The 50,694-nt window shown below is 27.3% G+C and overlaps 4 protein-coding genes across 7 annotated transcripts; 3 read left to right on the top strand and 1 right to left on the bottom strand.

The window, feature by feature from the left end:
* The first annotated feature begins 5,678 nt into the window (after nt 1-5,678).
* Nucleotides 5,679-8,979, top strand: LOC126833662 (uncharacterized). The gene is made up of 7 exons (XM_050565110.1): nt 5,679-5,870; nt 5,984-6,028; nt 7,667-7,696; nt 7,771-7,800; nt 7,889-7,915; nt 8,272-8,296; nt 8,670-8,979. The coding sequence occupies exons 1-7, from the start codon at nt 5,807-5,809 to the stop codon at nt 8,812-8,814; spliced, it is 366 nt and encodes a 121-aa protein (XP_050421067.1). The 5' UTR covers nt 5,679-5,806; the 3' UTR covers nt 8,815-8,979.
* Nucleotides 8,980-13,682: 4,703 nt separating this feature from the next.
* On the top strand, nt 13,683-39,702 carry LOC126833417 (uncharacterized). 4 transcript variants are annotated; one of them, XM_050564746.1, is made up of 13 exons: nt 13,683-13,806; nt 13,949-13,996; nt 14,253-14,282; nt 14,344-14,397; nt 15,096-15,120; nt 15,491-15,620; nt 15,943-16,006; nt 16,148-16,195; nt 17,330-17,359; nt 17,421-17,474; nt 18,214-18,238; nt 18,610-18,739; nt 39,407-39,702. In XM_050564746.1, the coding sequence occupies exons 1-13, from the start codon at nt 13,743-13,745 to the stop codon at nt 39,560-39,562; spliced, it is 858 nt and encodes a 285-aa protein (XP_050420703.1). In that variant the 5' UTR covers nt 13,683-13,742; the 3' UTR covers nt 39,563-39,702. The 4 variants fall into 4 exon arrangements, with proteins under 4 accessions (XP_050420703.1, XP_050420705.1, XP_050420704.1 ...); XM_050564748.1 differs by lacking the exons at nt 18,214-18,238; nt 18,610-18,739 and adding exons at nt 38,180-38,204; nt 38,958-39,087 and having other exon boundaries at nt 39,407-39,701; XM_050564747.1 differs by lacking the exons at nt 17,421-17,474; nt 18,214-18,238; nt 18,610-18,739 and adding exons at nt 37,390-37,443; nt 38,180-38,204; nt 38,958-39,087 and having other exon boundaries at nt 39,407-39,700.
* Nucleotides 23,924-27,337, bottom strand: LOC126833419 (uncharacterized). The gene is made up of 7 exons (XM_050564750.1): nt 27,191-27,337; nt 27,010-27,054; nt 25,621-25,650; nt 25,530-25,559; nt 25,443-25,469; nt 24,321-24,345; nt 23,924-24,205 (listed from the first exon to the last, which is right to left on the bottom strand). The coding sequence occupies exons 1-7, from the start codon at nt 27,252-27,254 to the stop codon at nt 24,067-24,069; spliced, it is 360 nt and encodes a 119-aa protein (XP_050420707.1). The 5' UTR covers nt 27,255-27,337; the 3' UTR covers nt 23,924-24,066.
* Nucleotides 39,703-45,675: 5,973 nt separating the features above from the next.
* Nucleotides 45,676-48,589, top strand: LOC126833751 (uncharacterized). Its single transcript, XM_050565262.1, has 6 exons — nt 45,676-45,782; nt 45,949-45,993; nt 47,137-47,166; nt 47,228-47,260; nt 48,188-48,215; nt 48,418-48,589. Exons 1-6 carry the CDS (start codon nt 45,719-45,721, stop codon nt 48,554-48,556), a joined length of 339 nt encoding a protein of 112 aa, XP_050421219.1. The 5' UTR covers nt 45,676-45,718; the 3' UTR covers nt 48,557-48,589.
* Nucleotides 48,590-50,694: the final 2,105 nt, after the last annotated feature.

Below are 50,694 nucleotides of genomic sequence, written 5' to 3'. Positions count from 1 at the left end.
TAGTCCCAAAATCTACCTGGAGAACTTACAGATTTACATTGATTTGAATAGTTTAAACTATTACTTGACTTTATTTTATATTTTCCAAATAGACAATAAGCACACATAAAAAACAATACCTTTATTATATAATTTTAGTTCTAATAAACATGTTTAAGATCCACTCTTTGGCATAAAAGCACAAACAATATTTACTTATATATGGCAAATAATATAACTCTTTTTATATCTTTTAATTAACTCATAATTAAGACAAAATATTGCGGCTATTGCCAAATAAAACATAAGTCCTAGATCAATTTCCTAAAACGTCCTAACTCGACAATACCATCACTCAGTCGTAAAGTATTTTGTGGGCTGCAATTTGTTTGATAACAATAATAAATAATAATTGTACAAAACTTATCAATTTATGACTTACTCACTTACAACCATAGTTGTTTTCATTATATTAGAGTATCAATGTTATTATTTAGTGTCTATTTTTTTACTATGTGCAATATAAGATTTCCCAGGACATAGTTATGACACGGGGCGCCAGTTGATTTATAGATATCAGATTTTGCCCGAATTGTTATTTACACTTAATCAAACATAACGAGCTGCCCGATTATTGTTTCTAGTTTTAACTAAAACTCTATCTCAGACTTAAACAGCTTGTGCATAGTATTTTAGTTTTCTTAAATATGTTAATTGTTAACATGCAAAAATGTTATTATTTCCACAGAACTGTAACTTTGTATTTTAGTTGATGTGTTTTTGTTTATTGGTTTGTATTTTGGACATTTTGTTTTTTTTTTAGTCTAGTAGTTAAGCTATAAAGCCATCAGAACGTTACAAGTCTGGTTTTTTTAAACCTGCGTATTTGTACATAAGTAACCTACATAATTTTCTAGTTAGTTAATATCAAAATATGTTATTATTTTAACAATACACGGGCACGATATTTTATCAATCTCAATCTATCCCAAAAAAGGTTCATCCTTACGCCAAATATAAATGATTATAATGTAGGGTTTCAGGATTTTTTTTTTATATTGTTTGTCCATCAAAACTATGCTACAATAAAAAAATTCTAAAACATTAAAACCCAATTTATTTTACACGAGAAAAGAAAAAAAATGAAAAATCTGTTTCCTACAAAATTGAAATCGGACCATCCTAAGTATAGTCGATAGTTTGTTTAGTTTTTTAGTCTAAAACGTAAAAAAAAATCCGACTGCACGAAACTCCCATAAGTACAATATTTTCGGTTAGGTATTCTTGAAAAGGTTTCTTTTATTCATTACATATTAACATTGATTATAAATACTGTAGATATTATATATACTATATTATAGATAATATTTATAATCAATGATAATATGTATTTGATAAAACAATTTAAAAATTAATCTATAATTATTGTAAAAACAGAGTGCTTCAATACAAGAAAATAAATTGAAAATTTAAAGTTCATCCTCTGACATTCTTGAAAAATGTGTAGTCTACACGTTTATGGAATTAGAAACATATGTTCCCATTTGAAAAAAACCGACGCCCTTACTTGTATACGTAAAACAAGTATCGACCTAGTTTTTTTCGAATAGCAACAAATATTTTTAAAACCAAAAATTATAGACGAAATGTATTAATCAATTTTAGTGTTTGGATTTTAAGTTTTCATCATTCTGTTCGAATTCTATTCTTTTGCTAAGATATTACAGTTCCCCTTACAATATTACATTACTTTTTATGTTAATTTTAATGATTATAAAAAAAGTACTAAAAATAAAACAGGCTTTTTTTTACATTGTTTGTCCACCAAAACAATGCTACAATAAAAAAATGCACATTATGCAGACAAATCATACTAATTTTTTTTATTTATGTTGAACTACAATTATTTATTTATGATGGAAAATTTATATCGTTCTGAATATTGGTTTTTTTGACTCGAGGCGGAGAAAATGTTTAATTTTTTTTTCTTTATTCTTCTATACGCTAAGGCACTAATGTACAGTTAATAGATATAAATTGAAAATTAGTATTTAAATTTTATTCGCATTTTCCGTATTGTACAAAAACCAAGGTTTCGGGTTTTTGCATTAAATACAGCACTTTTTACAATGACAGCTGAAATGTACACAAATGACAAATATTTTAATACAACCTTTATTTTTGATTTTAACAAAAATTGGTCATCATTATAATGTATGTAACAATAGAGTAATATCATACAGAACAATTCTTTTAAGCATTTAAAAACACAAAAAATGAAACATAATACAATTAAAAATAAACCTTGGTTATTTTTAGTGCATTTGCTTGTCTGCTTCATAGCATACTTAAACGTTAATAACGAAATCAAAACCTATAAAAATTGATTTGTAAAATATAATAGCTCTCGTAATGTTAAAATAAAATGTTTTAAAGAGAATAAAGTTTAACTCTTGTATGGGTGTCTTTGTATTTTGTACTAGAATATTATAACAATGTGTTTTAAACAACGCTCTCATAAACAGGTAGTACTCTACCTTTATACACACTATTGTAAACATATATCAAAATAAAGAAAATCTATTTTTGAATCTGTTCTAAAAAAGAATCTCTTGAAAAAAAAAACAGTTATATTAAACAGTTTTAACTGTAGTTTAAAATCATATTGTAAAAGTGATTAAAAATATTAGATATTGCAAGTTTTAAAACAGAAATGTTGAGCTTATGCTTTATTATAATAGAACCACAAAGCCCATTAAACTATATAGCTGTTATAACTATTCCTGGATCGCGCAATTCGCATAGAAACTGTGGACAACAGTTAATATTGAATGGGCCAGGCAAATTTTAACTATTCAATAATTGAATACAGTTAATTATTTTCCAACGAAAATCCTGACCTAGCCTCCAATCAATAGACATAATGGGATACGGACTACGTGTCATTCTTGTCTTACAATATGTTGTAGCAAGTATGAGCATTTAGCTGGGAAGATAAACTGAAGATCATTTAGACCTTGAAACGAGTATTATTTACGTTATCCTCCAAACCCGGGATGAGATCCAATATGTTTCTGTTAGTCATGTAGCTTTTTAAGTGTTTTATATGTATGTGTTTATTTAACACTATTAGTAATTTTTTCTGTGAGTTGCTTTAGTTTTTCTAAAATTTTACAAATACCCTATGATGATTACACCATTTTCAATACTCAAAATAAAATTATCTATATGGACACTTGTTTTGAAATTAAGAACAACCATATTATTATTTCCAGAGAACTGTAATTTTGTATTTCGGTTAATAATAATTATTTTTTGTCTAGTAGTTAAGCATGAGCCATCAGAACACATTAGTTACACATCTGGTTTTCTTTAAACTTATGTATTTGTATATGAGTAACCTACATATTTTTCTAGTTAAATATCAAAATATGTTATTATTTTAACAATTCACGTGCACGATATTTTATCAATCTCAATCTATCCCAAAAAAGGTTCATCCTTACGCCAAATATAAATTATTATAATATATTCCAATTCCTGACAAGCATTTTACCGGCCGGTCTCTGTATTTTTTTGTAGGTTTTATGAATACCTAACAAAAACTGTATGCATCTTTGTAATTTATAAGCTAGTTATTACCTAAATGAAAAAAAAAATGTTTACATTTCAATGAGCTTTAAAAACGGTACAACGAGTAAATCTTTGTAAAAAAAACCGGCGTTAAAAATATAAATTTTCTAATTTGATATTAAGGCCAATATTAAATATAAAAGCTTATAGTTTGAATTAAAACGAAACATGATTATTGGTAGATAATATTATCAATCTACGAATACATTTAATGTCCTACATGAACAAGTTTATCATGTAAGTATTGAAACAAACATTTCAAAAACTTAAAATAAACCTAACCTAAAATAAAAAAAAGCTCAAAAATGTACATATTTTGAACTTATTAAAAATATTCAGCGCGCTATTAAAAAAAAAAAAAAAAAAAACACCATTTGTTTCAAATTTGTATTGTATGTTATATTTTCAAAATAAAGTAAGTAGACGCATAAAGTACTAATAAACCAAAACCATTTCCCAAACCCTATTCCTAACCTAACCTAACCTAGAAGGGGTGGAAAATGTTGTCTATATTAATCTTTTTCCATCAAAGTTTTATGACTCAAGGTCTGAAAATTAGACTGCCGGTAGATCTAGTGAGAAGCTAAAAAAAAGTTGGGCATTTTTAAGCTGAATCAACAGTGAACAATATTTACTCAATTCGAACGCTTTCAACATGTTTTTCGTCTTTCTGGCCTGCTCTCTGCATATTAAAAATTGAGGGGCCTCCCCAAATCTTTGGGACGCATTACATTTGTGTTGGTATATATAAAGTTATTGTTGTTTGTTCTGTATGATCAGGTGTAGTTTCTATATTTTTGTTACCTATGTCGACATAGGTAACTTGATCATTAGTTAAAACCGCATGCATTTTTGTAACCGTCTATTAGCCAATAATTTGTGAAAATTAGAAGCTCTACAAAAATGGCTATAGTAATAATTAAAAATACAGTTTTGGGAACAACAAAAACCTATCTGAATGACTAAACAAACAATTTGGACGAACGCCTTCTGATAGTTTAGCTTCGAGAAGGGGGAATGCCACAAGACATTATCATGTTGCAGTATATTTTCTTTTAGGGAAAGATGATACTTGTTTTCTTGTTTTGTACTTTTAATGTCCATTTTAAATTTACTTCGAGTTCTCAAGTTGCGAAGAGAATAACTGCGCATAACTTGTTTAATGTAACAAAGCAAAATTCACCTTGACATCATTAAGAGGCCTCAACACCTGTGTCTTTTCTTACGAAAACAACACATTTTTTTATTTGGCTGTACTCTGAAATGCGTTAAACTACAATAATTTTGAAAACTAGTACCCATTTTTCAATAGTTATTCGATGCATATATCGTAGTACATTTTTAAATGAAGTTTTAAATTTTGTTGTAAAAATTATTATTATTCACAATACCCTTTACCACTCAATTTCAATTGTAATTTTTATTAATACCTAATAACAAATGTACTCGCCAACAAAAAAAAAAAATCAATTCGATCACAGAAATCAAAATTCAAAGAAATCTCTGAATTTTATCAGGAGAATATAGCATATTATATTTTTTGAGAAATTGCCGACTTTTTAAAAAATCTGATATCTTCCTCAGAATTTCAGTAAAAATTATAAACATTTCTGAGTTTTATAGAAAAATTTATACAAATAACTACTGTCTTATGGTGCAAAGTGATTTTAACGCATGTTTAGTTACTTGGGATGATAACCTTGATTTAAAGCCAACGCAAATTTCTTCCTTCTCCCCTATTTCTAAACCCTATCCCCTAGAACGGGGGGAAACTTTTGTCTATATTTATCTTTTTCCATCAACGTTTTAGAACACAAGGTCTGAAAATTAGGCTGAAGGTAGATCTAGTGCGGGGATAAAAAAAATTATGGAATTTTTTTTAGCTGAACCAACAGTGAACAATATTTACTCAATTTGAACGCTTTGCAATATGTTTCTTCGTCTTTCTGGCATCGTCTCTGCAAATTAAATACCGAGGGCCCTCCCGAATTTATGGCACACATTACCTATATTGTGTTGGTATATTTTAAGTTATTGTTGTTTACTCTGTATAATCAGGTGTAGTTTTCATATTTTTGCTAACTGCTCGACACAGGTAACTCGATCTTCATTCGTTAGATTCCCTCACATACCTACAGTTGTTCTTAACGTTTAACATTCTCGTTTACCGCAGTATACTCTCATTCGATTTATAATGGCAACTATCAGTTACTACTTTATTGTTTTATCTGTCTGTGTTGTCTGTACGTTTGCAGATGGTACGTATAATTTAAATTTTTATACCACAATCCATATATATATATATAAATATTATACATATATGTTATTCTCTGATTTACTAGCTATCATATATATATATTTTTTTTTTTAGGTAGATTCAAAAAAGATGACTTAGCTCTCTATACAAGATTTACGGGTAATTAACACATTAAACATGTATACAATATTACATACAGATAATATTATGGAAATGTCATATTATTATAACAATAATCATAGGCAAACAAAAGACTTCATTTTTAGTGGGGTCTATACAATATAGTGCATGTAATTTATTAAAATGTTTTGGCCGACTGGACACTCTACACGAATTAAAGGGATTCATGCCTTCCTTACCTATCCCTATGTCTGGCTATGATTATCCAGCGACACGGTAGTGGCGCGTTGCTAAGTAAAAAAAAAAATTGAATTAACAATTATTTTTAAAAGATGCTTATTTAAAAAAAAATTGAACTTAAAAGTGAAAAATAATTGTTTAACGAGAACTATCTACCAATGGGTTGTAATTCAGTTTTTAAAAATACAATTTCAAACAATGTTAAACGTCTTTAAATTTGGACTAAAAAGAAAAGCTAGTTTGTTTATACCTTTGTTGCACAGGGTCACATATTTTTAGTTAAAATTTAAAGATGTTTAACATTATTTAAAATTTTAGTTGATTTTCGATTGGTTTCAAAGTAATTGACGTTTTAAAAGATGTAGTACAAATATATGGTTAGTTAATGTACTTGCAAAAAACTTTTACAAAAAAAATATATTACAAATAAAAGTTTTTTTTACCAATATTTAGAAAAACATGTTTTTAAACAAAATGTATTAATTTATTTTTCACTTTTTACTTTTATTTAAAGGTGCTTAATGATTGTGAGTAGATTACTATTTTATTTAAATAGTTAAGGCACTATTTTTTCAAAAAACATGTAACTTTAAAGAAAATGGTCACTATATTTGACCGATTTACTACATTTATATTGGCGCATATACTCTCTTAAGTACTCATAAAATGTAATTAATAAAAATATTGCCGCAACTCTTTTTGTTAAAATATTATTAAAATACCGACGTGCCATTGTAATTATATATTGTGTAATATATTTCCAATTTAATGAACAGTTTTGAAATTTTTAATCCCAGAACAAAAACCGTTATGAAAATATTTGCAAAATGACAATAATTATTTTAGAAAACGTTACTATTTTTTTTTCTCCAAGTAAAGTAAACAAAATAACAACGATGATAATTTCGTTATTAAAGTGTTGTTAAAGTAACGGTTTTAAAATAATGACTTGTTTTTCAGTTTAGCTTTAATTATGATTTCTTACAGTAGTGTACTCTATCCCGATTAGATTTAAATGTACTATAATGCTAATATTTAAAATTTGATAGATTATAATATAATTATTTGATAGGCGAGGTTAGCAATAGTATTATAATGTGTATAGAATTATGTATGTCATAATTATAAAATTATGGAAAAATATAATGTGACTTTTATCCAATTGTACATTATCTTCCCCTATTATTTATGGAGCACAAAACTTTTTTCCAAATCTGACTAAAGCATTCGTTGGATTTATCATTATATAATTAATGAAGTTGTGTAATTTGTTTCAAAACATTTTTATTATTGGTTAAAAGTAGAGTCTATTGTTTTTTATCATAATCAAACAACACTATTACCGAACATTTAAATATTAACTGGTATTGTAGTCTGTTGATAATCACATACTAAATTAACGTTTTAGTATTAAAGTAATATGGTTTTTTATTCCAGACTCGGGTGCTATGTTTTTGGTATCTGAAGGTAAAAATATATATATATATAAAATATATATGTGTTCTCAGACAAAATGTTAATTTATAATATTTTCCTTGCAGACGGTAAAAATCCGCAAAATGACTATCGAAGTAAATATGACATTTTTTAATTTAGTTTCAGTTAAAATAATAATTGTATTAAGGTAATATTGTATTATAATTATATTTTTCATTGCAGGTACATGGCCCGGTCATGGTAATAAAGGTATGTCTTCAAAAGTTATTTACTGTTGTATCAACTATATTTTATTTAAAATTACAAATTCTAAAAAAACCCACCACAGTGGGGTCCAGTCATAGTGAAGACCGGGGGGGGGGGGGTCACATGTTTAAAGAAATTATTATAACCAAAAGTGGTAAAATCACATTTGAAATGAATTTTTTTTTTATAAATTTAGTTAAAACTTAAATTTAACATTAATTCAGTTTGTGGTGAGGGGGAAAGTGCCCACCATTTGTTACACCTATGGAAAAATATTTCGGCACAGATATTTTATAATTATGTAAAACAATTTGTGTAATTTAATATCATGCTATATAAAAAAATGTTCTCCTTTACAGATGCGATATTTTTTATAAAACCACAGTGAGTGTTCATATTTTTATCAACGTTTTACTAGGACAAACATTTTCAACTTATTTTTTACAAGGCCAAAACCAGTTAAGTTCAATGGCTAATTTGTATCAACTTTTGTGAGGGTTATAACAAATTAAGTAGTTTTTACCTGGGTAACGTTTTCAATCGCTGATAATAAGGGTATATATGTATTTTTTTTTTTTTTTTGTTTTAAGGGAAGGGATGAATTTTGAATTGTTGCCATTATAAAATACCTTATGTGAACGATTTTCGATTTGCTGATCGAAACACGACCTCATACATTTTTTAAGATATACTTATGCTATTTCACAGGATGATTAAAAACTAAAGTTATATTCATTTTATTTTAATTACCAATTAGTCTTCCTGTCTACGATAATGTTATCAAACAGCTCGACGAAATGGAGATAGACGATGAGGAGAAGTACAAAATTCGTATGCTTTTTTATCCAAATGATTGGCGCTTTGGAGAAATTGAAGTAGAGGAAGTACAAACTCCGATCTAGACTTTAATCTTATTGGTTTGGGCATTAATAAATTTATTATATTATTATGTTATGTTACTGATGTATGATTATATTATTATACTAATTTTAATGATACTTCTCGGAATGGAAAAAAAGAAAACCTTATTCTAAGTATGAATAAAATAATAAAATCACAATTGTCGAATAATAATAATACATATTGAATTTTAAATAAACATTAAATTATAATAGTTTTACTAATTTAATAACATAATAAAAATATATAATGTGTAAAATATGTTTTTCGTGATTGATTGATTTTAAAAACTTATTTATAGATATTGTCAAATATAGCATAAGTCCTCTTTCAATTTGGTGTTTATATCTTTTTTATTTTCGTCAAGAGCCACTTAAGGGTAATCTTTCAAAACTGCTTGATTCGCATTTTACCCTAGTTCCAAAAACTACCGGGAAGAACTACTTTTACCAAAGATTTATATTGATATGAATACTTTAACCTATTACTTGACTTTATTTTATCTTTTTCAAATAAACAATAAGCACAAAAAAAAAACACTTTTATCCTATAATTTTTGTTTTAATAAACATATTTAAGATCCACTCGTAGGTCAGATAAGCATAAATAATATGTACTATAATACATGATAAAAAATATAATTCTTTTTGTAATTACTCTATAATAAAGAAAAAATAAAAAAAAATAGAGGTACTCGTACTACACAGCTGGAGCTAACTAAGGAATTTTATTGAATTTAATGGTTACTTTTTTTGGGACACTATGGTTATATGAGTAAATAGGTAAAGTCAGTAGCCAGTAAAGATATGAGCCAGCTTTGGTTATTAATAATAACAATTTATTACAATGCACTTATAAACATTTTCAAAATATACATAACACCCAAAAACACGGCCCAATGGAGGGGGGGGGGCGATTGCCTCATGGCGGATTTTAGATGGTAGGGGCAACATCTAAAATCCGCCACTGAGTAAAGACCCATAAATTATATTACTATGTACTGGGATAAAATTACAGCTATATTAAAATAATTTTCATGAAAACTTGATTCCCACCAAACACAAAACTATACACATTTTTTGTACTGTGTTAAATTTTAAAGATTTTTCATATGTTTACATTGCTACAGTAATTCAAGAAAAATGGTACAAACACTTAAATATACAAACGACAAAACGAAATATGAAAACAACTAGTTTTTGCTAAAGAGCAATGATAAAGTTGAATTTGTTTGATACCAACAGGCAACAGACATTAATCATTTGTTAACATTGCAACAGACCTTGTGCAATAGTCGAATACAGACAATTTTGTTTAACTCTAATGTAGCTAAATATATTCGGGTGGAAACAAAATTATATTGTAATAATATTATAGACATTTAGAAATAATTATAAAAATATGAAATGTATTTGAGGTTAAATGGTAGTGGTTTCAGGGTTTCTGTTTATCGTATTATGCTTGTACTATGAATTATTTTCATTTACACAATACCCATATTTTACAAAAATGATTCAAATAAATTGTTACTTACAAAAACACATTTACTTTAACTACCGAAAATTGCACCAAAATTAGTTAAATAACTTTTTAGTAACAAATGAAATTGCAGTTGTCAATAAAAACTCACAAACATAAAACCATATTATTAAAATACCAGGCTCCATGTCAAAGACTGACAAACAGTTTAAATTTATATTTTGTAAGTTATAGATAACTTGTAATCCAACAATTTATACATTTTATTATTATTGTGTTTCTTCTAATAGGTTGTCTAAATAGCTTATTCTGCATTAAACTCATTGTATTATTGTTTATTAATAGTTTATTATTCATAATGTAAGAGGGTATCCCGTATTTTCGGAGTGGTGCCTAATAAATCGTTGAGATAGTATAAGTAATTATATAAATCAAATTAATTGGATTTTTATGTTTTTTAATGTCTATTACGCCAAATCCTATGGTACACGGATTTTGCGTAGAAGATATAATATTAAAAACCATAGAAAACGAACAGATTGGTGTAAATTTAAAGTTAAGACGCTGACAGTCTTTACAATTTGCAGAAGCCACTCACTCTAAGTACAATCTAAGTTAGAGTACACCAGTAGAAAAATATCGTGCACGTGTATTGTTAAAATAATAACATATTTTGATATTTAACTAGAAAAATATGTAGGTTACTCATATACAAATACATAAGTTTAAAGAAAACCAGATGTGTAACTAATGTGTTCTGATGGCTCATGCTTAACTACATCATCATAGGGTATTTGTAAAATTTTAGAAAAACTAAAGCAACTCACAGAAAAAATTACTAATAGTGTTAAATAAACACATACATATAAAACACTTAAAAAGCTACATGACTAACAGAAACATATTGGAACTCATCCCGGGTTTGGAGGATAACGTAAATAATACTCGTTTCAAGGTCTAAATGATCTTCAGTTTATCTTCCCAGCTAAATGCTCATACTTGCTACAACATATTGTAAGACAAGAATGACACGTAGTCCGTATCCCATTATGTCTATTGATTGGAGGCTAGGTCAGGATTTTCGTTGGAAAATAATTAACTGTATTCAATTATTGAATAGTTAAAATCGTGGCTTTTGTACAATACAGAAAATTCGACTAAAATTGAAATGGTAGTTTTATATTTTTATCTACTAATTATACATTAGCGCTTTAGTGTATAAAAAAAATAAAGAAAAAAATTAAACATTTCCTCCGCCCCAGGTCAAAAAAAAAACCAATATTTAGTGAAATTATTTAGATTTACCATTATAAATAAAAAAAATTCAGTTCAACAAAAATACAAAAAAAAATTGTTTCATAGTGTATAATTTGCCTACTTAATGAGTATTATTTTATTTTTAGCTATTTTTTTATAATCGCCAAAAATTAACAAAATAAGTATTACAATATAAATTAAAAAACATAAAATTAAAACTTTAAAAAATTGAAATTTTGGATTTAAAAATTTTCAAATACAAGCATATGTTTTTAATTCCATAAACGTGTAGACTATACATTTTAAAGAATGTCAGTGTTTAAACTTTAAATTTACACTAATCTATTCGTTTCCTATGGCTTTTAATATGCCTATTACGCCAAATCTGTGTACCATAGGATTTGGCGTAATAGACATATTAAAACATAAAAATCCAATTAATTTATTTTATATAATTACTTATATTAACTCAACAATTTATTAGTCATCACTCAGAAAATATTGGATACCCTCTTCTATTATGAATTATAAACTATTTATTTACAATAATACAATGAGTTTAATGCAGAATAAACTATTTAGACAATCTAATATAAGAAACACAATAATAACAAAATGTATAAATTGTTGGATTACAAGTTATCTATAACTTACAAAATATAAATTTAAACTGTTTGTCAGTCTTTGACATGGAGCCTGGTATTTTAATAATATGGTTTTATGTTTGTGAGTTTTTATTGACAACTGCAATTTCATTTGTTACTAAAAAGTTATTTAACTAATTTTGGTGCAATTTTCGGTAGTTAAAGTAAATGTGTTTTTGTAAGTAACAATTTATTTGAATCATTTTTGTAAAATATGGGTATTATGTAAATAAAAATAATTTATAGTACAAGCTTAATACGTTTTAAATAGAAACCCTGAAACCACTACCATTTAACCTCATATACATTTTATATTTTTATAATTATTTTTAAATGTCTATAATATTATTACAATATAATTTTGTTTCCACTCGAATAGATTTAGCTACATTAGAATTAAACAAAATTATATGTGTTCGACTATTGCACAAGGTGTGTTGCAATGTAAACAAATGACAAATGTATATGTTGGTATCGTAAAGTTTCAATATTATTATTATTCTTCGGCAAAAACAAGTTGTTTTCATATTTTGTTTTGTCGTTTATGTATTTAAGTGTTGGAATCAATTTTCTGAAATTACTGTAGCAATGTAAACAAATAAAACATCTTTAAAATTTAACACAGTACAAAAAAAATGTATAGTTTTGTTTTTGGTCGAAATCAAGTTTTCATTAAAATTATTTTTATATAGCAGTAATATTATCTCATAACATATTGAATAAAACAAACCTTCACACACAAGCCATACACCGATAACTTTTATTCAGCCCAACCTGACCCGGCCCGGAAAATTAATTTATTATTCCGCCCTAAAAAGAATGGGCCTCCATATGAGTAAATGAAATTAATTTGTACTCCGTTGTTGAAAGTAATCTTAAGACATATCGAATAAAATGAGAAATTTATTAATATTATTCATGTGTAGCATAATTTTTTTTAACCCCTACATTGTGGTAATTTTCCTTTTTCCTTTTATTTTTTTAAAACTGATCATGTTCGGTTTGTAGGGTTTTTTCCCTTTGCGTTTACCTAACAACCAAGGCGTGGTCCTTTATTTTGTCCAACCAAAGGCGAATTCCATGACTACCAGCCAGTTAAGGCAATCCTTTTAGCCGTGACCGCTTGGCACGGACTCGGATATGACGAACCCAAACAATTTCCCAAACCCTATTCCTTAGAACGAGTGAAAATTGTTGTCTATAATTATCTTTTTCCATCAAAGTTTTAGGACTCGTGGTCTGAACATTAGACTGAAGGTAGATCTAGTGCAGGGCTGACAAAATGTAGGGAATTTTTTGGCTGAATCAACAATGAACAATATTTATTCAGTTCGAACGCTTTACATACTCTTTGCAAATTAAATACCGAGGTCCCTCCCGAATGTATGGCACACATTACATTATTGCTGTTTACTCTGTATGATCAGGTGTAGTTTCTGTATTTTTGCTAACGGATCGACATAGGTAACTCGATCTTCATTCGTTAAATTCCCTCACATTCCTACAGTTGTTCTTAACGTTTACCGCAATATACTCTTATCCGCATTATAATGGCAACTGTCAGTTATTACTTTATTGTTTTATCTGTCTGTGTTGTCTGTACGTTTGCAAATCGTACGTATAATTTATATTTCATTTTTATACCACAATTATTCATAGATACAATTAAATACCTAAATATAAATAAAAATATTCTAGGATTTATACAACCAGCTATTATGTTTTCACAATACATTTATCGCTAATTTTTTTTTAGATGGATTTAAACCAGATGACTTAGTTCTCTTTGGAACAGATCTTTACGGTAGTTACAAATATGTTTACCTTAACTTAACATACTCATAATATTATGTAAATATCATATTATCATAATATAATTAGAATACACCGAATACAAGTTAATAAAGTTACCACACTCTCGTTTACATTAAATTGTGGTAAATAATCATAATAGGGGACTTATTCCTAAGTCTTATGTAATGTTAAAGTTATAAAAGATTATTAATAAAAAAACAATAATTTATGTGTTCGATTTAAAGAAATATTTTTTTTTATTCCAGGCAAGGGTATTCTGTCGTTGGTACCTCAAGGTAAAAGTAGAATAATATAAGTTCTAAGATGTATTGTTATTTTATAATATTTTCCTTGCAGATGGTAAAATTGTTACACCTGCGGGACCCCTTGATCCAGATCATATTAGTCCAGGTATTATGACATTTTTTATTTTAGATTTGAGTAATATATAAAAAGGGATGGATTATTCTAGGATCAGATAAGTCATAGTTTCTTGGGGACTATTATTACTGAAAGTATTGAAATACCTTTTAAATAATCATTTCCATCACAATCTATGATAATACCTAAATGAACAAATCGGTCCATCGATTTGGCCCTTATAATTTTTAAGGTCTATTTTGTCATAAATTGTTTTTATTTTATTATTAAAAAAATAGTTGTTATACATGTAACAGACATAAATATGCTGAGTATTTAGTTGACACACATTTTTTCGATTGCAATAACTTGTTATTTATAATTTTAAATATATCTTCAAAATTATTTCACTATTGTATCAAATATATTTAATTTAAGTTTTCAAATTCTGAAAGAGCTTGTATAGTGGGGTTCAGTCATATTGTAGACGGTGAAGTCACAGGTTTAAAGAATTTGTTATAACCAAAAGTGACAAAGTCACTTAGTTTAACACTTTTCTATTGTACCAATTTTTATTTATTAAATTTAGTTAAACCTGTAATTTAACCTTTATTCAGTTTGAGGGAAGGGGTGAAAGAGCCATTTTTTGCTACACCTAAGGCAAAATATTTCGGCACAGATATTTTATTATTTTGTAAAATAGTTTATATTGTATATTATATTTAATAAAATATATTTCTGATTTACAGATTCGATGTTCATTATAGCTAACCAGTGAGTATTCATATTTTTATCAACGCTTGAAAAACATGTTCAATTTGTTCCTTTACAGGGTCACTATTAGTTAAGCCAGAACTTTTGCAATAGGTGGGCCAGAAAGAGGCCAACATTTTTTAGGTGGGAAGGGGCAAGTTTAAACTCTATATTAACCCGTGGTGGATATGCCCCACACCGTCTTAAATCACATCTTATATTAGGTACACCTTTAATTGTTATATTGTATAACGAAACTGAATATAAAAAAGTAACTAAAAAATATTTCAAATTAACAAGTGACCTCCCTTATTTTTTAAGAAATACTATTGGTATTGTGCTGGATATTAAAAAAATTAGATTATAATCATTTTATTTTAATATCTTTTAGCCCCGATTATCCTGCTTACCACGATGCTCTCAAAAAGATTGAAAAGACCTTGTTGCCTGGTGATGATATACACAAATTAAGTTTTTCTTTTGAAGCTAAAGAACTGGACTTTGGACCTATAAGCGTTGAAGTAGGACACTTTAAACTTTTATCTTATTGATTGCGGCATTATGATTATACTATAATGTTATGGTACTGATATATAATAATATATAATTATAAATGATACTTCTTGGACTGAAAAAAAAACCTTATTCTAAGAAGTATGAATAAAATAACATAATTACAATTGTCGAATAATAATACATTTACATATTTAAATAATCATAAAATTACAATAGTTTCATTTTTAGTAACAATATGATGACATAGTAACAAAATAAAATCATTCTAATATAACTATATAATCATGTGATTTTCGTAAGTTATTGACCTCAATTACTTCTTTATAGGTATTGCCACATAGAGATGGATTAAAAAACGATGAATTAGCTCTATTTGCAACAGATGAACATGGTAATTATAAATACCTTAAATATCCATATTCATAATATTATTTTATGAACACAATTCATATACATAAATATACTATGATTTATATAACCAGCTATCATATTTTCACAACACAATAAATTATCGCTAATTTTTTTTTTTTAGTTGGATTCAAACATGATTATTTAGTTCTATTTGGAACAGATCTTTACGGTAATTATAAATATGTTTACCTGAACTTTACACACTCATATTATTATTTAAATGTCATATTATTCTAAAAATATTCATAGGTGAACATAACATTTGGTTTTTGGGCGGGTCTAAATAATATAGTACATGTAATTTATTAAGTCAAAATAATTAATACAATTAAAAAAAATATATTTTTCAAAAAAATGGTAAAAAAAAGTTTTTCACTTTTTGAAACGTCTATTACTACAATTTTAAAAAATGTAAAACATCTTTAAACTATGACTTAATAAGCGTATTTGTTTATACTTCATTACATATAGACAATTCTTATTTTTTTAGTCAATATGTATAGATGTTTAAAAGTGTTTAATTGAAAAATTGATTTGAAATTTTAAATCCTAAAGCCGCAATGGAAATATTTTTAAAATGACAATATTTTTTTTATTAGAATAGACCGAATAAAAGTGAATTAAGTTACCACACTCTCGTTTGCATACAATTGTGATAAATGATTATACTTATAGCGTATATTCTAGAATAAATAATAGGGGACTTAATTTTTAAGTATTATTTAAAACACCAAAACAAATTAATAAAATATAATGTTCCTTACTAAGCTAAATAAAATGCTATTGTTCATATTTAAATATATTACTAAGATACATTCAGAGCTGCCCCCATCAGATTCAAATGTACTATAAATGTAGGAATGAAGTAATTTGAAAAATATAAAGTTTTATTTCAAAATTGATAAATTATAAATTATTTGATTGGCGAAATTAGAAGAAGTATTATTATGTGTTTAGACCATTAAACTACTGGTTGGAATTCTCATTCTTGAAATATGCCATAAAATAATACAATTAAAAATAATAATGTGGTATTTATTCAAATCCCATCATCCCCTTTTGTTTATGGAGCACACAACTTTTTTCCAAATTTGACCAAGACATTCATTAGATTTGTTTTACAACATTTTTTTAAAGATAAAAATTAGAGTCTAATTTTTCTTATCAAAATCAAATAAAATATTCCATACCTAACGAATTTTTTAATACTTACTAGTACTATTATATAATTACTATTGTCAGTTAGTAATCACATAAATAAATTATGTGTTCGATTTAAAGTAATATTTTTTTTTTATCACAGGTGAGGGTCTACTGTCGTTGGTACCTCAAGGTAAAAGTATAATAATATAAGTTCTAAGATGTATTGTTATTTTATAATATTTTCCTTGCAGATGGTAAAATTGTTACACCTGCGGGACCCCTTGATCCAGATCATATTAGTCCAGGTATTATGACATTTTTTATTTTAGATTTGAGTAATATATAAAAAAGTGATGGATTATTCTAGGATCAGATAAGTCATAGTTTCTTGGGGACTATTATTACTGAAAGTATTGAAATACCTTTTAAATAATCATTTCCATCACAATCTATGATAAAACCAATCGTATATTAATAATGATAATAAAATGCATAGACTTGCTAAAAGAACGAATCGATCCATCGATTTGGCCCTTATAATTTTTAAGCTCAATTTTGTCATAAATTGTTTTTATTTTATTATTAAAAAAATAGTTTTTATACATGTAACAGACATAAATATGCTGAGTATTTAGTTGACACACATTTTTTCGATGGCAATAACTTATTATTTATAATTTAAAATATATCTTCAAAATTATTTCACTATTGTATCAAATATATTTAATTTAAGTTTTCAAATTCTGAAAGAGCTTGTATAGTGGGGTTCAGTCATATTGTAGACGGTGAAGTCACAGGTTTAAAGAATTTGTTATAACCAAAAGTGACAAAGTCACTTAGTTTAACACTTTTCTATTGTACCAATTTTTATTTATTAAATTTAGTTAAACCTGTAATTTAACCTTTATTCAGTTTGAGGGAAGGGGTGAAAGAGCCATTTTTTGCTACACCTAAGCCAAAATATTTCGGCACAGATATTTTATTATTTTGTAAAATAATTTATATTGTATATTATATTTAATAAAATATATTTCTGATTTACAGATTCAATGTTCATTATAGCTAACCAGTGAGTATTCATATTTTTATCAACGCTTGAAAAACATTTTCGATTTGTTCCTTTACAGGGTCACTATTAGTTAAGCCAGAACTTTTGCATTAGGTGGGCCAGAAAGAGGCCAACATTTTTTAGGTGGGAAGGGGCAAGTTTAAACTCTATATTATCCCGTGGTGGTTATGCCCCACACCGTCTTAAATCACATCTTATATTAGGTACACCTTTAATTGTTATATTGTATAACGAAACTGAATATAAAAAAGTAACTAAAAAATATTTCAAATTAACCAAGTGACCTCCCTTATTTTTTAAGAAATACTATTGGTATTGTGCAGGATATTAAAAAAATTAGATTATAATCATTTTATTTTAATATCTTTTAGCCCCGATTATCCTGCTTACCACGATGCTCTCAAAAAGATTGAAAAGACCTTGTTGCCTGGTGATGATATATACAAATTAAGTTTTTCTTTTGAAGCTAAAGAACTGGACTTTGGACCTATAAGCGTTGAAGTAGGACACTTTAAACTTTTATCTTATTGATTGCGGCATTATGATTATATTATAATGTTATGGTACTGATATATAATAATATAGGTATTGCCGCATAGAGATGGATTAAACAACGATCAATTAGCCAAAGAACTAGACTTTGGACATATAACCGTTGATGAAGGACAATCTGAACCTGTGAGCGTTGATGAAGTACAATCTGAAGTTTAATCTTATTGATTGCGGCATTAATATGATTTTATTATTATGTTATGTTCCTGTTATATTTAAAATTATATTATTGTACTAAAAAAAAAAAAATACTCATTTTAAATGATACTTCTTGGCATGAAAAAGAAAACCATATTTTAAGAAGTGTAAATAAAATAATTATATAATTACAATTTTTGAATAATTATACATTTTCAATTTTAAATAAACATAAAATTACAATAGTTTTATTTTTAATAACATTATAGTGTCATAATTAAACAATAAATATATTTTAATATAAATATATGGTCATGTGTTTTTCATACGTTATTGACCTTTAAATACTTCTTTATAGCTATTGTCAAGTATAACATATGTCTTAGACAATTTTTTTGAGCTTACATTTGTTTTTATTTAGGTCTAGAGCAATTATTATTAATATTCAGTCTAATCGATCAAGTCAACTTGTTTCGCATTTTACCCTAGTCCCAAAATCTACCTGGAGAACTTACAGATTTACATTGATTTGAATAGTTTAAACTATTACTTGACTTTATTTTATATTTTCCAAATAGACAATAAGCACACATAAAAAACAATACCTTTATTATATAATTTTAGTTCTAATAAACATGTTTAAGATCCACTCTTTGGCATAAAAGCACAAACAATATTTACTTATATATGGCAAATAATATAACTCTTTTAATATCTTTTAATTAACCCATAATTAAGACAAAATATTACAATTTAGAGGTGTTACCCAGTTCAAGCTAACCAACGAAAATCCGTTCTCAATTCTCATGTTCCGACATATTGAAAACATAAAAAATAAGCAAGGTAATATTTTAAAACCCATCTTAACAGTTTTCCATAATAATTCACGATTCAATTTGTAAATTTCTTCCTAAAGTATGATGGTTTTGAATTGTTGTATGTTTTAATGATATTTTATAACATGTTTCTCATAACTACAAAACAATGATAATAGTTATGAGTGGTAAATAATAATATTATTAATAGCAAATATAAATTAGTAAAAAAATACATTAAACCACTAATATTTATTTTAAAGACACATCAAGAAGTATATTAATTTCAACTATAGTCACTATTGTACGTACAAATAAAGGGCATCAATTTAGATCGATTGCAGGTCCCATAAAATCGTCATTGTTATAGCTCAATAATGTTTCAATATAAATCTGTTGTAGTCTTTGTTTTGAACTTAAAGGCAAACGTAAATATTTCATAAGAACCAGAAACAATAGCCATTTCTATGTTATAGCGTATCCAACCAATGATGAAATCAAAAATCTAAAATAAACTCTCAAGATATCAGTAAATATTTATAACGGAACAAAAATTAAAAATCTGTTTCCTACGGAATTGAAATCGGACCATCCTAAGTACGAAAACAGTCGATAGTTTGTTTAGTTTTTTTTGTCTAAAACGTAAAAAAAAACCGACTGCACGAAACTCCCGAACTCACGAAAGGTTTTTAATATTATGTCTATTACGCCAAATCCGTGTACCATAGGAAATGTGTTTTTGTAAGTAACAATTTATTTGAATTATTTTTGTAAAATAGCGGTATTGTGTAAATGAAAATAATTCATAGTACAAGCATAATACGTTAAAACAGAAACCCTGAAACCACTACCATTTAACCTCAAATACATTTCATAGTTTTATAATTATTTCTAAATGTCTATAATATTATTACAATATAATTTTGTTTCCACCCGAATATATTTAGCTACATTAGAGTTAAACAAAATTGTCTGTATTCGACTATTGCACAAGGTCTGTTGCAATGTTAACAAATGATTAATGTCTGTTGCCTGTTGGTATCAAACAAATTCAACTTTATCATTGCTCTTTAGCAAAAACTAGTTGTTTTCATATTTCGTTTTGTCGTTTGTATATTTAAGTGTTTGTACCATTTTTCTTAAGTTACTGCAGCAATGTAAACATATGAAAAATCTTTAACATTTAACACAGTACAAAAAAAATGTATAGTTTTGTTTTTGGTCGAAATAAAGTTTTCATTAAAATTATTTTAATATAGCTGTAATATTATCCCAGAACATAGTAATATAATTTATAGGTCTTCACTCAGTGGCGGATTTTAGATGGCAGGGACGATGGGGCAATTGCCCCCCCCCCCCATTCGGCCTAGTTTATGCGTGTTATGTATATTTTGAAAACGTTTATAAGTGCATTGTAATAAATTGTTATTATTAATAACCAAAATTGGCTTATATCTTTACTGGCTACTGACTTTACCCTTTTACTCATGTAACCATAGTGTCCCAAAAAAAGTAACCATTAGGTTCAATAAAATTCCTTAGTTGCTCCAGCTGTGTAGTACGAGTACCTCTAATTTTTGTTATTTTTTCTTTATTATAGAGTAAATACAAAAAGAATTATATTTTTTATCATGTATTATAGCACATATCATTTATGCTTATCTGACCTACGAGTGGATCTTAAATATGTTTATTAAAACAAAAATTATAGGATAAAGGTGTTTTTATTTGTGCTTAATATTGTATATTTAACCCTCGCTTCGGCCCCATCGACCTAGCCTCATAGATGGCTCTATGGACTGGGCTAACTTCCGCGCAACCATCGAACAAAAAATACAACTTAAAACTCGACTTAAACTCCCAAATGATATTGAAGAAGCCGTCCAAAATTTCACTAACATAATACAATCAGCTGCCTGGAACTCATCTATCAAAAAACATCCCAAACCCCAAAACACCACCCTGATCCCAATCCATATCCGTGAGCTAATAGCAAAAAAAACGGCGCGCCAGAGCTATATGGCAACGCACCCGACTACCATCCGACAAACAGATATTTAACAATGTTGCATCGTCTCTTAAACGAACATTAAACCGTCTAAGAAACGACAACTTCATCTCCTGGATTTCCTCACTTACTTCAAAGGATGGTTCCCTGTGGAGGGCTACGCGAAATTGTCTAAAACAAAAACCCATCAACTCTCCCTTAAAAAAAGATGACATCTCTTGGTGCAAATCAGACGAATAAAAGTCTGAACTCTTCCGCTCGCACTTGATAAATGTCTTTCAACCCCACCACGACATCCCTAACAACGTATTTGTAAAGCATGTCAATAAAACCTTGACCTCCCCTATGCCTCTCTACTTTGCTCCCAAACCGTCCACTCCGGGCGAAATCCAATACCATGTTGGACCGGTTTCCTCTCAAAAAATCTCCGGGTTTAGATTTAATCACAGCCGATGTGGCTCGCCAACTCCCCAAAAAAGCATATATTTTTATTAAAACGAACAGATTGATAAAAATAAAAAATCAAACACTGACATTGTTTAATGAATTTCGATTACAAATTTTTGGATTTAAAACATTTGTTGACATTTGAAAAAAACTAGGTCGATTGTTAGGTACTTGTTTTGCGTATTCGACTATCTTACATGACAAATGTATGCTGTTATAATAAAGTTTCAACTTAATTATTGTCCTTTAGCAAGTACAAGTTGTTTTCATATTTTGTTTTGTCGATGGTGTATTTAAGTGTTTTATCTACCATTTTTCTGAAATTACTGTAGCGATGTTAACAAATGAAAAATACCTATGGTTGTTAGTAGTTACAATCTATAAAATTTAACATTTTCAACAATGTCATTTTTCACACAAAAAAACGTATAGTTTTGTTTTTGGTCGAAAACAAGTGTTATTATCACATAACAAACTAATATAATACATGCTAAGGCGTAACCTTTAATCATACAACTATAGTGCCTTTATATATTTAAACGTGATTTCAATATTATGTTTACACAAAAGCAATCGATTTATTTTCTTACATTATAATATACAGTATTTTACAATAATTTGTATAGTTTTATTTTATTCTTTTCAGAAACAAGATGTTTTTCACAACATCTGTTTTCCATTAAAATAACGACAAAGAACTGTAGGTATCATACATTTTTAAGTTTTAACATAATGTATTACAAAAGCTATTAGAGTTTTTGTCGAAAACAAGCTGTTTTTTAAAGTATTCAAATTTATTTTATTTGTGTACTTAAATGTTTGAACTATTTATTTTCTTGTATTGTAGAACCCTGATTTTACAATAAAAAAAAAATGAATTTTTCAATTGTTTCCTACAATACATATTATCATTGATTATTATAAATATTATCTATAATCTATAATATTTATAATTAATAATAATATTTATTGAATAAAACAAACCTTTAAATATACCAAACCGATATTTTTGTACTTATTAGGGGAGTTTCATGTGGTCTGTTTTTTTGACGTTTTTAACAAAAAAGCTAAAGAAAATGTCGACTACTTAGGAGGGTCCGATTTGAACTGTGTAAAGGTATACGAGTCGAATTTAACTAGGTCTTGTAGGAATAATTTAAAATTTTTGTTTCCAGATTTAATTTGGTCTTTAATTACAAGACACTGACATTTTTAAATGAAAATGGGCTTAATCTGCTTAATGTACATGGAATTTGATAATACTAAATATCATATATTATGAGGCGCCTAGAACAAAATTGGTATAAGTGACATTTCGTTGATTTTGAGGAAGTCAAGCTAAGGTTAAGTGATTTGCTACCAGATCGTAGCAAATAATGAATAATTCACTTATATATTATCTTTACCACCATAAAAATGGACAATTTGTAATTAAGCTGTGGACTTGACTCAGATTTTGTAAAAATGTCTGTAGGTAAAAATCTGTGATAAAGATAGTTTTCCAAGTAATTTTTGGGACTGGGGTAAAATTCGAAAAAGAAGTTTTGGCTTATTAGACTAAAATTGCTCTATAGACGGAAATAAACTAAAGTATCTCATAAACAAATAAGCACGTAATTGGTTGAGGATTGCAATAGCCACAAAGAAGTTTTTAAGGAAAATTAGGAAAATACCAAAAACACATGATTATATATTATATGATTCAAAATATTTTTATTGTGTTATTAGAACATTATATTGTTATAAATAAAACTATTATAATTTTATGTTTATTTAAAATTTAAAATATATTATTATTCGCCAATTGTGATTACATTATCTTTTTTCAAACTTTTTAGAATAAGGTTTTCTTTTTTCCCCAAGAATTATCATTGTCTTTGGACGAATATAGTTCCAAATGTTATTTCTGCTATTTTGAAAGTAAACCTTTTTCCGTACCTCTTAGCTTCTTTTATCCCCTTTGCTAGAAGCTTAACGATAACATCCATATAGGCTTTATGATCTTTACTAAAAGATAAGTAAAATAAAATAGTTCAAACTTTTTTTTTAAATATCCTCTCAATTGTATTAAATTATATTGAAATATGTCTATTAGAGCGTTGATAAGAATATAAACACTCACGATTGTTTTAGAATAAACACCGCTTCTGTAAAGCAGAAAAGTTTTTAATGAAATATATTATATTATGTAAAATGTTTTACACAATTGTAAAGTATCTGTGTTGAAATAATTTTCTATAGGTCTTGCAAATCGTGGACACTCCGAGGGGTGAGTGGGAGGGGGGGGGCACAAATTAAATTAAGGTTTAAATTACAGTTTTTACTAAATTTTTAAAAACCAATTTTATCACTTTCGGTTATCGAATGAGGAAATAGTGCTTAAAAATTATAAGGGCGAAAACGCTGGACCGATTCGTTCATTTAGCAAGTCTATGAATATTATTGTCATGGATTTTGATGGAAATGTTTATTCAAAAGGTATTTCATTACTTTCAGTTATAAAAATTCCAAAAAAAATCTATGATCTCTCTGATCCTAATATAAACTATCACCCCTATGCCCCAACCTATATATAGAGTGCCATGAGACATTCAGAATGCTCTATGGGTACAATAAATGGTATTCATTTTTTTTTAATTTTAAAATTATTTAAAATAGAACTCGTATCTCATTAAAAAATTGTCTTACACAAAAAATAATTTCAGATTTGAAATCGGGAGAAAAAATCTTGCTGAATTGATATGTAACAAGATTTTTTGGTATCTGGCCACATTTGCGTCTACCAAGTGGCCACTGAATAGCCAGCATGTGACTAAAACCAACATGTGGCATGCGACACATAATTTAATATAAAATAATTCTAACGACTCTGAATTGAGAATAAAATTCTAACCGATAATGATGTGTCCTGTACCATATTATGTTGGTTTGGGTCACACGCCGGCCACTTAGTGGCCACTTGGTGGACGCAAATGTGGCCAGATACCAAAAAATCGTGTTACATATCAATTCAACAAGATTTTTTCTCCCAATTTCAAATCTGACATTATTTTTTTCTGTAAGACAATTTTTTAATGAGATACGAGATCTATTTTAAATAATTTTAAAATTAAAAAAAAAATTAATACCATTTATTTTACCCATAGAGCATCCTGAATGTCTCATTTGAAGCTCGGTAGAACTTTAGATGACACCCTGTATATATATATTTTACTTAACTATATATTAAACAATTTTATATTACCTTGATTAACGAAACCTGGATCTACCTCTGCAATGAAAAAAATGATAAAATTTTACATAAATCTAAATTTAAAAATACCATATTTACTTGGATCTTTATTTTGCGGATTTATGCCATCTGCAAGAAAAGTAATATATAATAACATTTTATCCGAGAACCCATATTATTATATTATTACCTTTTTCTACAAACATTATAAAAGCCGTCTCTGGAATAAAAAAAAAGATATAAATTTAACAAATAATTTAATTATGTGATTACCAACCGACTATTATACTAGTTAATATTAAAAGATTCAATAAGATTCTAGTTTGATTTTGATAAAAAACAATAGACTCTAATTTGAACCAATAAACAAAATGTTTTTAATAAATCTAATGAATGACTTCGTCAAATTTGGAAAAAAGTTTCTGGTCCATAAATAATAGGGGATGATGAGGTAGATTTGTATTTTATAGCAAATTTCAGACAGTTTGAGAGGTCCAGCCAGTACTTAAATGGTCTATACGCATTATAATACTATTCCTAACCTCGCCATTCTAGTAACTTATAATCTTTCAATTTGTATTCAAATCTTCTTTATCCTTATAATATAGTACATTTGAATCTATCTTATTAATTTGAACAGTACAATTAATTTATTTTACATAAAAATGTTTTTCTTTATTTAAATCAAACTATAATATAGAACATAAAATTTATAATTTACAATATTTTATAAAGCGTTATTGGTTTTTAATGAATTTTTCTTATAACTTAAGCAATTTTTAACAATTAACTCAGTAAGGAACATTTCATTATTATTTTTTTTCTAAACTCAAACTATTTTGTAACCTTAATTTGAAATAACACTTAGGAACTAAGGAACTAATACAATTAAAATCTACTCCGTGGTCGCAATTTCAAATCTATCCCATTTCAAAATTGTTAGTATTATATCAGATAAAATTAATTATAATAAATCAACGTTCGGGGATCATTATAAGAATGCATTATTTATATATTCTATTTAGTTTGTTAGAATCATTGATAGAAAACCGCATTTTGGAGATTATTTTCTGCTTGCGATTAAAGAAGTTGCAAGTAAAAAAAAAATTCAACTAAAAAAAGTCAAAAAATAATTTTTTTACAAAATCAATAAGCCGATTAATTAATTGAATCAAATTTTTTAAAACATCAATTGCTTTGAAAAGAACCAAAAATAACTACAATTTTAAATAATGTTTTTTCTAAAAAGAAAAGCGTAGACCCTCTGGTGAGCCCTAATAAATTTATCAGGGACTTGGTTGCAAAGGTTCCAAGATTTTCTTTTTAGTCAAAAAATAAAGATGAATAATATTATTTAAAATTGTAATTATTTTCGGGTGTTTTCAATGTAGTTGACGTTTTAATAAATGTGGTACAATTGATTGGTAAATTGTTCTTGTAAACAAATTATTTTACTAATATATATAAATATATAGATAACATATGCAAAGCTTAAGTTCGCTTATGATTATCATTATAATAGTATAACATTTACATAATATTATGAGTATAGTTAATATAGTTACATAATTTTAATTACCGTCAGTTAATTTATAGATAGCCATGGCATCTTTTTCGTATGAATCTAAAAAAAAAAAAAAGCGATAAATGTATTGCAAGAATATAATTAGTTGCTTAGATAAATCATAAACTAAGTTAGTATATAGTATATTGTTGATCTATGGATCGTGGTATAAAAATGAAATAAAAATTATACGTACCGTCTGCGAACGTACTGAAAACGCAGACAGATAAAACAATAAAGAAGTATCTGATAGTTGCCATAATAACGCGACTGAGAGTATTAAACGTTAAGAACAACCGTAGGAATGTGAGGGAATTTAACGAATGAAGCTCGAGTTACCTATGTCGACCCGTTAACAGAACTATAGAAACTACACCTGACCATACATAGTAAACAACAATAATTTAAAATAAACCAACACAAATGTAATGCGTCCGAAATTGGAGGGCCCTCGGTTTTAAATTTGCTAAGAGTACGCCAGAAAGACGATAAACCACATTGTTAAGCGTTCGAATCGAATAAACATGGTTCGCTGTTGATTCAGCCGAAAAATGTCTCACTTTTTTTTAGCCCCGCGTTAGATCTACATTCAGCCTAATTTTCAGACCTTCAGTCCTAAAACTTAGCTCGAAAAAGATAAATATAGTCAAATGTTTCCTCCCCTTCTGTGGGATAGGGTAGAAATTTGCGGACTTTGACTACGGATAGGTTTTTGTTCCCCAAAATGTATCTTCAATTATTACTATAGCCGTTTTGTAGAGCTTCTTATTTTCACAAATTATTAGCTAATAGCAGGTTACAAAAATGCATGCAGTTTTTGTTAGTTATTAATAAAAAAAAACTATAAAATGGAGAGATCGGCCGGTAAAAGAACTGTCAAGAATTGATATCTGTTATAAAAATTCAAATTCGGCGTATAAATAAAACTTGTTTGGGGTGAATCTAGATTAAAATTTTCGAGGGACAGAAGCCTTTCAGTCTAAGTACAATCCGAATTTTCATACACGAGCAGAATAATATCGTGCGCGTGTATTGTTCAAATAATAACATGTTTTCAAATAAAACTAAAAAAATATGTAGGTTACTCATGTACAAATACATTGTTTTGAAAAAAACAGATATGTGTAACGTTCTGACGATTTAGACTCATCTGCTTTAGTTATTGTAAATTACAATTCAATTAAAAACATGTCAAATTTAAGTTACGCCTATGTAAAATAATCTGTTGATATCGTTCCAAAAGGCTTAACTTAACTTCAACATGTTCTTAATGCTTTTTTTTCACAAGCTCAGGCCAATTAAGCTATCAGAATATCACATACAATTATTCGTTTCAATCAACACTTTTGTAGTTATAAGAAATAATGTAAATCTTAGCTTCGTTTCTAGCTTTTTCTATCGCTGGCAAAAAAAAAAATATCCTATCAAGCAAAATACTAAATTACAGTTCTTTTGAATTAATAATTTGGTTGTTGTTATTTTATGTCACAAGTATGTATATGAATACTTGAACATATTGAATTTTATTTTAAGGATTGAAAGTGATGTTATTATAATAGGGTATTTGTAAAATATTAGATTGACTTAAGCTGAAAATCAAGTGTTTCCTAACTTTTGAACAACTTACATAATTACATGTTTTGTTTTTCAAAGAGTAAATTATGAATAAACTAATTCCTCGATTTTTAAGGATGATTAAATGTAGGTATAGCAAGAAAATAAAATATTCGTTGTTTTTAAGGACACTTATTTTGTGTTTGAATTAACATTTTAATTGTTTATCAAAACAGGTATGTAATTTTACATTATTTTGGTCACAAGTTATAAACAGGAACTAAGTTTATATATTTACAATTATTTTAAAATAGTTTAATATTATTACATATTAATATTGTTTGTCTCCTGGAAAAAATTTAGCTTTATAATGAGCTTATTAGAGTTTAATCATAATTTTATGTATTCGACTATTTCAGAAACATTTTTCTGAAATTACTGTAGCAATGTAAACAAATGAAACATACCTATGGATGTTAGTTGTTACAATTTATTAACATTTTTAACATATATTATATTTTATTTTAAATATATGATTATTATCTGTTATAAGACAAAATAGGAATCTTAATGTACATATATTGAAAATGATAAAACATTATTAAAAAAACGCTTTCAATGCAAATCTGTAGATGGTAAATATTATATCAATCACCGATAAAAGCGATTGAAAAGGCAATGACGTAATTAAACAAATTAAATGTGTACTTTAAATGTGTATTAGGGGGAATATATTTATAATAAAAATATGAAAAAATCATTTCAATACACATATAGCTAGAATTCAAATAAAAAGTGTTTATATGGTTCAGTATACAGGGTGTCCCACAAAGATAAGACAAATGAAATAACTTTTGTTCAAGCGAATATTTGTGAGATTTTGGTTAATTGAAATATACAGTTTTGTTTTCAATTAATAATTTGCTTATAGATTACAAAGGTGCGTAAAATTTGTTGTTAGGTATTAATAAAAATCACAAGGAAATAGTGTGATCGGCCGGTAAAAAGAATTGCGAATAAAAATAACATTAACAATAATCTTTACAACAAGATTTAAAACCACAATTTAAAATGTACTACGAATTATGCACAAACCATTATTGAAAAATGTGTACCAGTTTTCAGAGTACGGTTAAATTTCAAAACAGTTGTGTTCGATAGAAAATACACAGGTGTAGAGGCCTCTAATAATGTCAAGGTGGATTTTGTTTGGTTACTCTATACACGTCTTATGTATTAAGTCTATTAACTACAGAAATCTAAGTAAATTTAATATTGACTTTAAAAGTACAAAACCAACAAACAAGCATCATATTTGTGTTGAAAATAACATATTTGAACACTATAATTATGTGGCCTTACTCTTCCCGAAACTGAATTCCGAGGGCGGAGGGACAGAACCCTTTCAGTTTGAGTACAATCCAAGTTTTCACACACAAGCAGAAAAATATCGAGCGCGTGTATTGTTCAAATAAATAATAATAACACAATTTTATATTATAATAAAAAAAATATGTAGGTTACCCATGTACAAATACATTGGTTTGAAAAAAACAGATATGTGTAACGTTCTGATGACTTAGACTCAACTACCTTAGTTATTGTAAATTACAATTCAATTAAATACATGTCAAAGTTAGGTTACGCCTATATTTTTTTTTTTTTAATTGCCTTAGGGCATTTTTATTTAAACGAATCTTTATAAATATAAATCAAAAGAGTATTAATACATACATATGAGTAAAATATATATTTACATATACAAAACATGTGTATGGTTCTTCTTCCAGTGAAGTAGTCCCATTTTTAATCTAATAATTAGACTAAGTCGAATGGCTTCATCATTAGTTGGAATATCAGCTGTACAGAGTAGGTACAAAATAGGTTCGAGAACACTACCTTGAGGTACTACCAGCTGATATACTCTTCCAGTTAGTGGTCGCTTCTTCGTATCTAACTCGAAACTGTCTTTCAGTCAGATATGATTTGAGAAGTGCACACCACGTATGTGGGAGCTGCTCTTGCAGTTTTAGTAATAAACCTTTGTGCCAAACTTTATCAAAAGCTTGGGCCACATCAAGGAATACACCATAGCAGTAATTTTTCTCTTCCAACGCCTTACTGATCACGTTCGTTACGCGATGAACTTGGTCGATGGTCGAATGTTTATAGCGGAATCCAAACTGGCGATCTGGTATTAGTTGTTTTGCTTCAATAAGTGGGCTAAGACGCTTGAGAAGAAGTTTTTCGAATAGTTTTGACATGCATGGTAGAAGCGATACCGGCCGATAAGAGGTGGCTTGTTCGGGCGGTTTCCCAGGTTCGAGCAACATAATTACCTCCGCTCTTTTCCATTGCAAGATGGCGTTGAAGATGTGAGGTGTAAGGTGGATGATTGCCTTCTTAGGTAGCTCTTTAAGGATGCGTGGACTTATCTCATCGTATCCAGGTGCCTTTTTCGCGTTGATGTTGGTATCGATTTCATGGGCTACTTCAAGTGGTGTAAAGTGCCGTACGATTTCTCTTGTAGAAATGAGTGGCTGACATTGAATGCTGTCAAGTTCAGAAATTATGTCGTTTGGTTGAAATACACGTTCGACATGATGTCCGTGTACTTCAGCTTTATCTTGTTCACTGCGCGCCCAAGTGCCATCTTCCTTTCTGATGGGTGGTATATGAACGCGAGGTCTTTTTAATCGTCTCGTGGCTTTCCATAACGAGTAATCGGAATCGGCTGTTGCAGATAAGCCACACAAATACGATTTAAATGTTTCATTTTTCACTTCTTTGATTTTATCATGTAGCAATTTGCTGATGGGTGTCGAGTTCTGTGCCAAGTTCGTCTTGATCGCCGCTTTGTCGAACAAGCTCTCTGATTTCTTTTGGATAGCTGAACTCGCGGTCGTCGCCTTTTTGAGCTTCAGGTGATGCCGTTTTTGCCGCTTCAACAATGTCATTAGTCAGTTTATGTACTGCTATTTCAATGTCTGTTGACGATTTTAACCGCACAGAAGAGTGATAGCTTCTTCCAGAGTATTTCTAAACAGGGACCAGTCTGTGTATTTGTTTGTTAGAACATCGTTTTCATAATGACATTTGAGCTTAACGATAATAACACAGGGATGTGGTCGGACGTTAGCTCTGTTAGTCCTTCAGCTTCAACATAATTAAGAGGAGATGCCTTTAATTACGAAGAAGTCAAGCAGGTCGGGGATTTTCTTGGAATCGGTTGGCCAGTAGGTTGGCTCTCTAGTAGAAATTATTTCAGCGTTTATAGTGTTAGCTACTTTTAGTAGAGCACGCCCTTTCGGAGTGATCAGTCTTGATCCCCAGTGAGAGTGCTTGGCATTGTAGTCACCACCAGCAATGAATCGTTGTCCTAGTGTTTGGAAAAATGCAGTAAATTTAATTACATCTGCACCTCCTTGCGGTGGGCAATAAATAATACGCCTATATAAAATAATCTGTTGATATCGTTCCAAAAGGTTTAACTTAACTTCAACATGTTCTTAATGCTTTTTTTTCACAAGCTCAAAATCAATTAGGCTATCATAATATCACATACAATTATTCGTTTTATCAACCCTTTTATAGTAATAAGACATAATGTAAATCTTAGCTTCGTAACATTTTCTATCGCTGGCAAAAAAAAAAATGGCATATCAACCAAAAAACTAAATTACAGTTCTATTGAAATAATAATTTTTAGAATATTGATTAAATGTAAACAATATTCATATAGTTTTTATAATTTTCTATTTGTCGAAAACACGTTGTTTTTCAACAAATTTAATTTTCTATTTTTACTAGTTAAAACTATTGTCTTGCATTTATTAATATTTTATTTAAACATTATATGATCTGTTATATTTTACAAACCGAATTTTATAGTTTTTTATATATATATATTATCAATATATATATATATAAAACAAAAATTGTATATATATATATATTATTCAATATATATTATCATTGATTATTAATATTATCTATAATATAGTATATATAATATCTACAGTATTTATAATCAATGTTAATATGTAATGAATAAAAGAAACCTTTTCAAGAATACCTAACCGAAAATATTCTACTTATGGCAGTTTCGTGCAGTCGGTTTTTTTACGTTTTAGGCTAAAAAACTACACAAACTATCGATTTTTAATTTTTTTCTTTTCTCGTGTAAAATAAATTGGGTATTAATGTTTTAGCATTTTTTTATAGTAGCATTGTTTTGGTGGACAAACAATGTAAAAAAAAAATCCTGAAACCCTACATACAAGAGTCGAAGTACAGTTAACATTTTACATTGAACATCTCGTCAATACATATTCTAATCCGCTAATAATTTGACAAAAAAATGAACGAGTCTATAGATGATTTATCATTTATACCGTTTGTTCAACAAAAAAAAAAAATGTAAATTTATGAATATATTTAAAACTTTATAGTTAATAATTAAAAAATTATAATAATTGAGCAACCACATACGCGTTTAATTTCTTTGTTTTGTAGAGTTGTCTTAGCGTAATTTGTGTGGGCAGAAAAATATCGTGCACGTGTATTGTTAAAATAATTGTAATATATTTTAACATATTAACATATGTTAACATATTTTGATATTAAACTAGAAACATATGTAGGCTACTCATGTACAAATACATATAGGAAAAAACCAGATGTGTAACGTTCTGATGGCCAAAGCTTAACTACTAGATTGGAAAATAAATAAAATGTTTTATCAACCATCAAATTGCAAAATTACAATTCTTTGGAAATAGTAATATGGTTGTTGTTAGTTCGTAACACAAATGTTCATAAACAAGTTATTGTAAAAGTGACTTAGTCATAGTAATGTGCAGCGGCTGGTCATTGCTTCTACTAAATTAAGGGCTTGGTAAAGCACCGATCTACTAAAGAATCTAATAATACCGCAGCTTAGCTCTAGGTAAATTAATGCAATAATTGTGTCTAGTTCGAATTTCAGATTATCAGCTTTACGTAAAGTTTTTATGTTTAATATTGACCTGAAAACTTATAATTTCTAAACAAATTATCTTACAAAGATTTACTCGTAAAGTAGTAAAATGCTTAAAAAATGTGTGTGTATGATAGTACTCTCTATTGTTACATACATTATAGTGAATACCAATTTTTACAAAAATAAAAAATAAAGGTTCGATTTAAAATATTTGTCATTTGTGTACATTGCAGCAGTCATTGTAAAAAGTGCTGTATTTAATGCAAAAAATCATCATCGTGGCTTTTGTACAATACGGAAAATTCAACTAAAATTTAAATGGTAGTTTTATATTTTTATCTACTAATTAGTAAATATACCTAGCGCTTTAGTGTACCTATAAAAAAAAATTAAACATTTCCTCCGATCCAAGTCAAAAAACAATATTTAGTGAAATTATTTAAATTAAATTATTTACCATTATAAATCGAAAAAATTCAGTTCAACAAAAATACAAAAAAAATTGGTTTCATAGAGTATAATTTGGCTACTTAATGTGTATTATTTTATTTTTAGCATTTTTTTTTATAATCACCAAAAATTAACAAAATAAGTAATACAGTATATATGTTGTAATATCTTTTCAGAGGAATAAAAAACAAACAGAAAATTAAAACTTTGAAAAATTGAAATTTTGGATCTAAAAATTTTCAAATGGAAGCATATGTTTTTAATTCCATAAACGTGTAGTCTATACATTTTAGAGAATGTCAGCGTTTACCTTTAAATTTACACAAATTTATTCGTTTCGCCAAATCCGTGTACCATAGGATTTGGCGTAATAGACATATTAAAACATAAAAATAAAATTAATTTGTTTTTATATAATTACTTATACTAACTCAACGATTTATTAGTCATCACCGAGTGATGACTAATTATTATTAAATATGGGATATCCTCTTCTATTATGAATAAAAAACTATTTATAAACAAAATATTGGTATGAGTGCTATAAAAATAAGTTTAATCCAGAATAAACGACAATCTAATAGAAGAAACACAATAATAATAAAATGTATAAATTGTTGGATTACAAGTTATCTATAACGTACAAAATATAAATTTAAACTGTCTGCCTGGTATTTTAATTACATGGTTTTATGTTTGTGAGTTTTTATTGACAACTGCAATTTCATTTGTTACTAAAAAGTTATTTAACTAATTTTGGTGCAATTTTCGGTAGTTAGAGTAAATTTGTTTTTGTAAGTAACAATTTATTTGAATTGTTTTTGTAAAATAGCGGTATTGTGTAAATGAAAATAATTCATAGTACAAGCATAATACGTTAAAACCGAAACTCTGAAACTACTACCATTTAACCTCAAATACATTTCATATTTTTATAATTATTTTAAAATGTCTATAATATTATTACAATATAATTTTGTTTCCACCCGAATATATTTAGCTACATTAGAGTTAAACAAAATTGTCTGTATTCGACTATTGCACAAGGTCTGTTGAAATGTAAACAAATGAAAAATGTATGTTTTCCATTGGTATCATACAAATTCAACTTTATCGTTGCTCTTTAGCAAAAACTAGTTGTTTTCATATTTCGTTTTGTCGTTTGTATATTTAAGTGTTTGAACCATTTTTTTTTTTATAAATTACTGTAACAATGTAAACATATGAAAAATCTTTAAAATTTAATACAGTACAAAAAAAATGTATAGTTTTGTTTTTGGACGAAATCAAGTTTTCATTAAAATTATTTTTACATAGCTGTAATATTATCCCACAACATATCTATAACATTTATAATCAATGATTATGTATATTGAAGAAAACAAACCTTCACACACCGATCATTTTTATTCAGCCCAACCTAACCCGGAAATATAATTAATTATTCCACCCTAAAAAGAATGGGCCTCTATATGGTTAAATACATTTAGTTCAGCTTCATAACTGTAGATTTTGTATGATTCTGAAATAAATTATCCTCCGTTATTGAAAATAATATAAGACATATCGAATAAAAAAAGAAGAGAGCTTAATTCAATTAACATGAGTAAAACCGGAATAAAATGAGAAATTTATCAATATTATTCATGTAAACTATAATTATTTTTAGACTCTTTTTTTGTGGTAATTTCTTTTTTTTCTTTTATTTTTTTAAAACTGATCATGATCGGTTTGTAGGGTTACTTCCCTTCGTGTTTACCTAACCACCTAGGCGTTGTCCATTATTTTGTCCAACCAAAGGCGAATACCAATACTACCAGCCAGTTAAGGCAATCCTTTTCGCCGTGACCGCTTGGCACGAACTCGGATAAGAGCCCGGACAAACCCAAACAATTTCCCAAACCCCATTCCTTAGAAGGAGAGAAAAATGTTGTCTATATTTATCTTTTTCCATCAAAGTTTTAGGCCTTATGGTCTGAAAATTAGACTGGAGGTAAAACTAGTGCAGGGCTGACATAATGTAGGGAATTTTTTGGCTGAATCAACAATGAACAATATTTATTCAGTTCGAACGCTTTACAATATGTTTTTTTTGTTTTTCTGGCATACTCTTTGCAAATTTAAAACCAAGGGCCTTCCCAAATGTTTGGCACACATTACATTATTGCTGTTTACTCTGTATGATCAGGTGTAGTTTCTGTATTTTTGCTAACGGATCGACATAGGTAACTCGATATTCATTCGTTAAATTCCCTCACATTCCTACAGTTGTTCTTAACGTTTACCGCAATATACTCTTATTCGCATTATAATGGCAACTGTCAGTTATTACTTTATTGTTTTATCTGTCTGTGTTGTCTGTACGTTTGCAAATCGTACGTACAAATTATATTTCATTTTTATACCACAATTCATAGATACAATTAAATACCTAAATATAAATAAAAATATTCTATGGTTCATATAACCAGCTATTATGTTTTCACTATACATTTATCGCTAATTTTTTTTTTTTTAGATGGATTCAAACATAATTACTTAGTTCTATTTGGAACAGATCTTTACAGTAATTATAAATATGTCAACCTTAACTTTACATACTCATAATATTATTTAAATGTCATATTATTCTAAAAATAATCATAGGCGAACATAACATTTGGTTTTTGGGGGGGTCTAAATAATATAGTACATGTAAAATTATTAAGTAAAAATAATTTATACAATAAAAAAAAATAGTATTTTTCAAAAAAATGGTAAAAAATATATTTTTACAAGAACAATTTACTTTTTGAAACGTCTATTACTACAATTTTAAAAAATGTAAAAAATCTTTGAACTATGACGAAATAAGCGTGTTTGTTTATACTTAGCATCATACAATTCTTATTTTTTTAGTCAAAATTTATAGATGTTTAAAACTATTTAATTGAAAAATTGATTTGCAATTCAAATCCTAGAACAAAAGCCGCAATGGAAATATTTTTAAAATGACAATAATATTTTTATAAAGATATTGTTTTTTTTTTTATTAGAATAGACTGAATAAAAGGTAATAAAGTTACCACTCTCTCGTTTGCATACAATTGTGATAAATTATCATACTTATAGTGTATATACTAGAATGAATAATAGGGGACTTCATTTCTAAGTATTATTTAAAGGTTATAAAAAAAGTGTGAGTTGAGAAACAAAAAAAATAGACGAAATATAATGTTCCTTACTAAGTTAAATGTTAAAAATTGTACTGTTAGTATTCTTAGTAATCACATAAATAAAATATGTGTTCGATTTAAAGTAATATTTCTTTTTATCACAGCCAAGGGTCTTCTGTCGTTGGTACCTCAAGGTAAAAGTATAATAATCTTATATAATTGATATATTTTTATTTTATAATAATTTTCTTGCAGATGGTAAAATTGTTACACCTGCGGGACCACTTGATCCAGATCATATTAGTCCAGGTATTATGACATTTTTTATTTTAGATTTGAGTAATATATAAAAGAGTGATGAACTATTATATATAATTATATATAACTATTAAATGATCAGATAGGTCATAGTTTTTTGGGAAACTATTGTTACGAAAGTATTAAAATACCTTTTAAATAAACATTTCCATCAAAATCTATGATAATACCAATCGTAGACTTACTAAATAAACAAATCAGTCCTGCGTTTCCGCCCATATACACTTTAAGCACTATTTTGTCATTAATTGTTTTTATTTTATTATTTAAAAAATAGTTTGTATACATGTAACAGAGATAAATGTGCTGAGTATTTAGTTGACACACATTTTTTCGATGGCAATAATTTGTTATTTATAATTTTAAATGTATCTTCAAAATTATTTCACTATTGTATCAAATATATTTAATTTAAGTTTTCAAATTCTAAAAGAGCTTGTATAGTGGGGTTCAGTCATATTGTTGACGGTGAAGTCACAGGTTTAAAGAATTTGTTATAACCAAAAGTGACAAAGTCACTTAGTTTAACACTTTCCTACTGTACCAATTTTTATTTATTAAATTTAGTTAAACCTGTAATTTCACCTTGATTCAGTTTAAGGGGAGGTGGGCAAGTGCCATTTTTTGCTACACCTAAGGCAAAATATTTCGGCACAGATGTTTTATTATTTTGTAAAATAATTTATATTGTATATTATGTTTTATAAAAAATATTTCTGCTTTACAGATTCGATGTTTATTATAGCTAACCAGTGAGTATTCATATATTTATCAACGCTTTACTAGGAAAAACATGTTCGACTAGTTTTTTTACAAGGTCAAAATCAGTTAAGCCAGTAGCGGCACCAGAATTTTAGCATTAGGTGGGCCAGCCAGAGGTCAACATTTTTTTGGTGGGGGGGGAGCTAGTTTTAAGCTAGATATTAACCCCACATCTCCCCTAAATCGCATCTAATATTAGGCACACTATAACGAAACTGAATAATAAAAAGTAACTAAAAATATTTCAAATTAACAATAAATACTTAATGTTTTAATGTTCCGATTCATATATACAAGAAATACACACAGTAGGTATGTCTTTTTTAATAAAACAATAATATGAAAAAGATTCAATGTTTAGTGTTGAACGCATAATGTTACAATATTTTTGTATTCTTTTAAGTCATGAGACCGTTTTTTTATAATGGATTGTAATTTATTTTATAATCAAACAAATTATAGGTGCCCGTAGTTTATCACACTACCAATAATTTCTATCAACTATTGTGGGGGCTATAACAAATGAAGTAGTTTATAGCTGGGTAACGTTTTCAATCGCCGATTTTGTTATGCTTTAGCTTCGTTATTGTTTTTAATAGTGTATTATTATTATTCGACATATTACAATATAATTAATTACAATCGAGAGCAAGCAACCTACCTCATTTTATAAGAACTACTTATGCCATGCACAGGATATTTAAAAAATTAAATTATAACTATTTTATTTTAATATATAATAGCCCCAATCATCCTGCTTACCACGATGCTCTCAAAAAGATTGAAAAGACCTTGTTGCCTGGTGATGATATATACAAATTAAGTTTTTCTTTTGAAGCTAAAGAACTGGACTTTGGACCTATAAGCGTTGAAGTAGGACACTTTAAACTTTTATCTTATTGATTGCGGCATTATGATTATACTATAATGTTATGGTACTGATATATAATAATATATAATTATAAATGATACTTCTTGGACTGAAAAAACCTTTATTCTAAGAAGTATGAATAAAATAATATAATTACAATTTTCGAATAATTATACATTTACAATTTTAAATAAACATAAAATTACAATAGTTTCATTTGTAATAACATATGATGTCATAGTAACACAATAAAATCATTTTTATATAACTATATAATCATGTGATTTTCGTAAGTAATTGCCCTTAAATACTTCTTTATAGGTATTGCCACATAGAGATGGATTAAAAAACGATGAATTAGCCAAAGAACTAGACTTGGGATCCATAACCGTTGATGAAAGACAATCTGGACCTATGAGCGTTGATGAAGGACAATCTGAACCTGTGAGCGTTGATAAAGTACAATCTGAAGTTTAATCTTATTGATTGCGGCATTAATATGATATGTTACTGGTATATTTAAAATTATATTATTGTACTAAAAAAAAAAAAAAATACACATTTTAAATGATACTTCTTGGCATGAAAAAGAAAACCATATTCTAAGAAGTGTAAATAAAATAATTATATAATCACAATTTTTGAATAATTATACATTTTCAATTTTAAATAAACATAAAATTACAATACTTTTATTTTTAATATCAATATAGTGTCATAATTAAACAAGAAAAATATTTTAATATAAATATATGGTCATGTGGTTTTCATACGTTATTGAACTTAAATACTTCTTCATAGATATAGCCAAGTATAACATAGATCTTAGACAAATTTTTTGACCTTACATTTGTTTTTATTTAGGTCTAGAGCAATTATTAGTAATATTCAGTCTAATCGACCAAATCAACTTGTTTCGCATTTTACCTTAGTCCCAAAATCTACCTGGAAAACTTACAGATTTATATTGATTTGAATAGTTTATATTACTTATTACTTGACTTTACTTGACTTTATTTTATAGTTTCCAAGTAGACAATAAGCACACATTAAAAAACAATACCTTTATTATATAATTTTAGTTCTAATAAACACGTTTAAGATCCACTCTTTGGCTATAAAACCACAAACAATATTTACTATTTTATGACAAAAAATATAACTCTTTTTATATCTTTTAATTAAATCATAATTAAGACAAAATATCACAATTTAGAGGTGTTACCCAGCTTGAGCTAACCAACGAATTTTCGTTGTCAATTCTCATGTTCCGACACATAAAAACGTAAAAAATAAGCAAGTTAATATTTTAAAACCAATCCTAATAGTTTTCCATAATAATTCAACAACATGAATAAGTAATTTTTCTCGATAACAACGTGTGCTTTTTAATATAATGAGTAAACAATTGTATAATATATTTTTTAATAAATAAATACATACTTTAATTTTTAAAAGTTTAAAAGTTTTTAAGATTAACCTCATACATAAAATGTATGTTATTTACTAGACTCATTCACATTACCAACAGCAAGAATTATCTCATTTTCAGAGACCACCATCGTTGTGCTTTTTGGGGGGTGGACAAAACATTTAATGAACGCTAGGTATTCATTTTATATCTACTTCGTTTCTTATACACTTTTACTTTACAAAGGAATCGCCACTATTTGAATGACCATTAATTGCAAAAATAATCTCAATATAAATATGACCGAATGTCAGCTGATAAAAGCACAGAACTACGTAGTAATAAGCTGTACTTTAACCATGTAAAATGTAGTTTTAATATGATTTCTACATACAATTGATGATTCAATTTGAGTATTTCTTCCCAAAGTATGATGGTTTTGAATTGATGTATGTTTTAATGATATTTTATAACATGCTTCTTATAACTAAAAAACAATGATAATAGTTATTAGTAGCAAATAATAATATTATTATTAATAGCAAATATAAGTTAGTAAAAAATTGCATTAACTACTAATATTTATTTTAAAGGCACATCAAGAAGTATGTTAACTTCAACTATAGTCGCTACTGTACGTACAAATAAAGGGCATCAATTTAGATCGAATGCAGGTCCCATAATATCATCATTGTTATAACTCAATAATGTTTCAATATAAATCTGTTGTAGTCTTTGTTTCGAAACTAAAGGTAAACGTAAATGTTTCATAAGAACCAGAAACAAGGCATTTCTATGTTATAGCGTATCCAACCAATGATAAAATCGAAAATCAAAAATAACCTCTCAAATAAACTTGACAATATCATCAAACTCAGTCATAAAGTATTAGTAATGCTGGATCCAAATTCACAATTTCGCTACAACAAATTATTAGTTTTATTATTATTTAAAAAAACTGTTGTAATTACATGTCAATTTGGATTCCTCGTGGAATCGTTTGAAAACATGACAATTCAATTTTCCAATTTCTCATCATAAAAACCCAATTTATTTAACATGAGAAAAGAAAAAAATTGAAAATCTGTTTCCTACAGAATTGAAATCGGACCATCCTAAGTATAGTCAATAGTTTGTTTAGTTTTTTAGTCAAAAACTTGAAAAAAAAAACCGAATGCACGAAACTCCCTTAAGTACAATATTTTCGGTTAGGTATCCTTGAAAAGGTTTCTTTTATTCATAACATATTAACATTGATTATAAGTAGATGTTATTTATACTCTATTATAGATAATATTAATAATAAATGATAATATGTATTGGATAAAACAATTTGAAAATTAATCTATAATTATTGTAAAATCAGGGTTCTACAATACAAAAAAATAAATTGAAACATTGAAGTTCATCCTCTGACATTCTTTAAAAATGTGTAGTCTACACGTTTATGGAATTAAAAACATATGTTCCCATTTTGAAAAAACCGACGCCCATACTTGTATACGTAAAACAAGTATCGACCTTGTTTTTTTCGAATAGCAACAAATATTTTTAAAACCAAACATTTTTAGATGGAATTTATTAAACAATTTTAGCGTTTGGACTTTAAGTTATAATCATTCTGTTCGATTTCTATTCTTTTGCAAAGATATTACAGTTCCCCTTACAATATTACATTACTTTTTATGTTAAGTTTTAATGATTAAAAAAAAAGTACTAAAAATAAAATAATACACATTATGCAGAAAAATCATGCTCTGTGAAAATATATATTTTTTTATTTATGTTGAACTAAAATATTTTGATTTATGATAGAAAATCTAAATCATTCAATTGTACATCGGGTTTTTGACTTGGGTTGGAGGAAATATTTATTTTTTTAATTTTTATACCACTAGGCGCTAATGTATAATTAGTAGATATAAATATAAAACTAGCATTTCAATTTTAGTTGAATTTTTTGTATTATACAAAAACCAAGGTTACGAATTACCGCATACAGCACATTTTACAATCACAGCTGCAATGTACATAAATGACAAATATTTTAAATCGAACATTTAATGTTGATTTTTATAAAAATTGGTATTTACTATAATTGTATGTAACAATAGAGTGGTATCATACAAACACAATTTTAAAGAATTTAAAAACACAAAGAATAAAACATAACACAACTAGAAATCGACCTGGAAAATTTTTAGTGGATTTTAGTTGTATGCTTTATAGTATACTTAAAAAATTAATAAGATAATAAAAACCAATAAAATTCGATTTGTAAAATATAACAGATCCTATAATGTTCAAATAAAATATTAATAAATGCAAGACAATAGTTTTAACTAGTAAAAATAGAAAATTAAATTCGCTGAAAACATTTTGTGTTTTCGACAAAAAGTAAATTATAAAAACTATACGAATATTGTTTACATTTAATCAATATTCTAAAAATTATTATTTCAATACCTAGAACTCTAATTAAGTATTTTGGTTGATAAGAAATTTTTTTTTTTTTGCCAGCGATAGTAAATGTGTTACGAAGCTAAGATTTACATTATTTCTTATTACTATAAAAGTGTTGATTAAAACGAATATAATTGTGTGCGATATTCTGATAGCTTAGTTGAGTTTGAGCTTGTAAACAAAAATGTAATAAGCACATGTTAATGTTTAGTTAAGCCTTTTGGGACGATATCAACAGTTCGGTCTAGAAACAATAATAATTTATGTAGACATAACTTAACTTTGACATGTTTTCAATTGAATTGTAATTTACAATACCTAAAGTAGTTAAACCTAAGACATAAGAACGTAGGCCACATGATAATAATGTTCAAATATGTTATTTTCAACACAAATATGATGCTTGTTTGTTGGTTTTGTACTTTTAAAGTCAATATTAAATTTACTTAGATTTCTGTAGTTAATAGGCTTAATACATAAGACGTGTATAGAGTAACCAAACAAAATCCACCTTGACATTATTAGAGGCCTCTACACCTGTGTATTTTCTATCGAACACAACTGTTTTGAAATTTAACCGTACTCTGAAAACTGGTACACATTTTTCAATAATGGTTTGTGCATAATTCGTAGTACATTTTTAAACTGTGGCTTTAAATCTTATTGTAAAGATTATTATTAATATTATACACCCTGTAAATTGAACCATATAAACACTTTTAATTTGATTTCTAGCTATATGTGTATTGAAATGATTTTTTTATATTATTATTATAAATATATTCCCCCTAATACACATTTAAATTGTTTAATTACGTCATTGCCTATTCAATCGCTTTTATCGGTGATTGATATAATATTTACCATCTACAGAGTTGCATTGAAAGCGTTTTTTTAATAATGTTTTATCATTTTCAATATATGTACATTAAGATTCCTATTTTGTCTTATAACAGATAATAATCATATATTTAAAATAAAATATAATATATGTTAAAAATGTTAATAAATTGTAACAACTAACATCCATAGGTATGTTTCATTTGTTTACATTGCTACAGTAATTTCAGAAAAATGTTTCAAACACTTAAATACATAAGCGACATGGTAACGAAATATCTAAAAACAGCTTGTTTTTGCTAAAAAACAATAATAAAGTTGAATTGGTATGATACCAAACAGGCAAATGACATTTATCAGTTGTTTACATTGCAACAGTCCTTGTAAAATAGTCGAATACATAAAATTATGATTAAACTCTAATAAGCTCATTATAAAGCTAAATTTTGTCCAGGAGACAAACAATATTTAAATGTAATAATATTAAACTATTTTAAAATAATTGTAAATATATAAACTTAGTTCCAGTTAATAACTTGTGACCAAAAAAATGTAGAATTATTGTTTAATTGTTTTGATAAACAATTAAAATGTTAATTCAAACACAAACTAAGTGTCCTTAAAAACAACGAATATTTTATTTTCTTGCTATACCTACATTTAATCATCCTTAAAAATCGAGGAATTAATATATTCATAATTTACTCTTTGAAAAACAAAACATGTAATTATGCAAGTTGTTCAAAAATTAGGAAACACTTGATTTTCAGCTTAAGTCAATCTAATATTTTACAAATACCCTATTATAATAACATCACTTTCAATCCTTAAAATAAAATTCAATATGTTCAAGTATTCATATACATACTTGTGACATAAAATAACAACAACCAAATTATTAATTCAAAAGAACTGTAATTTAGTATTTTGCTTGATAGGATATTTTTTTTTTAGCCAAGGATTGAATTATGTTACAAAGCTAAGATTTACATTATTTCTTATAACTACAAAAGTGTTGACAATAACTAAAGCAGATGAGTATAAATCGTCAGGACGTTACACATATCTGTTTTTTTCAAAACAATGTATTTGTACATGAGTAACCTACATATTTTTTTAGTTTTATTTGAAAACATGTTATTATTTGAACAATACACGCGCACGATATTTTTCTGCTCGTGTATGAAAACTCGGATTGTACTTAGACTGAAAGGCTTCTGTCCCTCGAAAATTTTAATCTAGATTCACCCCAAACAAGTTTTATTTATACGCCGAATTTGAATTTTTATAACAGATATCAGTTCTTGACAGTTCTTTTACTGGCCGATCTCTCCATTTTATAGGTTTTTTTTATTAATAACTAACAAAAACTGCATGCATTTTTGTAACCTGCTATTAGCAAATAATTTGTGAAAATAAGAAGCTCTACAAAACGGCTATAGTAATAATTAAAGATACATTTTGGGGAACAAAAACCTATCCGAATTCAAAGTCCGCAAATTTCTACCCTATCCCACAGAAGGGGAGGAAACATTTGGCTATATTTATCTTTTTCGAGCTAAGTTTTAGGACTGAAGGTCTGAAAATTAGGCTGAATGTAGATCTAATGCGGGGCTAAAAAAAAGTGAGACATTTTTCGGCTGAATCCACAGAGAACCATATTTATTCGATTCGAACGCTTAACAATGTGGTTTATCGTCTTTCTGGCGTACTCTTAGCAAATTTAAAACCGAGGGCCCTCCAGGACGCATTACATTTGTGTTGGTTTATTTTTAATTATTGTTGTTTACTATGTATGGTCAGGTGTAGTTTCTATATTTCTGTTAACGGGTCGACATAGGTAACTCGAGCTTCATTCGTTAAATTCCCTCACATTCCTACAGTTTTCCTCAACGTTTAATACTCTCAGTCGCATTATAATGGCAACTATCAGATCCTTTTTTATGGTTTTATCTGTCTGCGTTGTCTGTTTGTTTGCAGATGGTATGTATAATTTATATTTTTATACCGCAATCCATATATTGATATATAAATATACATATATACATATACATATATATATATATATATATATTTATATTCTATGATTTATCAATCTAGCTCTCATATTTTCACAATATATTAATTATCGTTAATTTTGTTTTTTTAGATAGATTCAAGAAACATGACTTACTTCTCTTAAATGCTAGTAATGGTAATTATAATTATGTTTACCTTAACTATACATAATCATACTATTATGTAAATGCCTTATCATTATAATAATAATCATACGCGAACATAAGACTTAATTTTTAGTGGGGTATATACAGGTGTCCCATTTTAAAATACTAATCAATTTTTCACCAAAAATACCAATCCAATCAAAATATTGCTTGTTAGAGACTTTTAGTGTACAAACTTTTTTTTAGACGTCCCCCGTCTAAAAAAAAATATGGTCAATAATTCAAAATGGCTGACTTACGATCAAAAACATGTTTTTTTTAAATGGAAACCATGTATTTTTTGATAACCAAACAAATGTTCTTATAAAAACTAACTAACTTAGTTGTTGACATTTTATTTAAATAGTTTAGGCACTATTTTTTTTTTAGAAAAACCATGTAATTTAAAAAAAAATGACACTCCTCTTTGATCCACTTACCACATTTACATTCGCACATATACTTATGCTTTTCATAAGTACTCACAAAATGTAATTATAAAAAAAAATTGGCACACTTTGTCATACAAGTGGTCACTCATCAAGATAATATACACATGAAAATTTAATGTAAGTACTAAGTAAATACTATGATGTATTATATTATGTACTATACGCATCGTCGTCAACAAATAATATCTGTCTATAGATAAAACCAGTCACGAAAAAATCGTTATTTATTTTACCATACCGAAAGTCTAAGTATGTTTTCCTAATAGGTTCATGTCTGATTTAATTTTCAGAGTTAGCTAATACAAAAATGTATTTTTAAGCAGAATAATGAGTTAAAGCTTAATAACATAGCCATTTATTCTAAAACCTAAAATTGATGATCAAACAAAAGAATGTGACATTTATTCAAATCCCATCATCCTTTTTTGTTTGTGGTGCACAAAAGTTTTCCCCAAATTTGACTAAACCACTCATTTGAGTTATCATAGTATAACCAATGAAAATGTCTAATTTGTTTTAAAACATTTTTTTATTGGTTAAAATTAGAGTCTATTGTTTTTTTATAAAAATCAAACAAAAATAATCCCGAATATTTCAATATTAACTATATTTAAGTCGGTTGATAATCACAAAATTAATTAATGCGTTAGATTTAGAGTAATGTATATTTTTTTATTCCAGAGTTGGGTGTTATGCGTTTTGTACTTGAAGGTAAAAGTATAACAAAATGGGTTCTAAGATAAAATGTTATTTTATAATATTTTTCTTGCAGACGGTGTATGCCCGGTACGTCAAGATAGACTAGGTAAATATGAAATTCTTAAATTTAGTTTTAGGTAAAATTATATTATTAATTTCATTGCATTTAAATATCCAGATTAAGGGCACCTTTAGGGAGGGACAGGGGGATGGGGCAACTTTCTCATTGCTTCTCTGCAAATTAAACAAATGTATATCCCTCGTGAATTATCACCTGCGGGCTCCATTGACCCAGATTATTCTAATCTAGATATTATGACTTTTACTAATTTAGATTTAAGTAATATATATATGGATTGGGGCATAGTGGTGATGGCTTATACTAGAATCAGAGAGATCATAGTTTTTTTTAGGAATTATTATTACTGAAAGTATTGAAATGCCTTTTAAATAAACATTTCCATCAAAATCTGTGATAATACCAATCATAGACTTGCTAAATAAACAAATCGGTCCTGCGTTTCCGCCCTTATACACTTTAAGCACTATTTTGTCATAACATAAAAAATCAACACCTAATAAACACAATTATTAGGTGTTGATTTTTTGGCCAACACAATTTTTTTTCGAGGGCAATATTTTGTTGTTCATAGTTTTAAATATGTCTTCAAAATTATTTTACTGGTGTACTAACAATGATTTAAGTTTTGAAATTCTAAAATCGCCAGTACAGTGAAGTCCAGTCACAGTGGAGACGGGGAAGTCAACGTTTTATAGAAATTACTATAACCTAAAATGATAAAACCACTTAAAAAAAAAAACACTGCCACTTACTTTAATACTTTCTTGCTGTACCAGTTTTTATTTTAACAAACTTAGTTAAAATTTTAATAAAACATTAATTCGGTTTATGAGGAGGGCGAAGTGTCCATTATTTGCTACACTTAAGGCAAAAAATGTCGACACAGATATTTTATTATTATGTAAAATATTTAACATATTATATTTTATTAACAACTCTTCTGCTTTACAGATTCGATGTTTATTATAAAAGCAAACCAGTGAGTATTCATATAGACGGGTAACAAATTCATTCGCTGATAATTACGACAAATATATTTTTTTTAATTAAAAGGAAAGGGATGAATTTTTAATTGTTGCCATTATAAAACACCTCGAGTGAACGATTTAAAAAAACTTATGCTATTGCACAGGATATTTGAAAAATAAAGTCATAACTATTTTATTTTTATTATCTATTAGTCCCCATCGTCCTGCTTACAAAGATGCTATGAAAAAGATTAATGGAAGCATGTTGCCCGGTTATGATAAGTACAAATTACGTTATTTGTTTAATATGGAGGATGTGCGCTTTGGAACTATAAACGTTGAAGATATTTGATATTTCCTGGATTAAAAAAAAACCCCTTATTCTAAGAAGTATGAATGAAATAATATAATTTAAATTTTTGGAAAAATAATACATTTTGAATTTTAAATAAACATAAAATTATAATAGTTTCATTTTTAATAACAATGTAATGTCATAATAACACAATAAAACTGTTTTAGTAAAAATATAAAGTTGTGTGTTTTTCATACGTAATTGACCTTTAAAACTTCTTTATAGCTATTGTCAAATATAACATATATCTTAGACACATTATTTGAGCCTACATTTGTTTTTATTTACGTCTAGAGCAATTATTATTAATATTCAGTCTAAACTACTAAATCAACTTGTTTCGCATTTTACCTTAGTCCCAAAATCTACCTGGAAAACTTACAGATTTATATTGATTTGAATAGTATAACATACATTTTTTCCTCGACAACATTTTTGTTGCTAATATTTTTTTAAATTTATGTCCAAAGCAACTTTAGTGAAATCTGCCAAAGCCACTTGTTTCACATTTTACCCTAGTCCCGAAAACTACGTGGAAAACTACCTTAATCGCAGATTTGAATATTTTAAACTATTACTTGACTTTATTTTATATTTTCCAAGTTGAATATCATATGATTTTAAAGAGACATCATTAAAATAAGACCAAATTCGTTTAGCTCTCCTGCCCTGTCTACCAATAAATAAATAAAAACTTTCAATTTTAAAAGTTTTGTTAAGAACAATGTCCCAATTTTACAAATTTTTAACAATTCCTTAGGGTAAATTGTAATTAAAAATTAATATTTTATAAATGAAATCATCCCGTTAAATGGTAATAAATTAGACTAAATTATACAGTTTTCGTTGACAAAAAAAAATGTACCTAGCAAAATAGTTCTTCGATTTCCATTTTAAATCATCTTCGTTTCTAATATTCTCATACTTAACAAGGGTATGGCCACTATTTGAACGACCATTAATTGCAAAAATAATCTGATTACAAATATGAACATATGTCAGGTGATAAAAGCATAGAACTTCGTAATAACATGCTGTACTTAAACCATATAAAAATGATGATTCAATTTGAGTATTTCTTCCTAAAGTATATATCGATGGTTTTGTAATCAGGGTAATCAGGTCCCTGATTGGAATATCGACAATATATACTCACTATCATTGTTATAACTCAATAATGTTTCAATAAAAATCCGTTGTAGTCTTTGTCTTCGTTTAAAAATTTCAGTGTCTTGTAAATAATATTTATTTATTTATTTTGAAAAAAAACAATTTTAAATGTTCCTTACATGATCTAGTTAAATTGTCAAAGAACACTTATATCTTTACACAACTGAAATCGGACCATCCTAAGTAGTCGACATTTTCTTTAGCTTTTTGGTTGGACCGCATGAAACTCCCTTAAGTACAAAAATATCGGTTGGGTATCTTTGAAAGCTTGTTTTATTCAATATATATTATCCTTAATTATAAATATTATAGATATTATATTATAGATAATGTTTTTAATCAATGATAATATGTATTGGATGAAACAATTAAAAAATGCATCTGTAATTATTGTAAAATCAGGGTTTTCCAATACAAGAAAATAAATAGTTCTAACATTTAACAATGTATAACAACACAAGGGCACCATTTCTTGTGAAATAGACGAATATATACAATTTTGTTTACTCTAATAAGGTTTTTTTTTTGTAGCTAAATCTATTCGGGTGGAAACAAAATTACATTATAATAATATATTAGAAATTTTAAAATGATTGTAAAAATATAAACTTAGTTTCAGGTTAAATAGTAGTAATAGTTTTTCGGTTTCTCCTTTAACGTATTAAGCTTGTACTCAGTACTATAAATTGATTTCCTTATTTATTTTTATTATTTATTTATTTTCATTTTAAATAACATATTACCGTGAATTCGTAAACAATTTTACAAAAATAGATCCTTTATGCGTTATAGAAGTTAAAAAGAATGCATTATAAAAATTATCTCTCTTATCTGTGTTGATATAAATGTTGACATATTTTAGGTTACTGTTAAATTTCATGTGAAATTGCCTACCCAATGCGCCTTATTTATGCTAGTGTAGAGAGGCCACTTAACATTGTATCTATACTTATTATCATTGATTA

Source organism: Adelges cooleyi, unplaced genomic scaffold (genome assembly GCF_023614345.1).
Source record: "Adelges cooleyi isolate 19-005CV unplaced genomic scaffold, UGA_ACOO_1.1 ACOO_flye_CR_arks_rails_tigmint_CR_PRNA_2, whole genome shotgun sequence".
NCBI classification, from domain to species: Eukaryota; Metazoa; Arthropoda; class Insecta; order Hemiptera; family Adelgidae; genus Adelges; species Adelges cooleyi.
The sequence above is the reverse complement of the archived record's forward strand: the minus strand, read 5'-3'. Positions and strand labels throughout refer to the sequence as shown.

Coding starts and splice junctions, on each gene's coding strand:
- LOC126833417 (XM_050564746.1), top strand. CDS start 13,743: ATGGCAACTGTCAGTTATTACTTTATTGTTTTATCTGTCTGTGTTGTC. Junction 17,475..18,213: donor TCCAGATCATATTAGTCCAG/GTATTATGACAT, acceptor TCTGATTTACAG/ATTCAATGTTCATTATAGCT. Junction 18,740..39,406: donor TTGGACCTATAAGCGTTGAA/GTAGGACACTTT, acceptor ACTTCTTTATAG/GTATTGCCACATAGAGATGG.
- LOC126833662 (XM_050565110.1), top strand. CDS start 5,807: ATGGCAACTATCAGTTACTACTTTATTGTTTTATCTGTCTGTGTTGTC. Junction 5,871..5,983: donor TGTCTGTACGTTTGCAGATG/GTACGTATAATT, acceptor TTTTTTTTTTAG/GTAGATTCAAAAAAGATGAC. Junction 7,697..7,770: donor TATGTTTTTGGTATCTGAAG/GTAAAAATATAT, acceptor TTTTCCTTGCAG/ACGGTAAAAATCCGCAAAAT.
- LOC126833419 (XM_050564750.1), bottom strand. CDS start 27,254: ATGGCAACTATCAGATACTTCTTTATTGTTTTATCTGTCTGCGTTTTC. Junction 25,560..25,620: donor TATAATGTTTGTAGAAAAAG/GTAATAATATAA, acceptor CTTTTCTTGCAG/ATGGCATAAATCCGCAAAAT. Junction 24,206..24,320: donor GTGTTTATTCTAAAACAATC/GTGAGTGTTTAT, acceptor CTTATCTTTTAG/TAAAGATCATAAAGCCTATA.
- LOC126833751 (XM_050565262.1), top strand. CDS start 45,719: ATGGCAACTATCAGATCCTTTTTTATGGTTTTATCTGTCTGCGTTGTC. Junction 45,783..45,948: donor TGTCTGTTTGTTTGCAGATG/GTATGTATAATT, acceptor TTGTTTTTTTAG/ATAGATTCAAGAAACATGAC. Junction 47,167..47,227: donor TATGCGTTTTGTACTTGAAG/GTAAAAGTATAA, acceptor TTTTTCTTGCAG/ACGGTGTATGCCCGGTACGT.